At 40.6% G+C, this 72,089-nt stretch overlaps 1 protein-coding gene across 2 annotated transcripts; it reads left to right on the top strand.

The window, feature by feature from the left end:
• The first annotated feature begins 20,045 nt into the window (after positions 1-20,045).
• ABHD5 (abhydrolase domain containing 5, lysophosphatidic acid acyltransferase) lies at positions 20,046-49,663 on the top strand. Of its 2 annotated transcripts, XM_027586128.2 has the most exons (7): positions 20,046-20,181; positions 29,957-30,042; positions 33,011-33,383; positions 41,667-41,821; positions 44,067-44,178; positions 46,677-46,863; positions 47,413-49,663. In XM_027586128.2, the coding sequence occupies exons 1-7, from the start codon at positions 20,135-20,137 to the stop codon at positions 47,500-47,502; spliced, it is 1,050 nt and encodes a 349-aa protein (XP_027441929.1). In that variant the 5' UTR covers positions 20,046-20,134; the 3' UTR covers positions 47,503-49,663. The 2 variants fall into 2 exon arrangements, with proteins under 2 accessions (XP_027441929.1, XP_027441930.1); XM_027586129.2 differs by lacking the exon at positions 46,677-46,863.
• Positions 49,664-72,089: the final 22,426 nt, after the last annotated feature.

The following is a 72,089-nucleotide window of genomic DNA, read 5'->3' as shown; positions in this document are numbered from 1 at the left end:
TCCAGGATCATGACCTGAGCCGAAGGCAGTCGCTTAACCAACTGAGCCACCCAGGCACCCCTAAAAGTTGGCTCTTTGAAAAGATCAACAAACTGACAAACCATTACCTAGGCTATACAAGAAAAAAGAAGACTCAAATTACTAATATCAAAAATAAAAGAGGAGTTATCACTGCTGAACTTTCAGAAATCAAAAAGAGAATATGGAATACTATAAATAATTATATGATGACAAATTAGATAACCTAGATTAAATGAACAAATCACTAGAAAGACAAAAACTAACTCAAGAAGACATTAAAGCTATTACTATACATAACAAGTAAAGAGATTGAATTAGTAATTTAAAAAACTTCCCTCAAAGAAAAGTCCATGCCCAGATAGCTTCACTAGTGAATTCTACTAAACCTTTAAAGAAGTTTTAGTACTAGTCTTTTACAAACTCCTCCAAAAAATATGAGCAAGAATAGCTCTCAAATATATGATTATCATGTCACCAGAACAAGACAAAGACAATTACAGGAAAAGTAGACCTCCATCCTTTATGAATGTAGATGTAAAATCCCCCAACAAAATAGTAGTAAGTGAAATGCAGGGACATATAAAAAGAAATATGCACCATTAGCAAGTGGGATTTATCCCAGGAATGCAAAGCTGGTTTAACAAATAAAGTCAATCAATGTAATATATAATAATATTAGTAGGTTAAAGAAAAAACTCACATAATCTCAATAGACGCAGAAAAAGCATTTGGCAAAAGCCAACACCCTTTTCAAATAAAAACACTGCACAAATTAGAAATGCAAAAGGATTTCCTTAACCTGATAAAGAACATCAAAGAAACATTCACAGCTAGTATCACACTTAATGGTGAAACCCTGAATGATTTCACCTTATCAGGAACAAGACATGGATGTTCACTCTTAAAATTTCTAGTTGATATTGTATTAGAAGTTCTAAACAAGGCAATTAGGCAAGAAAAAGAAATAAAAGATAACTATATTGAAATTGAGTAAGTAAAACTATCTCTATTCACAGATGACATGACATTGTAAATTGAAAATCTTATAGAATCCACAATAAAACTGTTAGAACTATACTAGTTAGGAGGATACAAGACTAATATACAAAAATCAATTGTATTTCTATACTCTAGCAATGAATAATTTGAAAAGGAAATTAACAAAAAAATTCATACACAACTTAATTCAAAAAATAAAATACTTAAAAATTAATTTAATAAAAGAAATTTAATACTTGGATACTACAAACTACAAAATATCATCAAAGGAAATTAAAGACCTAAATAAATGAAACATCTCATTTTTACATTTTACTCCCTAGATTGATCTCAGATTCAAATAATTCCTAATAAAATTCCAGCTGCCCTTTTAACTTGTATTTGACCTAAATATGACTTACACTTATAAGTGATCCTAAAGGTCATATAGAAATGCAATGAACCCTAATGAGTCAAAACTACCTTGAAAAAGAACAAAGTTGGACTCAAATTTCTGGATTTCCAAACTTATTACAAAGCTACAGTGATCAAATCAGTGTGGTACTGGCATAGGATAGACAGATCAATGAGATAGGATTGAGAGTCTAGATATATATATACTTATGGCTAATTGAATTTGGCAAGGGAGCTACTGGGGAAAGAGCTGTTTTTTCAATAAATGGTGCAAGGACAACTGGATATTTACCTGCAAAAGAAAGAAGGTGGATCCCTACCCCATACCATATACAAAAATTAACTAAAAATGGATCAAAGATGTAAATATAAGAGCTAGAAATACAAAGTTTTTAGAAGGAAACATAGGAGTAAAACTTCATGACTTGGATTACACAATAGTTTCTTAAATATGACATCAAAGCACAAGCACGAAGGGGTAAAAATAAATTTGTATTCATAAAAATTTAAAAACGTCTTTGCTGCAAATGATACCATCAATAAGGCTCTCACCCAGAAGGGGAGAAAGTATTGCAAGTCATTCATCTGATAAGAAACTTATATCTAGAATTTATAAAGAATTCTTGCAACCCGACATAAAAAGACCAATAACTCAATTAAAAAATACACAAAAGATTTGAACAGTTATTTCTTCACAGAAGATATACAAATAGCTAACAAGCACATGAAAAGATGTTCAACATCATTAGTACTTAGGGAAATGCTAGTCAATACCATGATGAGATACAATTTCACATGCCATAGGGTAGCTATAATAAAAAAAAAAGGACAATAACAAGCGTTTTCAAAGATGTGGAAAAATTGGAACCCTCATACATTGCTGATAGGAATGCAAAATGCTGCACCTGCTTTGGAAAGTGTTTTTTTTTTCAAGTTTTTTTTATTTATTTATTTGAGAGAGAGAGAATGAGAGATAGAGAGAACGAGAGGGAAGAGGGTCAGAGGGAGAAGCAGACTCCCTGCTGAGCAGGGAGCCCGATATGGGACTCGATCCCGGGACTCCAGGATCATGACCTGAGCCGAAGGCAGTCGCCCAACCAACTGAGCCACCCAGGTGCCCAGAAAGTGTTTTGTTATTCTTTGAAATGTTCAATGTACAGTTGCTATATGACCCCAAAATTCCACTTCTAGGTATATACCCAAGAGAACTGAAAGAGTACGTCCACACAAAAATGTGTGTGTGAATGTTAGTAGCAACATTATTCATAATACCTAGAATACCAAAAATTAGGAAAAACCCAAATGTCCATCAATTGATAAATGGAAAAATAAAATATGGTATGTCCATGCATTGGAATATTATCCAGTCATAAGAAGGAATCAAGTGTAGACACATGATATAATATGGATATGCTAAGTTAAATAAGCCAGATACACAAAACCAAACATTGTAAGATTGCATTTATATGAAGTATCCAGAAGAGGTACATCTATAGAGACAGAAAATAGATTAGTGGTTGTCTAAACCTGGTGAGGGGGAGATGTAAATGTTTTCTTTGGGGGATGATGAAAATGTTCTGAAATTAGAGAGTGATAAACTCATGACTGTGAATATACTAAACACTATTGAAGCGGACACTTTTAAAGGGTGAACTTTATGGCATGTGGATTGTACATCAATAAATCCACTTTAAAAATGCATTCTCTATGTAAGTGTCCAAAGTTGATGTCTGCCTGTGAGACTAGTCCCTCATCCACTCCACTTTCAGTTAATCATGGACCCTGTCTTGTGTTGTACACACACGTATTCTGACAAGTTCCCTCTAATCCACATAGATATACATCATTCTGTGACTTACACACACGCACTTGAGGATAGAGAATTTCACAAGACTTCTGGGGTTCAGAGGTGAGACAGAGGATGAATTTATCCAGTACAGTAGAACGTGGGTTGGAGGCAGGGAGGTATTAGGGAGGTCTTAGGTAGGTAAAAAGGCCACTTTTGGGTGCAAGATAAGAAAAATAACAGGTAGTTGAAAGGAAACTGCTTTGAAAATTGAAGAAATCCATGGAATTACTAAGCAAAATCATCAAGGATATTAAGTCTGGTGTCCTTTTTGAATGGTTAGAAAAAAAAAGCAACAGGAAATTAAGCTTAAAAAAATAAGTTGCAGTAACTCTTTTTTTTTTGTAAATCATAGAGAATAAATAACAGAAAAAAATGCAAATAGAAATTATTTTTGCAGAAGTTAAAAACTTCATTAAAAACCTGTCATCAAAGAATTTCTGGGTAGGTATTAGAGCAGGGTCCTTAGGGAAGAGTACACATGCAAGAATTAAAGTACTGGATCATTATTTTCTAGGTTTTAGACTGTTTTGAGCATTTCCCCATAGCCCTACATAATTATCTGAAGCCAGCTGCGTTCTGTTTGTGTTTATTCAGCTTCTTTTATTTCCCATCTGACAAATGCTGTGCATTAAGTTGTGTGTATTAACATTAATGTATAAATGAGCAATTTACTATGTCTGAAAGAAGTCAACAGCCTCAAATGCACTCATGGAAGTATATTTATAACAAACACCTGTGTTAATTTCCTTTCACAAGGAGTACAATAGCAACCTCCTTGAGGCAGTGCCTTTGGATAAAGTGAATAATAAAGTGCTCATCACATCATTTATTTCTTGTCCTTCTGATGTGCCAGCAAGCATGTGTTCCTTTCAATTAATATTCTGTTCCTGTACAAAAGCTGTTTGACAGTAAATGTTGTATTTTTGGAGGGCAGTAAATTAGGTGAAATAATGGATGTGAAATCTGGATGAGGTTTAGGGTAAAAACACTATTCATAACATCTTTCAAAGGATTTTCTTCCGTAAAAGGGGCAGTCTTGGCAAAGTTGGTGCAGGCAAGATGATGAATTCCTTGAGAGCTGAGCTTTTCTCTTATTCAGCTTTGTGCGAACAGGTTTATTGAAGTCTTAACCCATTGAGTTATAAATATGAAAAACATTTTTTTTTTTTTTTTTACTTTTTCCAATCATGCTTCCTCCATTCTATGTCTGATCTTCCTTGCCTGACCTTAATAACGTCAGGGGCAGATGATATCTTGTTCCAGTTCCTTTTAGTGATTCATACTTAACTCCAACACAGTTCAAAACTTAATGTCATATCTGATTCAAATCACTTCTTCCCTCTCACAGTACAGTCCAGAGCTGGTTGCTGTAAGATTGCCTCTTCTCTCTCTTCTGGTTCTACTCCTCTGAAGTTGGAAGGGGGCAGGAGTGATAAGGAAGGTGGCATTTCTTAGAAAACAAACTTTCTTTTTAAAGAAGGTCTATATTTATGAAAGACATACCATATTCATGGGTCAGAATATTTAATATTGTTAAGATGGCATTATCCCCAAATTGAGCTATAGATTCAGTGTAATCTCAGTCAGAATCCCAGCTGACGGTTTATTTTATTTTATTTTTCAGAAACTGATAAGCTGATGCTAAAATTCATATGGAAATGCAAGGGATCCATAATAGCCAACTGTCTTGAGAAAGAAGAACAAAGTTGGAAGGCTCACACTTCCTGTAAACATACAATAATCAAGAGAGTGTGGTACTGACAAATAGACATCTCAATCAACGGAACAGAATTGAGAGTCCAGAAATAAACCAGTATATTTATAGTCAATTGGTTTTCAACAAGTTGCCAAGACAGTTCAATAGGGAAAGGATAGTCTTTTCAATAAACGGTGCTCAGGCAACTGGATAGTCACAAGCAAAAGAATGAAGTTTGACCCCTATCTAAAACCATGTGTAAAAATTAATCCAAAATTAATCATATATTTAAATGTAATCATTTTGGGGTGATGGAAATCTTCTATAAGTAGGTAATGGTGATGGGTGTACTACTCCATGAATATACTAAAAACCAATGAATACTACACTTTAAATGGGTGAATTTTATGGTTTGTGAATTATATCTCAATAAAACTACTTAAGAAGCATTAAATAATTGAAAAACATAGTTGGATATTTATGTAATCTAGAGTCAAAGAAGGTCTTTCTAAGCATGTTACCAAAGTAAAAAATATAACAAAAATGATTTATACACTTGATTGTAAATAATTTTTATAATTTCTCTATCAAAAATACTATTAATAAACTTTATTACACCAGACACAGTGTTAATAATATCCTTAATACATAAAGAGTAGTTAAAATCAGTAAGAAAATTATCAATACTTTAACAGAAATGTAGATAAAGAATATGAGCAACTCACAAGGTAAGAAATAGAACTGGCCAACAAACACATATAAAAATATTAATATTTATTGGTAGTTAAAGAAATGCTAATTAAAACACAATGAAATGTCTCCCTCACCCAGTGGATTGGTGAAGAGTTTTAAAAAGTATAATACCCATGGGTGGTGAATATGTGGGAAAATAGGATCTTCATACATTTCTGGTGGGAGTGTAACTTGGAATAATGAGGCTGAAAGCAATTTGGCAATAAAAAACAAATGCTTAGAAATATGTTACTACTTTGAGCAATCCCCTTTCTGGAATTACATTCCAAGAAATAATGCAAGAGGTATTCAAAAGAATATGTACAGGGTTCTATATCCTTGTGAACTTTTGTGAAAAATTAGAAACAACCTAAGTGCCTAACAGTAAGAGATTAGATCTAGTCATTACAATTTTTGGGGGGGATATTAAAGGGGACATTGCTACCTAGCATCTGTTCTCTCTTCATTCCTAAAATCCCATGAAGCCCCAGGACTCAGGAAAAGCTGATGCCCCAACCCCTCAGACAGAACTTGGCTCAACGTGTGATTCATAGATAATCATGACAACACAGGTCAATGAGATGCAAAGAACGGTTTGCTAGGGGCTTGGGTGCAGCTTCTAGAAGTATCTAGTCTTTCCCTGGCCTTTAGCACACCTGGATAGGAGCCCAGACCTTTGCAACCATCTCCAACGTCTCTAAAGATGCAGCTGACACCAGGGAAGGGCAGAGAAGAGAAGCTTACAGGAAAATGGAGCCAGAGCCACCAAATTTAGTCAGCCGTGAAGCCCCTCTTCTTCTGGACTTCAATCTATGACTATAAATTTCATTATCATTTGAGCTGGATTGAGAGGGTTTTTTGGAACTTGCCATCATAGGTCACATGTAGGTTTACTCTACCTCTTCCCCACCCCCCAAAAAGGGAGAGTACAAATAGAAAAGGGCTTTCACTTTATTCCCTTTATTCCTCTGTCTTTAAAATACTCGGTTTGGGTCTCCTTTCCCCTCCGGACAACATCTCAGGCAGACACTGTAGATTTTTGGATGGGCATAGAATTCACAGGGTGTGTGGGCTTAATGGAATGAATCACATTTTTATTTTTATTGACCTCCAACTGCAATTTACCATTACTTACACCAGGAGATGTTGGAATGGTGTTTCCCCTGGGTTGAGGTCTCCAACAAACAACAAATCTTCTCATCAAAGATCTAGCAGGGGATGCTCACTGTCGTGGAAGGTGTAATAGCCAGCCAATGTCAGTTGAGTGAGAACTAGTAACACAAATGATACCAGCCAGGTGAGACCTCTTTACCCTCTTCCTTATATTCTTCTCTTCCCCAATTCTGAGTATGGAAGAGCCAGAAGATGGACAGGGGAAGACAGATGATCATGCTCATGGAATTCCCACTGCTGGAACAGGCAGTGACTTCTCGGGGTGGATTCCTGCCATAAACAACACGTGTATTGCACTGATGGAAAAAAACTGGCCTGACCTCTGACCTCACTCCATGGGCATAGCCCTTGGGTTTTTCTTCCTTAGGTCACAAATGCTAACAAATACCAGTTTGCTCTAAGCAAAAGAATTAAGTGAATTACAGCCTGAGGCATCAGGGATGATGGATGTTACTTTGGTCACTGACTTTTATATATTTTTTTCAGATTAATTCCATGAGGCATAGTGATCACAGATTCTGTAATGCTCTATTTAAATTAGAAATTCTAACAATCATTTTCCTTTTACCAGTATTCAGTGATCAGAGAGACATTTTTGTAAATGTCACACAACGATTCCAATAAAAGGAAAAGGCTTTCACTTTTCACAGGTAACAGTTAAAGCTGAAAGGGCAAGGCCTTTCTTTCCATTTTTTTTTTATCGATATTTTTGTAAATAAAACCTTAGAAGGGAATATACTCCTCTCCAAAAATAAATGAATCTTTCCATTCTGAGAATGATTTGATGCAACTCACAGAAGTGTGACAATCTGGGTTCCTTCTCTAGTCCTGCTCTTTTCCAAGGAGCTCCACTGACTTTTTGCAACCTCTAGTTTTTATTTTATTTTAATTTTTCAAAATCAGGCCAGAGATGCCCAGAAATAAAGTCTAGGAATAGCAATAATCTCAGCAATCCACCAGCCTGAAGAAGGTGGGGACAATAATGACATAAATTGTCCATTTGCCAAACTGTGTCCATAATGCAGGGACTTCAATCTCCATTGGCCCATTTTGGATCCAAAATGGAAGTTGTGTTGTAGGAGAATACAGTAGATATTATTGGTCTGGGGCTTCTCTGCATCCATTTCTCTTTCTTATCTGCCCCTTAGTTTCCTTCATTCTGATTACCCTTCAATCACTGCATAAGGTCTTGGGGGACTATCACTGAAGTTCTCCTCCTTCCACAACTCCTCTGGCCAGCTAAAGGGAAAGTAGTTGACCCACGTCAAAGCAATTCTTTGCTCCCTCCTTGGAATACGAATCTTGAGCTGAAGAATAAAGAGACTGAAAACTAGTTTAATTCCATCTGACTGGTAGTGCTTGCCCAGATTCTTCTTGCTATGAGGTGAGGATCTGTCTTTTCAGGCTCCAGGACAGCCTCTATGCTGATCTCATTATCCAGCCTCCCAGGTACCATATTGCCCTTGGGTTCCTTCAGGTTCATTTCTTCCTGCCTGAAATGGCTCAAGGGAGTTACTGTGATTGAAGCCAAAGAACCGAACTGATACGGAGAGCATCAGTCCTCACAAATCCCATTTTCAAAAGCAGTTATATTTTTATTTATTGTGTTGGAACATTTAAAGATTTCAACAAATTACACAGCCCTTAGTTCTTTCCTGTAAGACATGTATCCAGTCTGGGCAGTCTGATGTTTCTTTCTAGGGTTATAAATAAGTATTTTGTATTTGTACTTTGAGTTTTCTTCTTTCTCTTTTGCCTACTACTCCCCTCTCCTTCCAGGTAAAAGCACACAACTGTTATTTAAATAGTCCTTGGAGGGGTGCCTGGGTGGCTCAGTCGTTAAGCATCTGTCTTCAGCTCGTGATCACAGGGTCCTGGGATCAGGCCCCACATCGGGCTCCCTGCTCAGCGGGGAGTCTGCTTCTCCCTCTCCCACTCCCTCTGCTTGTGTTCCCTCTCTCGCTGTGTCTCTCTGTCAAATGAATGGGTAAAATCCTAAAAATAAATAAATAAATAGTCCTTGGAAATAATATGAAATAATTACAATAGTACAAGTCATTTTTGGAAATATTAGCTTTAAAAATTCCCATTTGAGAATTTGAACAATCAAGACTAATATATCTTAAATAAAGGTGTATTTTTAAAGCCCATGGGAATGGATCGGTCATCAAGGCACACAAAGGGTTGTAAGCTAATAAACTATTCAAACAGCTCTAAGGTTACAAAGCAAGTCATGGAAGGAAGAGCAGTAGCATAGATCAATACACTGTGAGGTCTTTTGGCAATGGATATGAACATCTACAGGGAATTGCAATCAAATGGATGAATGTTCTATGAAAGAAGCCAGACACCAAAGCTCACATTCTTTATGAATCTGTTTACATAAAGTTAAGATCAGGCAAAACTAAACTATGGTATTAATACTTAAGGGAGGAGTTAACTTTAGAGAACTGGAGTAATGAATGAGTGGCATACGAGTGAGGTTTTGGGGATGTTGAAATGTTCCATTTCTTGACCTGGGTGATAAACACATTAGTGTTCACTTTAAAATAAAGCATTGGGATAGATGTTTGTTTTGTGCACCTTTCTGTATATGTATTTTACTGGAAAAAAGTTTTAAAATGAAAAGTCAGTATCTTTTTTTTTTTCGGTTTTAAAGAAAAATCCTGGCCTTTCAGAATGGTGATTTTTAAGGCAGTTTATTACAGAGAAGTCAGTAAGTTTCTCTTTATTTACTGCTCTACTGCCTCACTTTTCATTTACCTTCCCCTCCATCAACACCTCTCTAAAAACATACTACTTCTGCTTGGGAACAGAGTATGAGTCACTAGGAAAATCTTTAGGATTTACTATTTGGCCATAGCTCCAATTCTGAGAATTCAATCAACTAGTTTAAAGTTTATTATTTTGTTCAAATCATTATGAGTAGTTGGGTAATGATCTCTTTGTGAGCAACAGAGGGAACTGATTGCTATATGAAATTTTTACTTTTATATTTCCGAACTTGGGGATGTTTAATTATACAACTATAAAGAGGTTCTAGCATGTGCTTTTAATTTTTTTTTAAGATTTATTTATTTTGGGGAGAGAGAGAGAAAGAGAGAGACATGGAGAAAACAAGTAAGGGGAGGGGCAGAGGGAGAAGCAGACTCCCTGAGGAGCAGGGAGTCCAGCGTGGGCAGGCTCCATCCTAGGACCCTGGGATTATGACCTGAGCCTAAGGCAGATGCTTAACCCACTGAGCCAACTAGGCACCCTAGCATGTGCTTTTACTGTTACATATTTAACTGGTTTTTTTTGTTTTGTTTTCAATACATTTAAAAAATTATATTCATGTAATTTTAAGTCATTTGTATTTTAAAGAAACTAATTTAAAACAACACTATATTTCTTTCATAGATTCAGTGTTTTTTGATTCAAATCCTGATTTGTATGCTATTCAAAGCGCAAACACTGGTTTTGAATTAAACCTGTATTTTGAACGGAAGAATAATTCAAAAGGAAATATTTAATGTCTCTTTGTTTTCTTTCTTTCAAGAGAAAAAAAAGTCTTCCACTTGAGTAAAGGCTAAACTGCCGTGATAATTCAAACAATTAGAAAGGAAAAGATTAAGATTTGCAGTTATATGGAGATGGAAACATCTCATTCTGGATTTGGAAGATCCAATTGTTAACTAAACTCGGCAATCATTATTCTCTAAGTTGTTAAAATGGTTAAACATTTATATAAGGTACCTAAATTCTTTCTTGCTTTGGATTTCAACTGAGATTCTATATATTTTATCTAGAGTGATAATTGCTTTCTTTTCATTTGTTTTCAACCAAATAAAGATAATCACAGTTATGCTGATAAGATATTCAGGAAGAAAAAAAAAAGAGGCTATAACTATATCTCTTTTAGGATTTGCTATTTGACTATAACTCTAATTCTGAGAATTCAATCAACTAGTTTAAAGTTTATTATTTTTTTCAAATCATTATGGCTTAAAATTACATTAATTTTATATATATATCTTTACATCTATGACAGATGGATATCTGTCATAGGTATTAATCTATTATCTTTCTATCATAATCAAAGCATATTCTTAGTTTATTTTTAAATGAAATTCTGGGGCCTAAATCTGGAGATCATTCCTAGTTTCCTAAAAGTTTGGGAGATTTGTGGTTAAGAGCCTAAACTTTTTAGCAGACTTTGGTGGTATTTTTACATAATGTTTCTATGACTGGACCAACTGGATTTCCAAGTTTTCAGTTAGGGTGAAAAATAATCCCTCTGATCCAATCCTCAGAAGTGGAGCTCGGCAAAAAGAGTGGATTCAGCATTCTTATAATTAAATGGCCCATGTAAATGACTGATTTACAAATTTAGTTAATAACTGAGGTCTCAGCTATTCTTGGCAATGGGAACACAGCCTCTCGCTGGTGACAGTTGCCTTATGTCTTTAAATTACACCTTTGGCTGGTAGCTCAGTGATTACTGCTCCACACTAAGAAGGCCATCAAAACCAGTCTTGTCTAGTTCATAGACAGCTACATTACTCTTTTCAATTACCCTGCAATAGATGCAAATCTATCACCATTGCTAGAAACACAACTCCAGGAGAGGGCCTTAGCAATGGGGGTATGTGGTAGGATAGCTTTTTAACAACCCACTACCACCTCATGGGACAGCCAGCACCACCACACTGGGGCTATGATACAAAGAGACAGAGAAAATTACTCTTGGTTCTTGCTACCATTTCTCTGTATAGTTGTTGGTAAGTAATAGAACCTCTCTATTCCCTGATTTCCCATTTGTTTCATTAAAATAATATTAACTGTTAAGAATGATGGAAAGATCAATTGGCTTAATCAGGTTGCATTTTTAATTCCTTGCAGGTGTTACTTACACCTGAGCTGTAACTCAGCCAACAAACAGGGTTTATTTGGTCCTCACAGTATACAGATTCCAAGATAGCTCTAAGAACTTTTGAGAATTATAAAGGAAGTAGAGAACACATCTCTATTCTCAAGGAATTATTATCCTTCAGGTGAGATAGGACCAACCCCAGTGAAAGTTGGCAAGCACACTAGCAAAATATAACCAACAAGAGCCACTGTCAAGTACTCTGATGTTTCTCCAGTGGTCTGTGACCAGACTCAGATGTGGAGAACTGGAAGCTTTGCTGGACCCCAAGGAAGGAAATCAAGGCTTATAGGATGGGCTCACTACTGAGGGTATAATTATTTTGGTAAATCATTTTAGTGTAATCTCATGCTACAGTGTAATTTTTGTTTGAAAGGTTTTATTGTGCAGAATAAATTTTTATGGTAACAAGGATAGATTCAATCTAGTAAAACTACATGTTGGTTATCATTAAAATGATCACTTTTGTTAATATACAACTTTCCCCCTCCAAAAAAAAGAATTGCACATATGTACATAAATGATGGTTTAAATGTCTAGCTTTGGGAGACTGATGAGCTAATGCAAAAGTAGCACAGAGCAATGTACATACTGCATATGCTACTGAACTTGAAAGATATTTAACAATAACCCACTTCCTTTACTGCAAGTAAAGATATTAGTTGACCCTTGAATAAGTGGAGGTTAGGGGTACTGACCCCCTGCACAGTGAAAATTCATGTATAACTTTGATTCCCCCCCAATATTTTTTAAAAGATTTTATTTGACACACACACACAGAGACAGAGAGAGAGAGAGCACACAAGCAGTGGGAGAGGCAGAGGGAGAAGCAGGCTCCCCGCTAAGCAGGGAGCCCAATGTGGGGATAGATCCCAGGACCCTGAGATTATGACCTGAGCCAAAGGCAGATGCTTAACCAACTGAGCCACCCAGCACCCCTACCTCTCCCCAAATTTAACTATGAATAATCTATTGTTGACCAGAAGCCTTACCTATAACAAATGGTCAATTAACATATATTTTGTATGTTATATGGATTACATACTTCATTCCTAGAACAAAGTAAGCTAGAGAAAAGAAAATGTTAAGAAAATCATAAGAGAAAATATGTTTACAGCACTGTACTGTATTTATTAAAAAAAAAAAATCCACATGTAAGTAGGCCCACCCAGTTCAAGCCCGTGTTGCTTAAGGGTCAAGGGTCCATTAAATCAGAGACTACGCTAAGAAGGGAGGATAGCTAAGCAATATCATCAAATCTCAAAGGAGAAATTACCCAGACAAAAGCCCTAAACTTAGCTATTAACTGTATATTCATCAGCACAGCTAAAAAAGTTCTCATAAATTGATTTGCAGCATCTTAATATTAAAACAAAATAAAAATCCAGAGCAGGTTATGTTGTCCAACTGATATTCTTCAAGCTCAAATATCTGTTATGGAGCTGCAAGTAATTTCTTCTGTTGCGTGTCTACCTACGTTGCCTGCTCCATTACTTTCTTCTATAGAGTGTCCCTTCTTCTGTAAAATTTGCTTAATCATCTGGATTGTGCTTCTGTGGGGGTTCACTTTGTGGTAATTATTATGATTCATGCTGTATACCTCAATTTAAAAGAAAATAAGTCTTAGTTGAGACTCACTTTCATGAATCCTTACCACACTTGCTTGATCTTATAATCAGATCTCTAGTTTTTAAGTGCTTGAATATGCTTATGCATAGCTGTGTACCATTACAGAAAGTTCTTATACCCTTGTCATCTGTTTCTTTGTGTATTTTCAGTTAACTTGAGTTTATTCACCTTCTTGTGAAACCTTCATTTCTTTGCTTGCCATCTCCTTCTTTTAAATTTAAAGTTGATTAATTAACATAGCGTGTATTATTAGTTTAGAAGGTAGAGTTTAATGATTCATCAGTTGCATAGAACACCCAGTGCTCATTACATCAAGTGCCCTCCTTCATGCCCATCACCCAGTTACCCCTTCCCCTCACCCACCTCCCCTCCAGCAACCTTCAGCTTATTTCCTAGAGTTAAGAGTCTCTTATGGTTTGTCTCCCTCTCTGATTTTGTCTTATTTTATTTTTCCCTCCCTTCCCCTATGTTCATCTGTTTTGTTTCTTAAATTCCACATGAGTGAAATCATATTGCCATTTCCTTTGTAACTCTCCTACATTAAGGTAGAGTAGGCAATGGTGTGTTGGTTAACCAGATATTAAAAAAAAAAAAAAAGCTCAGATTTCAATTGCCAGTTTCTGTGGCATAAATAGCCCCCAATTTCAAAGTTTCAAGGTTTCATATCCAGCTCAAAAATTCCTGAATATTTAACAATTGACTCTCATGAGCTGATAAGAGCTGGCTCTGTGTAGGTAAGCAATAATATTACTGCTAGTTTTGCAGTGACTTAGAACAGCATTTCCACTAACTGTTCATTCACTCATACCACCACAAAATTTTTCCAGCTGCGGGCATAGACAATCAACATATTTCAGTGTGGAATCAATGATGGGTAAAAATTGTTCCTCTGTGCATCCCTGTAGAGCTAAAGCTAAATAAGCCAATTTGCTGAATTACTTAGAACCAAGTATTTATTGCATCACAAACAGATTATTTCCCACTTGTCAGAAAATGTAATAGAGCCAAGATACCAGTTGCTGTTTGTTTTCTGCCATAAGTGCTCACTAAATGGAATGGATATTCAATAAGCTGTATTAAACTGAAGGATGCATTTTCAAAATGGTGAGGGGGTGAATCAAGAGGCAACATTAATGTCAGAGGGAATTATGGGTATGAACACTTTCTGTTACTGTATAAACCTGCCCCTGCTACAAAATGTTCAGGGGCATAAATAATGACTACGTAGAAGGGTTTTGCTCTTGGAAGTTCAAACATAGAAAAACAACTGACATTTTCAATGTCAACATTTTGGAGGACATTTTCCTGATTTATGAGGATACCTATTATTTCAGCATGCACTGATAAGAAAAAAAAAAAACAACCAGAAGGAAAATAAAGGTTTAAAGATTTGAAATATGGTAGGAAAAATGTTTTAAGAAACATTGATTCTACTGAAAATAAAAATCCAGGGTTCTTCTATTATAATCAAATGATATGGAAGGTAGAGGAAAGGAACACTGTTAAACTTCTCTCCCCAAATCATCATGACTTCAAATTTCCTGGGGACAGGGGACATGACCGGAAATTGAATGCAAGCCCCTTTCCCCTCTCCTCCCTGCCCCCACCTTCAAATGTTGATGGGAGATTTGGCCCTGCTGTACTTCTGGATACTGACCCACACATCTAGCTTCCCAGTGTTGGCATCACTACAAGCCATGGTGACAGAGGGGACATCATATTGCAGTTCTCACTCTATTTCACTTGTGATCTTTCTCTTTCTTTTTTTATGCATGCCTGTGCTAATCTTACCACTCATATCTGTCTTCTCCCTACCTTCAGCTTCCTTTCCTCATTTGAGGGGTGCGTGTTGAGAGTAGACTTTCTGAGGAAAGTTTTCCTGTCATGACTGGCTCCTATAATCATAGCATAAAAACCACCAAGTTATAACCTTTTCACTTGTCAACACCTAAACTAAATGCCATGCTTACTAAATACAAATGAAAACAAGTTTGGCTTCTGCAGGAAGCAATCTCTGAGACAGAGCTTAATGTTCAGGGAATGCCCTTGTGATCAACACCCATGGGAAGGAGGGGTTAAGTGGGACTGGGAAGAAGCTGAGCTTCGATGCAGGCTTGACAGCCTCAGCCACGGGGAGTTCTGGAGCCAAAAAGGCTCATCTGAACTGTCCCATTTTGGGTGGAAATGGCTGATCCTTTGTATTCCTACCTTCAGCCATTATTAGATGTGAGTTTTCCTCTGAAGGGCATGACCTTGGTGAGGTGGCTCTTTGTAGGTAAGGTGTTCCCTGAAGGAACGGAAAGCTGTTCCACTGAAACTCTCAGGGCAACTATGGGAATAAGTCCTTCCTTGAAGTGGGATTTGAGCACCTCTTCATGTCCACCCCTGCAAATCTCCTTACCCTGAAAAATATCTACCATCGTTCACACATCTTACTTCCTTCATAAGAGCACAAAAGGCTACTGAGCAATATATCAAAAACTATTTGTGATTTCAACAAATGGTGCTGGAGCAATTAGATAGCCATAGGCAATAAATAAACAACACCCCTGAACCAAACCTCTTACTTTATACAAATATTAACTCAAAATGAATCATGGACTTAATGTAACATGAAAACCATAAAACTTTTAGAAAAGGACAAAGGAGAAAATCTTTGGGACCTCAGGTTAGGCAAAGAGGTCTTAGACAACATCAAAGCATAAGCCCATTAAAAAATCAATACATTGGATTTCATTAGATTAAAAACTTTGTTCTGCAAAAGCCCAAGTGATGAGGATGAGAACACAAGCTGCCTATGGGAGAAAATATTTTCAGACCATATATCTGACAAAGAACTAGTATCTAGAGAACATAAAAAGTTCTTAAAACTCAACAGTTGGAAAATGGGCAAGAGACATGAACAGACATTTCTTGAAAAGGATATAAGCATGTGAAAAGATGCTCAACATCACTAGTCGTCAGGGAAATGCAAATTTCAAAATATAGTGGCTTAAAACCACCACCATTTTGTTTTTGTTTTCACCATCATTTGGGTCAGGAATTTAAGCTCATCTGGACACATACTTTAATCCACCTGGTGTCGGTTGATGTCATTCACTCAGCTGCATTCGGTGGAGAGTGGGCTGAAAATCTTAGAAGTCTGGTGCTGCAGTGCTCTCCATGTGGCCAGCAGAGCTTCCTCACAGCATGGTAGTCTCGGGGTAGTCAGACTTTCAAAAGGAATTATAAGAATTGGTAAATATTGAAGCTATCGATCCCTTAAATTCCAGCCTTGGAAACTGCAGCATCACTTCTGCCACATTTTAATGGTCAAAACAAATCACAGCTCAGACTAAAGGGGAGAGAAAATAGACTCCAACTTTCAATGTGAGAAGCAGTAAAGAATTTACGACCATCTTACTCTACCATGGGGGCGATTATTTAATTATTTGAAAAAATACTTCTCTTTGTAGGAAGTTTTTAAAAATTAGGTTTTTAAAAAATTCAAACTTTAAAAAATAAATATTGAGTTGTTCAAGTTTCTTATTTTTATCTTGTCAGTTTTTGGCAAATTATGTTTTCTAAATATCTTGTCTATTTTATCTAAGTTGTCAAATTCATTTGCATAAAGCTATTTGTAATATTGCCTCCTTATCATCCTAATGTTGGTAAGATCTGAGGTCACATCCTTTTTTCCAAACCTGATAGTCTTCATTCATGCTTTTTTTTTGTTGATTAGTTAGCTAGGAGTTTATCAATTTTATTAATCTCAAAGAACCAACTTTTGGCTCACATTCCATGGATTTTGCTTTGTCTACATATCAGTATGCTCTGGAGAGCTTTCCAAATTAGTGCATATAGATTTACCTCATTTTTTAAAAAAATTTTTTATTGTTATGTTAATCACCATACATTACATCATTAGTTCTTGATATAGTGTTCCATGATTCATTGTTTGTGCATAACACCCAGTGCTCCATGCAGAACGTGCCCTCCTTAATACCCATCACCAGGCTAACCCATCCCCCCACCCCCTCCCCTCTAGAACCCTCAGTTTGTTTTTCAGAGTCCATCGTCTCTCATGGTTCCTCTCCCCCTCTGACTTACTCCCCTTTATTCTTCCCCTCCAGCTATCTTCTTCTTTTTCTTTTTTCTTAACATATCTTGCATTATTTGTTTCAGAAGTACAGATCTGTGATTCAACAGTCTTGCACAATTCACAGCGCTCACCATAGCACATACCCTCCCCAATGTCTATCATCCAGCCACCCCATCCCTCCCACCCCCCACCACTCAGCAACACTCAGTTTGTTTCCTGAGATTAAGAATTCCTCATATCAGTGAGGTCATATGATACATGTCTTTCTCTGATCGACTTATTTCACTCAGCATAACACTCTCCAGTTCCAACCACGTCATTGCAAATGGCAAGATCTCATTCCTTTTGATGGCTGCATAATATTCCATCGTGTATATATACCACATCTTCTTTATCCATTCATCTGTCGATGGACATCTTGGCTCTTTTCACAGTTTGGCTATTGTGGACATTGCTGCTATAAACATTGGGGTGCACATACCCCTTCAGATCCCTACATTTGTATCTTTGTTGGATTTACCTCATTTTTATTAATTGCTGTCATGGTATTTCATATTATGGGAGTATTTAATCATGGGCATTCTTATGAGAGAAAGAGAGTGCCAGCACACAGGAATGGGAAGGCGGGGTAGGGAGAAGGGCAGAGGGAAAGGAAGAGAGAGAATCTCAGGCAGACTCCATGCTGAGAACAGAGCCCAACATGGGGCTTGGTCTCATGACCTTGAGATCATGACCTGAGCCAATACCAAGAGTTGGACGCTTAAGCAACTGAGCCACCCAAGTGCCCCTATCCCATGTTCTTATTATCTCCCTACTGTACTTACTTTCTCACTTTGTTTAATTACAGCACTTTATAAGAATTTATAGGTCAGTCAGGCCATTGAAGCCCTAGAAAACCCTCCATGTCTCAGCCTCATTCTGGTTTACAAGTGCTTGCTTGGCAGACATCTGATAAAGGCCCAGATCCCTATGTTGGCATTTTCCCTAAAAAAAATCCCCGTTGGGATTAAAGCCAACCTTGGAACCAGTGGGGCACCACGCATCAATCTGTATGGTACACTTAGTTTTGGTGATATAATGGCTGCATTTAGTTTTTTGGACTCCACAGTTCGGGAATAACATGCAGAGCAGGCCATGTACTTGCCTTAAAAGTGTCACAACCTGACTATCTGATTGGAGAGTCAAAGTAAGTGCTGGTGATCTTCCAACATAAGCACTCTCACTCAAGGTAACTGGATAGTAGGTCACCAAAAGGAAGTGGATTTGGAAACAGCACCAGGTTGTCCTAGAACTTTGGGAGATCTGGTCTCAGACCTTTTTAATACATTGTTTTTCTGCTACTAAAACAGAGTGGACTCATAGTAGGCACACAGTACACAAGAATGGATGAATGATAGTGAAGGGAAGGAAAAATTCTTCTCTACCTTCAAGATCTTCCAACTGGACTTAAATTTATGAGACAGATTAACAGGAGAAAAAAATCCAACAGTTTATTACATGTACACAGAGGCCCAATAATGAAATTGAGACCTAAAGAAATGACCAAGGCAAGAACTTTTTATACTTTTCAGACAAAGAGACAATATATCTGTGAAAAATTGACAGGATATAGAAAAGTTAACTTTGAAAGCTTCAATTAGTAAGGAATTCTAAACAGAATTTGGGCTGGGGTAGTAAATTAGTAAAAAGTAGCTAGGGTTGTTTATAAAGCCTTCTTGGCTCTAAATTTCCCATCTCTGGTGATAAGCCTATCTCTTTACCTCCTGGCACAGAGAGGGTACCTATCACATGGAGATTTATTTCCTGTTTTCAGGGGACAGAGGAGGGTCTGAGTGTCCCTCCTACATAGATTCTCTTAAATAACTTTTATTTAAAATAATCATTATGCCAAAATGGCACATTTCGGGGCAGCCTGCCTTTGGCCTCTACCGTAGGGAGAGGTATAATTACAAAACCAGGCAGTATCTGATGGCTAAAAGACTTGAAAGCAGGTCAAGAATGTTGACATTTAGATTAGTGAATCCCCCTTAAGAACTCTAAGTACCTCAACACTGACTTTACATCCCTCCAATATATATATAGCGAGCGGGGCACACGGGAGTTGCTGGTTCTGCCACTACTGTAACCCCAGCACGTCACTGAATATTGATTGAAGAGTCCTGAGTCACCCTTTCCCCTTGGCTACCCACCTGGAGGGACGGGCTGGCAGAAGGCCAGAGTCCCCTCCATTGCTGCAGTTCCATTCACCAATGCAGCGTGTATCGGATACTATCTTAGAGCTCTTCCAGCGAAGGTCCCAGGGTACTTCCAGAATGACTGCCTCGTGCCCAGCACTGACAGTTAATATTAGCGTTTGGTGCATTAACACGGTCATTACCGAAACCAGTTACTACCTAACACTCGGTTGACAGCCCCGCCCAGCGCCCTTACACGATCGCGCCAGGCATTAGGGCGCACGCGCAGCTGGTAAACGCGGGTGGAGATAGCCGGGCACGCGCTCGCGCGCGGTCGCACCGCCCCGTGGTGCGGGGGGGGGGGGCGACGCATGCGCGGGCAGCGGTGGCCTTAAGGGCGGCGGCTGCTCCCGGTGTCCCAGTCGGCCTGTCAGCCGGCTTGGAGGCGCGGCCCGTGGCTCGCGCAGTGACGGCGGTCATGGCGGCGGAGGAGGAGGAGGTGGGCTCGGCGGACACCTGCGAGAGGTGAGTGCGGCCGGGATTTCGTGAGGTTCGGGATCGCGTCTTCCACGGGTTCAGGTCGGGCCGGGCAGCCTTGCCGAGGATTCGTACCCCCCCGGCCTCTATCGTCCCGCCCGGCGTGAGACCGCGCTGCGCCCCGAGAGACACCCCGGCCTGGCTCTGTCCCTGCCGGGCGCCCTTTGGCGTCGAGGGGCTGCAAGTGTGTGAATCCTACCCGGCCGCGCCAAGGGGCCGCCGCGATGTTGTGTAAGCGTCTCCTCCGGGCCGGCGGCGAGGGTGGCCCGGCGGCGAGGGTGGCCCGGCGGCGAGGTTGGCCCGGCACCCACCCCCTGCTCGTCATCCGGGGACTCCTCGGACCCCGCCTGCCCGGGAGCGGCCGGCGGGCGGTGGCTGGCGGTCCCCAAACCTGCCTCGAACCAGGGGAAACGGCTCAGTCACTCGTGCACTTCCGAGCGCGGCTTCTGTCTGCAGGTGCGCGCTGTTCTCTCTCGAGGGGACAGGAACGAATGCGCCGCCTGGGCAGAGCCTCCGGAGCCTGGAGGAAGGGGAGGCGCTTCCCTGGGGCCGTAGGAGATGGAGAGCCCAAAATCGCCCTGGAAAGTGCAGGAGATTGGGGGGTGTCGGGGGAAGGACCCCGACAGCGTGAGGGAAAGGGGTTTGAGGGCGTGGGTATATGACTTTGGGTTTCAGAAAGCGTTTAATGTGTAGATACTTAGTGGAAAGAATATTAACACGATATGGATATCAAGTTCAGAATTAATAATCTTTCAGAGATCTTCCTTTGCTTCTAAGTGTTCCGGTGTTACCAGAGAAGTGTGTGTGTGCGCCTCAGAGCACATGTATATGTAGGAAACTTTATGGAATTTGGAGGACAGAGGTCCAACGTGAGAAACTTTTTGATATACTAAGTTTAAATTATTCTCTTCCACCTGTAACTAACTTCATGCCCTTGTCAGTAGACAAATAGCAATTAATTAGTGGAAAAATTAAATTACGAATATTATTGCCATATTTCTCAAGGCTGGTCATTTCTTTTAGAAAGTAAATAAATTTTTGTGTTTCTCTATATATGTTTAATATTTTGACAATAATTCTACTTCAGTTGTCGGGAGAAACTTGCATATGAAGCATAACCTAAAGGATAGAAAGTAATATGGAGTACCATGAAGACAGTTGTATTTGGAAAGATATGGGATGGAGGAGGTGACAGTTTTGAAATATTAGAAACTAGGTTCTTCCCTTGAAGTTTGTTTACATTATGAATGGGTTCATTGTTTTGGTTTGTTGATGAATTTCCTTGTTGAGGTAAGATGCTGAATGTCCTCATATGGACATAAATAGGAATCTAACTGGTAGCTTGTTCCCACCCACCTAGTTTGTCATAACATTTTTTGCTCTTTCTGAAAGTGCTTTTAGGTGGACTTTTTGGTCTCCATATCGTTGTGGGACCTGGGAGTCCAGGGCATGACTGTGAAAAGAATTTGTGGATTGGGTGATGTCCACAGGTCATTGGGGACAGACTATAAAAAATCTTTAGCAGCTGAGCAGCCATAGTCCCATGACAGAGATGGGCCTCCTTGGTACTCTTGGCAGTATACTTGAGCAATGTCCAGTGTCCATACCAGTGTAGTCGTCTGAACTGTACCAAGCAGACAACCAAGTACCTGCTCCTGCTAGGTGCTGCCTAATGTGTTTATATTAAACCTAAGATCAACCCTGTGTGCATGGTGTTACTGTCCATTTTTCATTTGCAGCTGCAACTGAAAGGGCTACCAGTGCCCGATTAGCAAGTGGCAGCGCTGGATTGGAGCTCCCCAGGTGTCTAGATTTAGTTTAATGTCCTCTCCCATATTTCTGGTGCTTCTCAGTAGGACTGGGATTCATGTGGGATGTTTGGTTCTTGCCTCTTTTGCTTACTCTATTGACACTTTGTTATTTAATCCTTGCATTGATACAGAGCTTATTTGTTTAAAAAAAATTTGGTTAATCAACAATGGAACTGTCCCAGGAGCCAATGTAAGTTGTGGGAATACAGGTCTTGAATCAAGTTCCCTATCTTTAAGACATTTCAGGTTTAGTTGGGGAATTGACATTAACAAAGGAAACAATTATGAAATGGTCATAGGAAGGCTTTTTGGCACCTATGATTCTTGTTTTCTTGTGACTTTCTTAGTGAAGACAGGCATGCCTGGAAGCCATTTGGCTTTCAACATCTAATCCTTTTTCATTGCAATACAGTTGAGAAAGCTAAATGTAACAAGAATAGGGAAGACTTCTGTGCATTGCTGAAAGGTTGTCCCAGAGAATGATAGAGTTGAATGATCTGTTGAGTTTAGAGGAAAGCTGTGACAAAATTGCTCAGTTGCAGAGCAGATAGTAAAATAGGTGGTTTGCAGTGGTGTGTTGGAGTTGGCTTGTAGTGTCAACGATTGCTAAGTTTTGAAGAATTTTGCCAACTTTTGGGAGCTTGAAATCAGCCATGGTGGTAGTATTTACATCATGGAAATCATAAAATGCTACAGGTAAAGGATTTTTTTCTCCCCTTCGCCTCCAGTGGGTTTATCAGCCATCTACTGGATTTATATTAGAATTTGACTGTAGTCCTTTGCCTTGGAGATAGGATAGTGGATTTTGCTATTTTTTAAAAGACTACTAAGATCGATGATTCCTCTCTTTCGCCATCTCTCCTTCCCAAATCCTTGCTATCTGACTTCTTAAAAATCACAGCATTTCTCAATGATACATTTCAATGGGCTTTATTTTTCTGGGTCCTTATCTTTCTTGGGTCTTTCTCAGTGTTTGACACTGTAAAGATAGCTTCTCCTTATTAAAATTCTTAACAGACATTGTAGCTCTTAAGACATTTTGCTTCATGCCCTACTTTAGGCCAGTAGTCACTTTTATTAGGTTCTATTCTTTTTCTCATTCTTTAAATGTCATAATTCTCCAAGATTCTATCTTCATCTTTCATCTGTGTTTTAATATTTTGTCTTGTTTACTTATACTCCTTGAAGCATCTTTTCTGTGGAGAGAACTGAAATCTCATCCTCATGATGGAGTCCTCTTTAGTACTCTGATGGTGTTTCTAATTGTGTGCCAGATGTTTGTACCTTATTCCTCAAATGTAACATGTCCAGACTTGGATGTCATTTTCACCTTTCTTCCCCTGAACTAAACAATACAAAAAGTCCAGTTCTTCCCCTTGACTTACCTGTTTTCATTAGGCACTTATGTTCTTCTGGTCATCCATGTTCAGAACTGTGGCCTGATCTTTTGACTGCCCCCTTCGGTCTTCATTGCCCTGAATACCAAATCTACCAAGTCCAGTAGATTCTAAGTACATTATCTTTCCATTTCCAGTGTTTCCTGGGAATCACCTGGTTCTGACCCTTCATATTCCCTTTTTTGGTTTATAGCAGGCTTTATTTATTTTTTTAAATATTTAATTTATTTATTTGACAGAGAGTGAGAGCACGCACCAGAGCACAAGCAGGGGGAGCAGGAGCTGGAGAAGCAGGCTCCCCGCTGAGCAGGGAGCCCAATGTGGGACTAGATGTGGGGCTCGATCCCAGGATCCCAGGATCATGACCTGAGCTGAAGGCAGATGCTTAACTGACTGAACCACCCACGCGCCCCTATATAGCAGGCTTTAGTAACCCATTTTGTTCCCATGCTTTCAACATAGCTTATTTCATCAGTTACTTTTCTGTCCCCAAGAAGCACAGTCTTGTTTGTAGCAGCCACACACAGTGGCTTTATTATAGGTGCTCAGCCTGACTTAAAGCCCTTTGTAGGCGGCTTGGCTCTTCTCTATCTTTGGAGTCTTATTTCCTCCCTGTGCACTGGGCTCTAGCCAAGCTTTCGTTGTTTCCTAAACATGTTCCTTGCTCATCCTGTTTCCCCTCATGTCTTCGTTCACATGGTTTTCTCTGAACCAACACAGATTGTTATCTCTCTTCTCCAAAGGCCTATGGTATTTTCCTAAGCTTTCGTTATGGCACTTACACCATGTTTTGTAATGTAGTTATTTGTTTTGTCAGCTCATTGAGGTCAAAGCTTTTGTCTTACTCAAATGTCTGGTAAAGCCTGAAGGGGATTCATAAATAGTAAACTTCAATAAATGTTTATTGAATTAAACACTTAAATATTGTAAATTTATGCTGACACATTAAGATAAAAAACCTAGTTATTGATAATATATTTTGCAGCTTAGTAGCGATATTTTTTCATTCTAAGATATTCAAAGAACATCAAAAGATATATTCATAAGAAATCAAAGTTTGAATTTGACTAGGACAACAACCAAGATCATAAACTTAAGTTATATTGGGAGATTGGGAATATGATTCTATTTCTTAATCTTGGGTGAACCAACTCATACTTCATTGTTTTGCCTGTTCTTCAAAATGCCAGTCACAGACCAGCAAATGGAGATTTCAGTCCTGTGACAAAGAACCTAACAAACGATTGTAAAGTCCCAGGATGGTCCACTTAATAAAAACAACACTGGATAATACATTTGAGAATTACAGATGACTCTGAATGGAATCTTTAAGGATTTGACTTATATTCTTTATAATAGCCATTCAGAAATATTATATTGTTAGGTTTTTAGTCTAACCTCATTGTTCTATAATTCTTCATTCCTGATTGTGAATCATAAAGAATTGTGTGGAAAGATGATTTTATTATTATATTATTATTATTTTTAAAAGATTTTATTTATTTATTTGACAGAGAGAGAGACACGCGAGAGAGGGAACACAAGTAGGGGGAGTGGGAGAAGGGAGAAGCAGGCTTCCCGCTGAGCAGGGAGCCCGATGCAGGGCTCAGTCCCAGGACTCTGGGATTATGACTTGAACCAAAGGCAGATGCTTAACAACTGAGCCACCCAGGTGCCCAAGATGATTTTATTATTAAAAATTATTATTCAGTTTGAGACTTGGGATTTTTAGTTTTTATCTAGTAGATAAACTTATTTTAGAAGTTACATGAAATGCCACTTGGATTTGTTAAGCAGTATAAATCTAAAAGTACACCTGTAGTTTTCTTTAAGTATGTTTGATGCTGTATCCGACTCCAGGATGGTTTGTTTACTGTTTGAGAGAAGGTAGGAAACAATTGGGGAAAAAATATCACCAGGACATGACTATGTGTAAAAAATACTGATTCTCCAACTCTGGGTCTTTAAGAGTTACAGGTTAGAAATTTAAGGGGTAAAAAGTTAAAGAATGTGAATTAATGTGTTAAAATATATTAGAGGGCTTGAGTTATCATTGATCTAATGGTTAGTGATAATTTGAATCATGTGAGTTGTTTACTTAAAATGAAAGGGCATGATAGGATTTTCCATTAGCCAGGAAAGAAGGCCTTTATTTGCAAAAGTGTTGTCCAGTTTGGAAGTTTTTAATCATTCATTGGTTGAAGTATTATTTCAGAAGAATATGTATATTCACACCTCTAATCAATTTGGGTATTTACAAAAGAAGCAAAACCTCATAGTTTCTCTAAAGAGAGAGAATACTGTACTTTTCTCTTTTGACAGTACCAGTATAGAGATTGAGGCCATTTTAAACAAAATTCTAAATGTAATGAAATCCTCTTTACTTATAACCTAATTAGAAATGTTATTTAAGTGGCCAGCAGTGTGTGGAAATTGGCCAGACTTGTATATTTTCTTCAGAAAACTTTGAAAACTGTTTCACAATATTTATAGATTGTGCAATTCAGGTTTGGTAATAATATAGATAGTCAAATGTCTAAGAGAGCAAACAGGGATTACCAGGAAACTTAAATGTTAACGGCAATAGGGTATAAGTACAATGTTATTTTTAAAAAAAGATTAGTTAGGGATGCCTGGGTGGCTCAGGTCATGATCTTGGGGTCCTGGGATCAAGTCCTGTACTGGGCTCCTTGCTCAGTGGGGAGCCTGCTTCTCCCTCTGCCTGCTGCTCCCCCAGCTTGTGCTCTCTCTCTCTCTCTGATAAATAAATAAAATCTAAAAAAACCCCAAAAAGATTAGATAGAAATTTAAGGGAAAAAAAATCAGTGTTTTGTTTCTCAAACTCAGGATGCTTAAAATCAGATTCTTAAGTTAATAAACTCTATTAATATGTTAAGCACATCTTTTTTGTCTTTCCTTAGAATGCCACCTCGTGTGTAACCTTTCAAAGTTTTGTGTTTTTTTTTTTTTTTTAACTTGGGAAGTCTGCTCACTAAAAAGATTCTTTCTCTATATTTATTACAGAGTTATAAAGCAAGATTCCTTTTATTGGGTTTTTTGATTGGATGCTTTAGGGCTTATTAGCTCCTCAGCCTTGCTGAGAGGTCAGTGCTCAGCTGATGTGGCTGTGTAGAAAACCCTTTGGTGCACTTTTTGATAAGTCTTCCTGTTGTCTTAAATAGGTGTAGTCCCTATGGCCAATGGCTTTTTCTTAATATTGCGACTGACCTTTGGGTAGCTTTCCAAGTTAGGGCCGCAGCAGTGGATGATGGTGTTTATTGATTATCTGCTTAAATAAAACAGGGAAGTTGAGTTTTGCTTTTCTGTTTATGTTCCAAAGCTATGAGGAGGAAGTCCTGTATCTTGTTTACTGTTTTGTTTTGTTTTATATACTGTTTTATAGCTGGGCCACATGAATTTAATTTTTACTTTGGATTTTGTGACCTTAGAACAATGGCTGGATATCTGACAAGCTTCGGTCTTAGGTCCTTAGTTTCAGTCTTCCACACACTAAGACTAGAATGTAGAACACTGGAGGACATAGGAGATTTTGTGGAAGGGGCAGAGGGTCTCTTTGAAGATGAGTTTAATTTACCCCGAAGACAGGTGAGGCTGAATGGATGTTTTGGAGGGTTGAAACAATAGATGTTGCAAGCTCAACTGTGGGAACTCGAGAACAAAGTGTGATTAAGTAAAGGACAGAAAAGATAGACCCCAGCTTTCCTTCCACTCTTTAGAAATGTTCCTTTGAGCCAATTATGTGTGTGGAACTCAATTGTGTAGAATATTTCTAAGAAAGAAGTAGAAGACGGTTTCTCTAAAACATTTTATCATCTGGTTTAGGCAAAGCTGATTGGACAGAAATATTATCAAGGCTTAGGAGAAGAGCGGTATCTTTACAATTCCATTGAGTGAAAATAAAATATTGTACTATGTTAAATATAGATTTTTCAGTTTAAATATACTTCAGAAAAACTCCACTTAAAAACAATTATCTGCTTTGATGAAAAGGTTGCTGTGAAAACCTGAAGAGGGTTAATGGCCCTTGTGGGTGAAGAGCCCTGATTTTTAGTGTAATGCACTAGACTTGCAAACATAAAAACATTGTTTTGCCTTTTCTCTTTGAGCTAAGCCCATCACTAGGAGGCAAAATGAGTGGACAAGACATGCTATCCTTTGAAAATTGGTTTTGTGGTGAGAGGTAGGCATAATTCCTATTGCAGGCTGTTATATAACATTTTAAACTTGAGGACCTGTACTTAGTAGGTATTCAGAGAATGTAAATTTTTTTAAATTTACATTTAAAAATGTAGAAACGAAGATTGCATTTGTGTTTTCTTTGCCCCAACATGATGTCAGTTGGAGCAATAGTAGACTATAGTTCATTTCACTTTAATTTTTTTTTTTTTTTGTACTGACCTCTGATTCTCTCTGGCAAAGAATTGTGCTATGATTTGAAGGCTATTTAAGAAAACTGATGAGATTGAGTTGTAAGTAACTTCCGCTTGGTACTAATTCATATTTTTGTGGCCTAACATAGACTTTGATGACCATTCCTGGTCAAGAACAAAAGAGCTTCAGCTTAATAATGGCTTACTTTTTAAATTTTAAGCTCCAGAGATCATGAGATTCTTTTAACTGCTTGTTAACTGTTTTTTTTTTAACAATTGATAAATTGTTGAATGATTGAAAAACTCATTGCTAAAACCTTGAATTGTTTTTCCTTGATAATTTATAAATAGCTTTATTTACAAATAGACTAATAATAATGTTTTCTGTTACGTTTTTACCTTGATAGTAAGTTATATGAAACATTTATGGGGGATGCTTAGGGGTCCTGTTAATGTAGAAGGTTTGAAACTAGCACAGAGAACATCTGGAGTGGAGCCTGGTTATAATGCAGGCTATCCTGTATCTTCTTTTCCATGCAGGCCAAAGGAATGTGACTTTGTCCTGTGACTTTATCCTGTAGGTCATGACTACTCCTCACACATTTTAAGGAAGGTAGTCACCGAAAAAAAAGGCCTTTGAAGTCACTCGGAATTGAATTTAAATCTCTACTTGTATCATTTCCTTACTACCTTAATACTCTTGGACCTGGTGCTTAACATTTCTGAACCTTACTTTTCACATCTACAAAATGGGAATAACTTGGATTGAGAATACCCTCTATTGTGAGTGACTTAATCATTCTGCAAAACATATTGAGCAGCTGTTCTGCATAATGCCCAGAGAAATTCTATAGGGCAGGCAAATGTAGAATGAACCTACAAAGCTTAGAATGGATGTTAGAGCTACCCATCCAAACTTAGCACATTTCTCACACCTATTCTTATTCATATGTTCTCTGTGGTTATTAGTGGTACCTGACTCAGAAACCTAGGAATCCTCTATTACACCTTCTTTCTATCCAACCAGTTATCAAATCCAGCCTGTTTTACTTTTTTCTTTTTAGCATAAAATTGCATTATGATGAAATGCTTAAATTTTAAGTGTTCATTTGCTGAATTTTGACATATGCATACATCTGTGTAATCCAATCAATCACCTATTAAGATGGAGAATGTCACTATCATCCCAGAAAATTCTCTTATCACTCAGGTGATCCACTTGTAATTCATTGTAGCCAGTATATTTCAGATGAAGCAAAAACTTCAATTATAACATCAGTGTATAATAATATGCATTGGTGAACACAGAGTCCTTACCTTTAAGGATCATACAGTTGGGTGAGGATATTGGTGAGTAAATAAGAATGTTGTAACACAACTTGAGAAGGAAAAGAATAGAGCTTTAGAATTGGATGCTATCCTGCTACCCTGATTAATCTGGTTTGGGTATGTGGGTGAAGGGGGAATGAAATCTAATCTGAGGTTGGTGAGAGGTATAATGGATCATGAAAAGAAGGGGAGATGCATATTCCAAGGATATTCAGGGTCAGGAAGCAAAAGAATAGGGAATATTGTATGGCTAGAAAACAGAGAATAAGAAATGACAAAAATGATAGTAGAGTGTCAAGTAAATGTTGGAACAGGGCTGAGTTTCCTATTGAAGGTCAGCTAGAAGTAGCCTTACCTTTGAGGTAAGGAGTGATGAAAAAATGACAATTCTTTGTCTAATTTCTATTTAACCTTAGTTAAAGCTCTCATTTTAGGAATTACTTATTAATGTCACATAATTTTAGTGAATTGTTTTGTTGTCATCAGTATAATGTCAACTACCATTTATAGAATGTTTAAATATTTTATCTTGGAACATGCTCCATGCTTCATATTTCTTGTTCTGCCTATTTTTAATTTCTGCTTGGTTACTTGGAGTCTATCCATAAATATGGATTTTGATATCTACTTGTAGGTTCACAGGCTGAAGTTGAATGTCTGTTCCCCAGTACTTTACCACAATGCTTTGTATGTATTAGGTGGATTCTGCCAGATGTAGATAGCTTCACCATCATATAGACAGTAAATTTCCTATTCTGCTTTTCTTCTAATGTAATAGTTGGGAGTTGAGAAGAGCATTAACTTATGTCTTTATATTTTCTTTTTGATGCTCTAGGTCGGGATGGCTAACTGGTTGGCTTCCCACTTGGTGCCCTACATCTACATCACACCTTAAAGAAGCCGAAGAGAAAATTTTAAAATGTAAGGTTTTCTTTTTGTAAGTTGCCTGAGCTGTTTACTAAAATCACATTGCCCAGAAACTGGAGATAAGATTCTGTGGTCTGTTAGTTTGTTGGCAAAAGTGCTTTTTCCCTTTTCCATGTCATCAACAAGTACAGAAATGTTGGGAGGCAGGGGTTCTCAAACTTTTGGTCTTGGGTCCCTTTTATACTTTTAAATTAGTAAGGACCTTAAGGAGCTTTGTTTATTAGTTATAGCCATCAGTATTTACCAATTAGAAATTAAAACTGAATTGTTTAAAGGATGTTAATTTATTCATTTAAAAATAATAGGAACCCACTATAGGTTAAAATAAATAACATGTTTTCTAAAAATAATAACTACTTCCCAAACAGAAATGTAGTGAGAAAAGTAGCATTGTTTGCAAATCTCTGTAATGTCTGGCTTAATATAAGACAGCTGGATTCTCATATCTGCTTCTACATTCAGGCTGTTGGTAAACACATCTAGTGATCTCCGGAAAACTCTGCTGCATACCAATAAAAAAATGAGAGTGAAAAGGTGTCTTAGTTTTGTTATGAAAATAGCTTTGACCTCATAGATCTCCTGAAAGGGTCTCAGGGACTCCCCAAAGGCCCCTGACTACAATCTGGTAATAGGCTCTAGGTGTTCCAGAATAGGTAGCCTTGTGGAGTGGAACACATACTGAACTAGAACAAGGTGACCTGGTCCAGGCCCAGATCTGCAATCAGGTGATATCAGGATCTTGTGTAAGTCACTTTCTCAGTTTTGCATTTGTTATCTGTAAAATGAAGGGATAGGATGATCCTTAGAGTTCCCTCTGGTTCTAGTTTCTTAGGATTCTTTAATTCTGCGTTTTAGTGGTGTGGAAACCTTTTTGAAAAATTTCTTATGAGCACTGAAATTTACCCAAACTTGCACTGTCAGGGCAGTCCTGGTATCTTTGGGTATACTTTTAAGCAGTGGTGCTTATTGTATAATTTTGTTCTGCTGATATAATTTAGGGATGGATTCAGAGGAGCAGTTCACATACATGATTATAATGGATGTATGTGCAGATGTTTGCCCATGCCTGCTTTTCTCTACTGCAGATGAATTTTCTTGTTTGTGCATTTGAATGTTTCAGGAGTAAGTGACTGTAACTGAATATATCCATAGGAAGGGACAGTTAGCCATCTTACATGCATTTTTGGCATGAAAATAAATTTCTACTTAGTCTGTATACTTGGGTAATCTTATTCTCTACAAAGCGGAAAAGTTGACATTGTGGTTTATTAAAATAAAAAAAAAATCTTGTCAGGAGATACAAAAGGGTGCTCAATTTATGCATTTACCAAACATACTGATTCCCTACTACTAGATTCTAGGGATGCAAATAGGAATGAGAATTGGCCCTTGGTTCAGTGTCAGGTGTGAAAGCAAGTGACTTGTAATACAGTGGGGTAAGCTATCTAATAGAGGTTACAGATGGTTTCTATGGAAATATGCAGACATCTATGCTCAAAATGTTTATGTGGTTTGGTTTGGTTCTAATGCTGGATCATCTTTTCTAAACTGGTATAGCATTTCCCCCCATTTGGAGGCTTGGACTCTGTTAATATTCTGAATGAATGCTGGGTTTCCTCTTTGCTGCTCCTATGTGGTACAAAACCTGAGATTATTTCTTTGGTTAAAGGGCGGAAACTCCCAGTTCTCAAGTATTTGTCTTCTGCAGATGAATATGTACAAATAATCAAGTGGTACATATAAAGTGTCTATGTTCAGTTGATAATTTAATGTAAAGGAATTTCAAATTGGTTTCATCTTAGTCAACTTGGGGGAGATTTAAAGTATTGAGTCCCACAGCACTGAAGGCAAGTAAAAGGTTTTATCTACAAAATTGTGATTATTTGTATTTTCCAGGGAGATTGTTGGACTTGAACCCACACTACCTGGCACCTCATGCCAGGACTTCCTGCCATACCCTGTCACCTCTTTTCTACTAAACTTTGAAATGACTCAAGATTTCAGTTATGTGTTTAGTGCAGAAACTGCTAGTCCTTCCCTAAACTCATGGTTACTTTTTAGGGAAAAATATTTCTTTTGAGTTTGACTTCAATCTTCAATGATTAATCTTCAACTGTTAGACAAATTCAAGGTATTCTTTTGTTATTGTCTGCAAAGTTAGAGACCTTCAAATAATGGGTCCAGTGAGCACTAAGTTCCTCTCCAGGTCTAAGAGTATAAGACCCTCATTTGATAGATATGAAAAGAAGTCCAAAGAGCTAACATGACTTGCTGGAAGACCTTGGCCACAGATACTTGAGACTTATCTGAGATAGAACTTCTCACTTAGGAAAGAAACTGAGGGTTGCTGGAGTGGTGGGGGGTGGAAGGGATGGGGTGACTGGGTGATAGACATTGAGGAGGGTATGTGCTATGATGAGCGCTGTGAATTGTGTAAGACTGTTGAATCACAGACCTGTACCTCTGAAACAAATAATGCATTATATGTTAAAAAAAAAAAAGAAGATAGTAAGAAGGGAAAAATAAAGGGGGGGATCGGAGGGGGAGGCGAACCATGAGAGACTGTGGACTCTGAGAAACAAACAGGGTTCTAGAGGGGAGGGGGATGGGTTAGCCTGGTGATGGGTGTTAAAGAGGGCATGTACTGAATGGAGCCCTGGGTGTTAAACGCAAACAATGAATCATGGAACACTACATCAAAAACTAATGATGTAATGTATGGTGATTAACATAACATAATAAAATTTAAAAAAACTTCCCACTTAGATGTAATATATGGTAATTGAGAATTACTTGCTTCAATAAGATGTATGCTTTTTTTAGGAATGACCTAATAAAGGCTAAAATCATATGAATGGATACCAGATTGTTTCTAGATTATTAATTTCTGATTGCTCTGAGAATACTCCCCTTCTCAGGAGTAGTGAAGCTAAGCAGAATTTCTTTTTTATGTTTTCATTAGGTGTCCCCTGCACATACAAAAAAGAACCTGTTTGTATATCTAATGGAAATAAAATATGGACACTGAAGTTCTCTCATAATATTTCAAATAAGACTCCACTTGTCCTCCTCCATGGTTTTGGAGGCGGTCTTGGACTCTGGGCACTGAATTTTGGAGATCTTTGCACCGATAGACCCGTCTATGCTTTTGACCTGCTGGGCTTTGGACGAAGTAGTAGGCCCAGGTTTGACAGTGATGCGGAAGAAGTGGAGAATCAGTTTGTAGAATCCATTGAAGAGTGGAGATGTGCCCTAGGATTGGACAAAGTGATCTTGCTTGGACACAACTTGGGTGGGTTCTTGGCTGCTGCTTACTCACTGAAGTACCCATCAAGGTAAGTGATACTGACAGGAGAGGCACCCAAGTGCTAGTCTCTAGTTCCTGTCCTTGGTGGTTGTTGATGTCTGAGCCTTAAAGACAGATTCTCTGAAAGGAGACCAAACAGCCACAACCAATGGCCGATTTAGTAGCTGAAATAATGATGTCAGGGTTTTCCTGTTACACATGCTACACATTGGTAGAAGGCTTGAGAAAGGACTTTCTATTTGCCAAACTTAGAATGTCTACAATTTAAACCACAAGTAAAAACTGTTTTGGTGGTATTGTTTATCATTATTGTTATCATTAGACCTGTGGATGGAGCAGTCTTTTCCTTACTTTTCCAGGTTATAATAAGCCGTAAGACGAACCCAAAAGGTTAGAAATTAGAAGCCCTGGTGCCAGCACTATCTTTCGGCTTAGAGCAAATCCTTCAACCTCGAAGCTTTAGTTTTCTCACTTGTAAAGTACAGAAAATATATCTGCAAAGTATATCTGACAGGGTTTTTACTATATTGTGCCCTGCCTTTATGGTTACAAAATTATTTTTCAGAGTAATTGAATTAATGACTTTAGAATTTTGCTTCAGAATCTTGTACCGTCTCCTCCTCTCTTTACCTTATTTTCTCATACTATATCCTATTATTTGTTTCAGCTCTGAGCAGAGGTTACATTTGAGTGCTAATAAAATAGAAGAAAGGCTCTCTCTCTCTTTTTTTTTTTTTGCTTAGCATTTGGAAAGAAATAAAAAAATCAACATTTTATGTTGCCAATGTGTTTTTCCATTGGACTAATTTTTAAATCCACAATTGCAACCAACTTTGACATTGAGGTCTGTGAATGAGACCTGGGATGATGGTTATTTTCAGTCTGCATGCATGTACCTGTGAAGCTGCCCCATGGCATAACTCCAGGTGTGCTGTTAACACAGAATTTGAAGTGTAGGGCAGCAGCCCCGTGTACCTGAAGTTTTCTTGCCCTTGAACAGCCGACCTTTTCTGTATAGATTCTTTATCTCAACTTCAGCATTAACACTTGGTTTCTCTGGAGAGTTTGTAGTCCTGTGTATGGTAGATGGTATAGTCTTGTCAATTGGCCGACCCCTTCTTTCAAAAGAAATCCAGATTTTCTTTTTCTAGTTGGCTTTTAAGGTTTACTGTCTTTTATTGTTCTACTCTCAATGGAAAGTAAGAGAAGGAAATGGATACTTTTCTGGCATAAGACAACAGGGCTATTGGAGGGGGGGTTGGGCTTCCTTTGTTTCTTATCAGGAGTTTATTATGTCTATCTTGTGGTATTTATTCCTTGGCAATATGATACGGGACTATGTGGGGTAGACTCTGGCCATGAAATCCCTAAGTCTTAGAATCCTGACCCTTCGTGGCTATCTGTTATTTAAGTCAGTTGGTGAGGTTTTCATTTGCAGTTATGAAGTGCTCTGAAGAAATCAGTGATTCAGAAGAGAATGAACACTTTAAAACCATCTATGAAAGAGAATAGCAACATAGTTTAAATGACATGGTGGGCAGAACAAGTATCTAAAACAAAACCAGTGATCCCTGCATTGTACTGACTACATTTTAGAAAATGGTTTTTGAATGCTTGTGCTAGAAATAAAACTAAAGTCGTATGTCAGGACGAAGAATCACTAAGTATTAGTAAATAGATGAATTTGAGAATGCTTGAAATAATTAGCATGTTTAAATTGGCTGATTTTTTAGTAGAACTCTATAGACCATGTTGGATATTGAAGCCTGTATTCTTCACTGCATAACTTACATTATTAAACACAAGTTCATTTCAAAATAGTGAGGTTCTCTGGATTTTCAGATATCCCAAATCCTGAATGAAATTCAGTCAGACCACTGTGGTTGGCAGATAGTGGGTGCCCTGTGTTAAATGAATGAAACAAGGAAGCCCATCAGACTGAGGTGGCTCTAATGCTCTGGTGGCCTACATAAGCAAACCAAAATATAAGCCTATAAGTATCTCAAGGTTATGAAATTAAAACCTAAGAACAACCAATCAGAAATAGCTTACTGGGCTTTAAGCCAATCAGATAATTGCTTCCACACCTTTTCTATATAAGCCTTTACTCACCTCCTCTCGGTGGAGCACACCTAACCACTCAGGTTTGACACTGATATATTCAAATTGATTTTTGCTCAAATAAACTTAAAATTTTCAGTATGCCTAGTTTATCTTTAACAGTATTAACTGAGAATGGAGCTACGTACTCTAAATGTCTCTTACCTAGCTCACTTGATCCAGCTTTTTAAAAAAGATTTTTATTTTTATTTTCTTTAAGAGCAGTTTTAGGTTTACAACAAAATTGAGAGGGAGGTACAGACATTTCCCATATAATTCCTGCCTCTACCTGTGCATAGCCTTCCCCACTGGGACCATTTTTATTGTGCTGTCATGAGATTAAAATAAATCTTTGCTTCTCCGAAAGATTTTTCAGGGAGAGGGATAAGAAGAGGGAAGAAATGGTCTAATAGAACTCAAATGAGATTCATTTAATTTCCTTCACTCATTGTGCCTTTTTCCTTGTATCTCTTTTTTTCTCCTAATGGACTTTGAGACAGTTATTTTTTTCTTTGCCTCCTCAGGTATAACAAATATAATCTTTCCTTTTTTTTCTTTCTGAAGTAAACAAATTTATTCTTAATTCTTTAATTCTCCGTAATTTCTGTGTCTATGCATGCAGGAAAGAAACACAAAGATAACATTTTGCTTGTCTTAGTCCAAAGCTATTTCCACCCCCATCTTTTATGAGCAGTCCCATTCTTTTATTCCTTGTTTATTTTTTTTAAGATTTGTTTTTATTTTTTTAAGATTTATTTATTTGAGAGAGAGAGAGAAAGAGAAAGTATGAGAGTGCATGGGAATGAGGGGAGGGGCAAAGGGAGAGGGAGAGAGAATCTCAGGTACACTCCCTACTGAGTGCGGAGCCTGATACCAGGGTTGATCTCACAACGCTGAGATCATGACCTGAGCCAAAGTCAAGAGTCAGAGGCTTAATCGACTACGCCACCCAGGCGCCCCTTCTCCGTGTTTATTTTTATAGGACAGTTTGAGGAGAAGAATGAAAGTGCCTAGTTTACTAGTTTAATGTACTTGTTTAGGAAGCATTCTTTGCTAGAGAACAGATAAAACCCAATACATTTTTTTTCTAATTTTTGGTACATTAGGGGAGCCTGGGTGCTTCATCTCTATGAGCAGCAGAGTGCCTCTGTCCATAGAAGGTGTTTTATGGCCTAACTTGTGGCAGTGGTCACATCTTTTCCCGATTCTTGATACTGATTGGAAACTGAGCATTCAGCAATTGTGATGCTTTATGTAAAAGCACCTGGATGATTCCTCCATTGAAATATTCGTGATGACTGAAACACTCGAACTTTATATTCCAGCAGGTTGGTTCTGTTTAAAGAATGTCGAGTGACTGTATGTGTTCAGAAGGCTTAAGATGTGCTGGGGAAGAGATACAACTTAACCACTCGAGAAGCAGGAAGCTGCTGAGGGTTGTGAAAGGGTAGTGGACAGGTCTGTGAGAACTCTTGATGAGAACTTGGCCCAGTGTGGTGCCCTAAAGAAGTGCAATGTAAGCTGAGGTTGAGCCTCAAAGAGGAGTAGCAGGAGAGCATTCTATGCAGTGGGGACAGAAATTGCTAGGTGGACACCTGGGCCATTCAGGAAAGGCCATGTGGCTGGTGAGCAGAGAAGTTAGGAACTGGTTTGTAGTTGGGTCCCAGCCCAATTCCCATGTTCCATCCCCCAAAATGACCTTCGTTCATCTCAGTTCTCTTACCATGATGTGTAATAATTAGAGATGGCCATCATAGTTTCACTTGTAAATTAATGTGCTGTGTCACAAGCAGTAGGGCCACTCATGGTGTGAGGTGTCGTGGGCTGCCATTCTGCTAAGCCTTCTTCTTTAGGCCGTGTCTGATCCCCTAAAGGTGGGCATGGGGAGACAGTAGAGTAAGCCAGCAGTAATAGCCAAACATGCCATCTCCTTTCTTTCGTCTGTGCACTCACTTTTTGCTGTTAATTTTCCTTTCCTTCTGGCCCCTGCTGTCCAGGACACCATAAACACTGTGTTAAAAACTAAGGAAAAGGAGAAAAGGAGACTATAGAAACTTTTATTAACTTAGAAAGTGTTTAGCAAAGAGAATAGATACACTAGAAGAGGTTACAAACTGGCCTTTACTTCTGCACTAAATGGCTTTCAGATCATCCGACCTTGCAGCCTTGCCTGGCTCTGGCTCCTGACTGTACAGAGCTGGGCTGAGCATTTCCTGTCCTCCTCTCTTGAGAAGAAAGGCTGCTCTACTTGACCTCAAGCTGGAGATCTTCAGTTTCTTGTTCTCTGGGCCTGCTGCATTCTCCCCTCAGAGGCTTGGAACCAATGGGAAATACCTGGGGCTAACTTCATTTTGAGAATGCCTTGCTTATACACTGACTAGAGCTCTTCCTGTTCCTTTTCCTTGTTCCTTTCCTTGTTCTGTAAGTGTGTCCTGTCGATTCCCTTGTGCGTTTTGGATCTGGGTCTGAGTGTTCTTGTTGTATTATTTCTGCCTGGTGGCTGACTTTAAAGCTCATGAAAGTCAGGTTTATATAATATACCCTTGTTAGCATTCAGACTCAGCTGTCCCAGCCTGTTGGAGCAGATGTTAGCCACTGCTTTGCCCTTTAGGCTGTAATCTGCTCACCATGTTCAAATTCCAGGCCTACTCTGATGACTAACCTGAAGAAGTATGCCTCTTTAAATGTTTTAAAACTGACGGGCTGTTCTCTTGTTCCTGCTCTGCCAGTTCTTTGTTTTTCCTGTAGTTTGAATCAGTCTCTTGATTGTTGACAAAGATGTCTGATAGGATGATTCAAGTGTGCCGTGTGACTAGACCCCTTCCTTACTCCTGGATATGAACTAACAATCCCATCAGGCTATCCTCTGTGGAATATTAGAGGGTTGAGTCCAGATTACTATAATAGTCTAGATATACATTAAAACCAAGTATCAGATAAGGAGATAATCTTTTCACTAGAAGAGTTGGTGAGAAGATAGCCTGGGAACTTGGTCTGGTGCAACATTATAATAACCTGTGAGCCAAAACCTGTGCTCAGGCTTTCCTGAAGAATAAAAGTGAGATTACTTACTGCCCACATGGTTTCAGCTCCATGAGAGTCTTCCCATGCTCCCTGAAAAAAGTCTTCTCTAGTTGTCTTCCTAGTTTTGCTACTATAACTAGCTAACATTTACTAGATATTTATTATTCAATAGCCACACCCTAAGTGCTCCACATGGTCTATCTTTTAAATGAGTCTTACAACCAAAAATAAGCAACAGTTATTTTCTGAGGCCTTTTACATGTAGTGATGCAGATGATATATAACTCTAGTTTAGACAATTTTGCAGAGCTTTTAAAAAATTGTTTTCAGGAATGCCTGGGTGGCTCAGTCATTAAGCGTCTGCCTTCAGCTCGGGTCATGATCTCAGGGTGTTGGGATCGAGTTGCACATCAGGCTCCTTGCTCAGCAGGGAGCCTGCTTCTTCCTCTATCCTCCCCCTGCTTGTGCATGCTCTCTCTCTCTCTGACAAATAAATAAATAAAATTTAAAAAAAATTGTTTTCTAACTTTTTTGACTATAACCCCAGAATAAGAATTACATATGTTTGTGTCTGAAATAAAAGTTCCATGGAATGATACTCAGGCTTGTTACATATTTTTCTATTCCAAATTATACAATTAAAAAGACCACAGACTGACTCTGACTCTCTAAGTAGATTCTACTACCCACTAATGGGTAGTGACCTGCAAGATTCCTATAAGAAATAACAGTGTTCATCTGGGGGACCAGAAAAATCCAGATTGGACTAACTCCTAGCTTATTCTACGAGTATAGTTTATTTATTTATTTATTTTAATTTGAGAGAGAGAGAGAGCATGAGTGAGCAGGTGGAGGGGCAGAGGGACAAGCAGACTCTCCACTGAGTGAGGAGCCTGACATGGGGCTGGATCCCAGGACCCTGAGATCATGACCTGAGCTGAAGTCAGATGCTTAACCGACTGAGCCACTTAGGTGACCCTATGGATATCATTTATAAAATTTGTATATTCTTATAGATAAGGACCAAAAGGAAACATGGAAAAACATAATACTCCAAGTGTTTACTGAACATCTACTATGTGCTAAGCACCATGCTAAGCTGAAGACACAAGATCAAACAGTTGTTGGGTCAGTTCACTCCCTTAAAAAAAAAAAAAAGGTCATCTTCTCTAGTATATATACTTAGCATAATTTGTTAAACTGGCATTTTTATCTGGGGACACTATTTCGAAGATCCATATTAAACAAGGCAAGCCAAAACTAAGGTGGAAACAAAGCAATCACTTAGCTAGAGATAGATGAGACTTGACCTCCCTCACATTTTCTTTTGTCCTCCCCCTTCTTGGGTTAGCAGATAAGAGCCGAGAGCAGACTGGTCAGGATACCAAAATAAAATCATAACAAAATTTAATCATCTTTTAGGGTAAAGTATGTTTTGATAAAGAGTTCATTTTTCTCTTTAGGAGCTAAGTGAATAGTGAATAATTCTAGCTGTTTCCTAAGGGGAATCTCTGCTGCTTTCAACTAGGTGACTGTTTCATTAATTCCACCCATACCTCTGGCATGCCCTCCTTTCCCCCTCCTTCAGATCTCACTGTGGACTGTAATGAGAGGAATTTGGGGGGAAGTCAATATCAGTATCTGCCATTAAAAAATAAAACAAACTCCTTTCCATCCCTCTTCCCATACACTATTAGAAAATAGTCTCCTAAAACTTTTAAGAGTGAAGGCACTCTTAAGTATATGAAAATCTCACATATGTGTATCTCCACACAGATTGGTAGTTACATTCTATAAATGCTCTGAAATCTAGAGTATGGGGTTAGGATTGTCCTAGAGTTGATAAAAGTTAAGTTTTACTTTTACTGATATGTTATCTTGTGTTGCTTAGTGTGTTCTTAGGAGAGAGCCATCTACCCAGTGACTTGTTGGCATCGGTTGGTATACTGGAGTCAGGAAACGGGTTTTAACCCTACTTCTACATGTCTTGGAGCAGGTCACATAGTGCATCTCAGCTTCCTTCTCATCTATGAGATGAAAAATTGGGCTGAGTATTCTCCAAGGGCCCTTGGAGCACTATGCACTGGGTCTGTGCTCTAGAGCTTTCTGTTTGAGAAAATGCAGTCAAAGCAAAGGACTTATTACTAACTCATCCTTATCTGTGGTGGCAAAAATAATAAAATATTTTATATTGAGAATAATAGCCATCTGTGCCCATGTTCTGGTTTCAGTTATGATTTAGGAAAGGGATGTTAGAATCATTGTCCGTTCATCCTTGGGAAGTTTGTCCTGGCATGTATTGGCTGTTTTGGTTATACCTGAATATCATTTGTGTCATGAGGACCTTTATGCTTTATTTAGGATCTTTATGACATATAATACCATGATGCAGGCACATGGAAGTTTTGGTTTTCCTTCAGCAGGAAGACGTTTTCATAAGATGGAAAAATTAAAACTATTAGTGATACAAAACAATTTTATATATTTCGCTGAAAATTTTCTATCTCTTTGGTCAGTAAAGAAAAAAATTAGGAAAGGGTTAGGAACAGAATCTGAGGTCAGTATATCATGATATCATGGGTAGCCCTACCTATGTGCTCATGTTCACTAAACTAGGGGAAATTTCCGCCCACATTATTACATCTCTGTGTTTGTGGAAAGTTCATTTAAAAGTCCTTTTGAACCCACCTAAGTGCTAATGCCTTTTACATTTTTAGAATGATTGGTTCATAGGAGATAACTGTTGTTGGTGTCTGAAGCTATTTTATAAGTGTAATATTAATCTTCAGTCATTTCTGCAGTGTCAGCCTTGTGCTGCATGGAACCATTGGGCTTTTTTGAGTGGTCATTGATCTGTATCATCCGCAAGAGGGTAGCCTCAACAACGAATACCATTCCTCAAGAGTAGCTACACAGTTATGTGCCCTTCCACATGCCCTTTATTATCCACATTTACATATATGAAAAAGGAAACTCTAATCCTACCATATACCTCTCAAGTCCTACCAAATCTGATAGTTTACATGTCATGAGAACATGATGTAACTAGTCAGCCATTAGTCTTCTCTTTAATGTGAAGGTTTTGGAAGGTGGTTTTTTTCTACCTTTGCTTTATAAATCATGTTAATTCTTTAGAGTCCTAGGGTGAGTTTGCCAAATGAAATTATATCTGTTCTTCCTCCAACAGGGTTAATCATCTTATTTTAGTGGAGCCTTGGGGTTTTCCTGAGCGACCGGACCTTGCTGATCAAGACAGACCAATCCCAGTGTGGATCAGAGCCTTGGGAGCAGCATTGACTCCCTTTAATCCTTTAGCTGGCCTCAGGATTGCAGGACCCTTTGGTGAGTGCTTATATCTGTGTCCTAGGAAAGCAAAATGTTTATAGATTGGCAGTAGAGAAGTATTTACTGTTGTTAGTCAGAATCTTAAACAAACTGAATCTTTTTCTCCTCCTCTGAATTACTAAATTACTTTTTTTCCTCCTCTAAAAAGTACCAGTCCATGCGTAAAAATAATGAAACCAGGATTATCTCAAAGAGGAGTCTTTATATTGTAAATATTACAGGTAATTGGCAAAACTGAGAAGGTGGGAAATGCTGCCCATGGGGTTAGTCAGCCCGGGGCATGGGGAGAAGTGCAGCATGTTGACCTGTTGGTCACATTAGAGAGCCTTTGGCTAGTTGACAGTACCCAGCTGGCAGATCACAGAGCCTGACTTGATTGCCCTTCTTGCCCCATAATGTCAGAGTGTTAAGAAGATAAAATTATCCTTTTCCGCAGAGATTTGTGTTTCTGGTAATATTTTGAAATACCAGTGTTTAGTCTCTGATTTAATTTCATTTGACTCTCAGCTCCTCTTTCTTCACCCCAAAGCCAAGGGAGTCTCGAGACCTTCCCTCATTGTCACCAGTGATGGTGGTCTGGACCTCTGCTTTCCTTATAACTTGTATCAGTGAGGAGTGCTTTTAGCTGCAAGTAGCTGAACCACCTAAGTGGTTTAAACCATAGGGCCTTTCATTATTTCCTTAGCAAGCAGGCTTGTGGTTTTAGCATTTGTTCTAGTAGCTGGCTCATTGACGTTGGGGTTTGGGCCTGCAACTGTGATCTCTTGACTTTTTTCCTCATGGTGTTTGATGGCTGCAATGGCAGGAAGCCCCATCCCACAAAGCAGCACCCTGAGCAAGAAGAGAGGAAAAAATGGAAAATGGTCTTCTCTCCATAATGCTGTGTCAGGGAAGAAAGTCTTCCTTGGAAGGCCCCAGCAGGTCTCCCCTTATGTCTCTGCCCACCCGTAGTTCTTCTACTAGCAAAGAAGAATACTTTTGTGTTGCTGATAAATCATGATTTGTTGCCAGGGGCTGGAGTGAGGGCCCACTTTCCTGAGCATGTTGCTGCCTAACTGATAGACAAGAGTCAGGTTCTGTTAGTGAGATGAGAAGAGAGGCCTGGGGGTGTGGAGGGTGTGGAATTCTGCTCCCCTCTGCCCAGGCCCCTCTTTGACCTACTGCCTTCATTTGGGATAGGGAGGGCTATGGGACTGCACAGGGATTGGGTTGGCAACCACACCACACTCCCTGGTGCTCTGACAGATAGCCTTTCTTTCCCACCCCCAACCCCTCCCCATTCCCGAGTAGAGCCACTCCTCTTAGGTGTCTGGTCCTCCTTTGATGGACTATTTAAGGACTTCATTTAGTCTGTACAGTCCTGAAATATAAATGGATTGTGCTTGATTACAGTTACAAAGGGAGTAATTATGGGAAGAGTAAAGTATGAAAAGAAACTAGGAGACAATGGTTGGGGAGGGAGGATGCCTAGGAGTGGCCCTCTCACGCCATGCCCTTTGTCTCCTACTATTGCTTATGTGTGGTCAGGGTGGGACATGATTTAGAATATCAACCACATCATAAGAATTCTCCATGGAGCTGTACAGTTCCTTCAGAGGCAGGAAGGAGGGCCAGGAAAGAAGTAAGACCTTGCTAGAATAATGGGCAGTGATAGCAGAAAGGGAAACTGGCTAGCCGCTGGGGCCCCAGAAGGGAAAACAGTGACCAGATGGAGGCTTCTGTTCTTCATCCCTTTTCCTCTAGGGAAAGGATGCCCCTACCTCTCACCTCAGGAGTGGATGGCCTTAGCCGGGAGGATTGGCAATGTCCCAAGCAGAAACCCTGGATTTATTTTTCCACAGAAAGACTTGTATATTCCAGTTTACTTTATTTAGATACTAATATGTTATAATTATGGGAGAAATACAAATTAATACGTTACCTTGAGCTGCTCTACTCACCTGCCATGTCTAATAGAATTTATTTTCCTACAAAAACAAGTCTTAGAAAATTAACTTCTATGTCTTGGGCTCCTGAAGCTTTTCTGTAAGGCAATATGGAATACTCCTTACCTCTTTTTTAATTCTTAGGGAACTTGAGGAGAGCAGCTTCTAGGATCTGTGCTCTTTTCCACCTAAAATATACACTTGAATACATGTAGATTTGTATGCATATAACACATACTCTATAAGCAGACACAAAACCTTTCTCTGTTAGTCTGTCAGTTAACTATAATTTAAAACATTGGTTTCCTGTTACGTAGGCTTAAGTCTAGTGCAGCGTTTAAGGCCTGATTTCAAACGAAAGTATTCGTCAATGTTTGAAGATGACACCGTGACAGAGTACATCTACCACTGTAATGTGCAGACTCCAAGGTAAGGGTTAGGATTCTAAATTTACTGTGTTGGTGTTTTACACTTTTCTTCTTTGAAAACATGTGAATAGTCTAGATTTTTATCAGTAGTTAACTGACTAATACTTCTTAATTTACTCATGTATTAATGGAGTGCCTAGTCTGTAAAACATTGTACTGGATGCCGATGAGAGACTAATAATAAGCAGGATGTACTGTCTTCCCCAAAAGTGCTTATGGATAAGTTGAGGAAGTTTCAGTCCTGGGTACCTCTAGAAGGTAGCTGGAGTTGAGAGAGAAAGAAGAATTTCAAATAAAACAGCATTTCCAGACTGAGTATGCATGCTCTACAAAAAAAGGGCAACTGGATTAAACAAAAGTAAATGGTTTCCTGTACCGTGTATCTTCTTAGAAACTTTTGCTATGCCAAAGGGTATTAAGTCTTCCAAGTGCATGGGAGATGCCAGTCAGCATGGTTCCACTTCACATGGTGACTGTATCCCTTTTTTGCTGAGCACTTTTTAATGACCCTGGATCAGCATGACAAACACTGGTGCAGTGGGTGAAGAGTAAAGTGAGGGCTGGAAGATGGGGAGGGGGGTTTTGTAGGTATTTTGACAGTGATTAGAAGAGGGGAGAAAGAGGGAGGGAGGAAGAGCCTGTGACCATGGTAGCCACAGGGAGCAAGAGGGCCAAAGAAAGATGTTTCCTATTTTTTAAAATGAATGACTCATGGACATTAGGTACAAGGCACCAGTGGAGAAAACAGCCTGAAGATAGTGGGGAGCTAGAAGGAACCTGGAAGACAAGACCCTGGAGTTCCTAGGGAGAGGGTCAGGCACAGAGTAGGCAGAGGAGAGCTCCAGTTCTCATGCTTCATGGTGTACCAGAATTATTGGGGGAGCTTGTCAAAGATAGGATTCCTGAGCCCTGTTTCTAAGACTGATTCAGTGATCCTGGGCTGCATGTTTAACAAGGGCTTCAGATGACTCCAGTGTAGGTGGGCCATGGGCCATACTGCAGAACCTGGAGGCGGTACCTCAGCCTTTCCAAGGTGGAGACTCAGGTGCAAGGCCGAGAGGCGAGGTACAGAGCCAGCCTCCCTCACTTTTGGCAGAGAACACGCACACCTGCTTTATTAAAGCGCCAAGGCTGTGGCAGCTATTGGGGTGGATGGATAGCCTTAGTCTTTTTAATAAAGTAGGTTAGAGGTTCTCTGCCAAGAGTGAAGGAGGCTGGAGAGGTTTGGAGTCCTGAAGAGATTGATGTTTTGTCACTCACTAGGCCATTGGGTCTGGTGGATTAGGGACTTCACACTCCACTGACTTGTTCCCACAGTTTTTAGTGGTCCCTTCCAGGTACATCATCTGTTTTTCTGCTTGGTCTCCATGCTTTGTTCTTCACTTACATTTCAGGATTACGTGTGCCTGTGTAGTGCTAATTTGTTGTCTTTCTTGTGGTAGAATTTGAATTCTTCATAGCAGGCAATTCAGAGTTGTGCCGAGTACTGCAAGGAAACAGAAGTGACAGCACAGTGGATCTATCCTGGGAGTTTGCAAAGTGTTCTGTGTTCTTTTGTGTGATGATCCATCAGGTGTGGGCACAGGAGAAGACAGGCTCAAGAAAGCAAAGTTTATTATACTCACAGGTCCTAGAGAGAGGGAGGGGTGTCACTGAGTGCCATGAACGATTGCAGGGAAGCACCAGATTGTGGTCAGGTGACAGAAAATACAGTGAAGGGAAAGTTGAGGCCAGAACTTTTATTGGGTTCTTCAGGAAAGGCAAGGCAGGGGCACGGCAGACAGTTCAGGATTGGGTAGTTGAATAATTTCTGTGGGCTCTAAGATATAGGGGTGGTCTCTCATTGCCTGGCACCTGGCCCTAGGATGATTAAGGCAGAGGAATATTGCCTCCTGGATGTGTGGGCAGTGTGGGCAGTACAGAAGAGGCATGGCTCTGGATTGGTTAGGTGGCATATGACAGGCATGTTCCCAGTTGAATCCTTTGCTGTCTCTAAGAATGGGTTAACTCTAGGAGGCACAGTGTCTCCCTAGCCAGAAAGGTTTTTTTAAACATTAAATGTCTTTATATGCAGAAAATAAAAAATGTAAATATACAATCTGCTTTTCTTCTTATCTTGGTATTGGTTTTTTACTATTCCAGGTAAAAAGCTGGTGCCATGCACATGTTGAAAAGCTACCTTCTACATTTGAAACAAGTTACAGTGAAAAAAACATTTTAACTCTCCCCACAGGGAATTTAATAATGATAGGGTTGCATGTTTGATTTAGAAGAGGGTGACTTTTAATCCACTAGAGTTTAGAGCATCCTTGTTTATCTAACAAAAGTATGTATCTTCTGTGGGGGTTGTTTCTTAAACTTTCTAGTATATTTTCTGTTTAAATTGAGAATTTTCTTAAGTGGGGGAGAAGCTAAATATGAGTATTTTTCATGAAGGTGGGGGTGCAGTACATACTCATCCCCAGAAGTCATATGTGTGTTGTTTTCCTCTTCCTTAAGTGGCGAGACAGCATTCAAAAATATGACTATTCCTTATGGATGGGCAAAAAGGCCAATGCTCCAGCGAATTGGTAAAATGCACCCTGACATTCCAGTTTCGGTGATCTATGGCGCCCGATCCTGCATAGATGGCAATTCTGGCAACAGCATCCAGTCTTTACGACCACATTCATATGTGAAAACAATAGTAAGTGTGTGGCTTAGTTTGGGTTTTCAGTTGTAGGTGAAACCTGCTGTATTATGTTTGCCTTCAGTGAGGTTTCACTGTGCTTTCAGATCTGAGCTAGACCTCCAGCCTCCATCAGGACCTGATGTCACTTGTGATAAGGGACAGGGTTTGACCCACACACATTTTCATTTCCAGACTGGTCGTGCCTGTCCCTAGAGCCGTGGCATCTCCAAGGTGGGAGAGGGATATTCCAGTGGCACCTGACCAACTCCCACCTCACAAGGCAACATGTTCTTACTTGGTTCATTTGATCTGCTGGTCCTGACATTATTGGTCAGTTTAGAATGTTTTTCTGCATATAAAATTTTAGTGAGGTCCAATAGATTTTTCTCTTTATTCTCAGATTATTTGATGGAAATACATAAAAGTTACTACAGATCAGTGTTGCTCGTTCTTTTATATTTTATTTCTGTATAGCTGTTCTCACTTTCACTGCTAAATGTCTTTGCCATGTGTTTTATTAAATGCTTTTGTTCACTGACCTTCCGACTTCTTTTCCTTTCCCAGGCCATTCTTGGGGCAGGGCATTATGTGTATGCAGATCAACCAGAAGACTTCAACCAGAAAGTGAAGGAGATCTGTGACACTGTGGACTGAACACGCTGAAGAGGATATGGGAGAGCCTGTTGACTGATAGAGTTCCTCAGCAATACTGCGCAGTCTCCCGTGCAGAGTAAGGAATACAACAAAAGAACCAGCAGTCTTCCTGACTGTACTTCGCACATATTTTCTTTATGAAGTTGCTTGCACATTTAAACCAGCTAGTGCCTTCTAGAAGAATGGCTTTCCTTTCTCCTACACAAAATCGAAATATTCAAGAGTCTCCAAATCTAATAGCTTTAATAAAAGGTTATTTGCCCCTCTGCTGTACTGAAAAATTGTAATTTTTCAACTGAAATTTTTTTCATTTCTATCTAACTTTGCTATGTCAGGTACTTTTTATATTTCAGTCTATATTGCCAATTTTAAAAGATTACTGGGTCTATAATTTTATATACTGTAATGGTGCACTTTATTTTCTTTGCCTGTATTTACCATGTCTAATAACTGATATAGTTAATCACAGTTTTGTGTGTTTTTATGTAAAAAGTTATCACTTGTTTAGAATCTTTCACTTCATTTTTGAAATGGAGTGATGAGATAGCATTTTGGCTAAAAAGATGGGAGTTGATCACTAGCATTAATTTTTCTGATTTTCCTCTGTTCTCTAAGCCATGTTCAACATTTTAAATGTGGTCTATCCTGATGTATCTGCAACCACATAATTCCTTGAGATCTTTTGTATGTGATATAATTCTGTACTTCCAGGGAAACATGACATTAGTATTGAAGTGATTTAAGTACTGAAAAGCCTTAACTAAAAAGTCTGTCCTTTCTCTGCCCCTCCCCCCAATTAATACTATTCTTTTCCATGAGCCAGGTTGCAGCATAAGGAACAGATGTCCTTCTGAGGGGATATTAAGACTGCTACCTTCCAGTAAGCCGATCATATATTGTCATTAACCTCTAACTCCTGTAGATGGGTGCTAAAACTGGATTCCTTTTTTAACCACTAAAACAGAAAAATAGGTGGTACTGTTGCATCTCATGGCACCAGAAATGGGATAGCACTTGATTGCTGGGTTTTTGTTTTCAAGGTTTGTGTTGATTAAATAATACACATACTTGAAGTTATATTATAAAAGCTATATAAGGTTGATTAAACTATTTGACAGTAACTACCATCAAGTGTAACACTTTCTTGGTGTTTTAAAATGAAGAAAACTTCTTTGAAACTGTGAAAATTGCCATGTGATAACTGGCTGCTGAGAAGACCCTCCAAAAAAGAAAATTGAATAAGATAGTCATCAACAAGGCATCTTTGCCTTGTTTTGTTAACATTGCTTGTCTAGGAAAAAGGTGGTTGTGTAAATAAAAACAGAACTGTTTGTATGCAAATAAAGGTTTAATGGTTTTGACTGTTGCGTTTTTAAAATGGTTAATTAGGAAATCTGTAGTTAGGAAATGTAAGGTTGTATCACTGTGGATTAACGGCCAGAAACATCGAACATTCTATTTTCAACATTGTCTTCCCTACAAAGGAATAGGCAAATTATACTGAAGCACAACAGATAGTTTCCCAGCAGTTTGTCTCACTTGGCACCTTAACTATGTTACTGCAAAAGGTAACATGAGAGCCAAGACAGTTCAGATCTTTCTACCTAACAAACAAAAGTAGCCTGTACTTTTTATTTAGTATCTTAGAGGGCTAGCTCCAAACCTTTAAGTGGTACAAATAATTTGGGTAATATTTTTGTATTTTTGACACACTCCCAGTCTCTCTTAATTGGGTAAATGACAGTTTTCATTTGTACAGGAAGGTTTCCGCGAAGGAAATTTGGTCTCAGCCCTTGGAGGGAAGTTACTAGTTCACTTAGTAAATGGAGTTTCTGACCACAGATGTGCCAAGTGATTCAGGAGAAAGTTGTACCCAAATGTCAAGTGGAACTTACTTTCCTACCAACTGATTTTGCTTTATTTGAAAAATATTGTCGTAATTCATTTTAAAAGTTAAATTTTCCCTTGGGTTATAGAATATGTAATTTTGTGAATATTGAGCTAGCAGAGAAGGTCACAATCCGCAAATTCCTAAAAATACAGTGGGTGCTAAATGTTTTCTTAAAAAAATTCTATTACAGTATTTGATCTTTGCTAAATTATACACATGTACTTCAACTTTATTTTACAGAATAAATTTTACTGTGATAGTTGCAACAAATCAGCTGCTGTATATTTTCTTGAGTTTTTGGTATGGCCCAGTCTGTACGAGTTACTGTAGGACCGTGGATCCAGTGGGCACAGCAACACTTGCTAGCATTGGGAGGGAAGGCTGCTCTGCGCTGTGCTGCGCTGACCTCCACACACTGGCTGTTTTGTGTTCACGCAGCCTTTACTGTGATGTCCGTGTCCTTCTAAAACTTATTTTCAAAGAAAGTTTGCCTAGAGTTGGTTTCAGAGTATTATTTAGAAAACACTTTTGATGTGTCTCTGTTTATATAGATGTATATTACATATGTACATAGTTATATACATTACATTTATATATATTTTACATGTACATATATGTGTGTGTGTATGTATAAAGGGTGTACTAGATCCCAATAAAACAAGTTTTTTCCTATATAAAGGTATTGGAAAAAATAATACTAGCCAGAAGAGCCCTAGAAAAGAACCGTGGGGAAGAAGGGATAACCCTACTGGATATTATAACATTACTAAGAACAATATGAAATCCAGGAATTTAGTATATGATAATGGAAGCATCTTATTGATGGAGGAGAAGACTTAATGGTGTTGAGACAAATGTGGTTAACTATATGGAAGAAAACAAAGTTGAATCCATTTCTCACGCAGCACAAGGATAAAAACTGAATGGATTAGACACCCAGCTGTGAAAATGAAGCCTAAATAATTACAAGAAGATATGTATGAACTTCTTTATAATCTGAGAGGAAGGAAAACTTTCCTACCTCTCAGTTTGCATCTTTGACTGAAAGAGTTTTGGATAGCCAAAAAAAGCAAAGTTAAAAAGTAAATAAACGAGCAAAAATATTTGCACTATTTGTTACAGAAGGCACACATAGCTCTAATATGTGAGAATTTTTAAACTTTGAGAAGAAACTGCAAGAACACTAGGCAGAAAGATATGAACAGATAGTTCACAGAAAATAGAAATGCAAATGGCCCTTAAACATAGGAGGGTATGCCTACTAAGGGAAGGGCAAATTTAAACTACCGAGACACCATTTCTTACCTTGTCAGGTGGGGGAAAATCCAAGTTACACAATACACTGTTGTTGCTGACATAGCGGGGAACAGGCACTCTGAAAAGTATAAATTCCTGTGGATGGAATTTGTTAATAACTAGCAAATTAAATATGAGTCTGTTCCTTATCTGGGCAGTCTCACTTCTAAGAATCTATCTGAGACACACTGGCAAAAATCTGAAATGGGATATGCACAAAGATCTTTATTACAAGATTGGAGGCCACCTAAATCTCCATTGAGGGATTGATGGAAAAACCTGTGGTACATCCCTACAATGGAATACTACACAGCTGTGAAAGGAAATGACTATTTCTGTAGACTATTCTGGAGTTCTCTCTAGAGTGGAGGAAGTGAAGAGTGGAATCTGTGGTATGCTACCTATTGTATAGGAATGGAGGGGACAAATGAAAAATACGCATCTGCTTTTGTTTTTAGTGCAATGGAAAGTGTGTGATACCAATAACTTAATCAGTTCCCTTTGTAGTGGTGGTAGGGAGCTGGACACGGGTAGCACCTGGATCTGTATCTTGTTTTATACTTTTTACTTTGGGATCTTTTCAGTGTTTTCTATAACTAAAAAGACAATAACAAAAAAACAAAAAACACCTCTTACAATTAAGACAAAGTTAAGTGTATCAAGGTGGAGGTAAAACCACATACAGAATTTCAAGTGACTTTAAAACCCAGCATTTTGTCAGCAGTTTCCTAATGAAATACATCCTACAGACCAAAAAATCACAAAGAAATCTTAAACTGCATTCAGCATTTTTATTTTTAGCAATGAGATTTGTGTTATCATTTTGAAACTGTGTATATTTATATAGATGATAGAGCACATATTTATTATGTCATTGGAATTACAAATCAAGATTTTCAGCACAAAAGAGACACAAGACTCAAGTAAAAACCCTGAGATTGTATATTTCAATTGGAAATACCAGTAAAATACTGTGATTTATTTTTCTTTTTCTGAAAAACACATATCACATAGTTTTGTCCACTGAAAGGTCTTGAAGCAATTGGAACCCAGGGGTGAGACCCAGCCTAGCACCAAGACTGTCCCACTAAAGGGGCAGGGGAAGGATGAGATGAGGCTGGACCGTCTTGTGTCTGAAAGCAAGGAAGCAATCAGAGTAAGGTCATGTCACAAGGACTCAGGAGCCAACTTAAAGCCTCCTATTGGCCAAAGATGGTGTACTTTGAGCATCAGAAAGGATATTACATTGAAATACAAAATATATAAAAATCCACAAAGTCATAATAATAGTTGAAAACTATGGGTCACCTTTGGAGGTTACTAGAGCACCAACCCATTATTTTGGGAAAATGGCTAACGGGAAAAACGAAACAATTATCCTGACCTCTTTGTGTTATCAGGTTAACTTGATAAGGGAAAGTTCTTCACTTGATAATCACAGCTAAATGCCAGAGAAATGGTAGGATTAAGAAATTGACTTCTAGTGAAATAAGGGATCTAGGCTGCTAAAAGTGTTAGGTGAAAAGTTGATGGAAAACATTTTGTTGAATGGCTCAGGTTGGTAACCTGCAAACCTAGTGATCAATCTTAGTGTTACTAAAAAAAGGAACAGCCAGAGGTTAATATCTCCATTGTGTTGCAATAGCAAGGACCCAACACCAGCTGTGATTAATTATTGGCCAAAACAAACAAAACAACCTGAATGGAAATCAAGCCTCCACAGCGATGATCAGTTTGTAAACACATGGGATATTGAACATGTTAAATAGCACACCAAATCCAGAATGTGGGACATTCCATAGGACAAATAACCCAGTTTCTTCAACAAATTGAAGGTGTAAAATAAAGACAAGGGATGATGAGACTTAAAGACTGGGGGAGCTTAAAGAACTTGTTTGGATCCTGATTTGAACAAATCCATTTTAGACTTTTTTTGAGACAGAAAAATTTAAGATGGATTGGATATCAGATGATATTAAAGAATTACTAATTTTGTTGGGTGAAATAATGGTATACTGACTACTTTGTTGTTTTTTAAAAGCCCTATCAGAGATACACACTAAAGTATTTGTGGTTGAAATTATGACTGGTATTTACCTGAAAATATTCTAGGAAAAAGAGGGACAGGAAATAAATAAAATGAGCAAAATGTTATGTTGAAGCTGAGGGACAGATACATGGAGGCTTAGGTAAGGGTTTATTATTCTATTTTTATGCACGCTTAAGAATTTACATAATAGGAATTTAAGGATGGAAGAGAATGGAGAGAAATTGGAGACTGCCAGTATAGACAACATTTTTTTTAGGAGACAAGAAAGAGCAGACAAGTGGCTAATAGCTGGAGGGGGAACCTGATGAATAACCTAGCAGAGATGGGGGGAAGATGGTGCCTTAGGAGACAATGGTTGGGGTGATGTATTAGCAAAGCTAAGGGCAAATAGGAACTCTCATATACTACTGGTAGCACTGTAAATAGCTATTACCTTTGACCAGTAATTTATATGGTAAAATTATAAATGTCACCTGACAACAATTTTGCTTCCAGTTTTCAATCTCACAAATACACCACCAATGTGCAAAAACATCTACAAGATTTTCACTGCAACATTGTAATATTAAAAGTCTGGAGCCCAATCAATATATGATTAAATTCCAGGACATCCATACACTGGAATATTATGCAGCCTTAAAAATGAGGTGGACCTCAATATATAGGTGTATCAAATCATCACATTGTATACCTTAAACTTATTTAAATGCCAATACTAATGAAGCTGAAAAAACATGAGGTAGACCTGTAAGTAGAGCTATAAATGACTATGGAAAATTTTCAAAATAACTAATAAAAAAATGAAAAAATTCAGAATAATGTGTGTATATACTCTACATATATATTACATAAATATATTTGCACACATAGATATACACATACATACAGAACAGTGTGTGTCTCTGAAGTCACATAAAGATATACTTTCTCCTATAAATGGACATTTTGGAGAGGATAAATATGTACATGAGTTTGTTAGCAGTGGTTAGCTTTGAAGAAGAACAAGTCTGTTTTATATGTTCTTGTAAATTTTGGATCCCTGTGCATTCATTACGTTTTGGTAAAAATATATAAATAGAAGAAAAAGAAACCTTAGTTAATACCAAATAGGTAAGAAAATAACTAAAGGGGCTTACCAGTTGTGGTGTTATCTGTGAGGATGTGCAGACCCAGACTGAGGGGAAGAGGGACAGGTGTTAGAGTTTAGAAGGCTGTAAGCCTCAGTAATTTAATTATCAAAAATTGAGCTATAAAGTCATAATTGGTATGTCTCTGTTCTAAAATAGAAACACAGTCCCAACATGAAAATGTTCTCTTCATTTAATTTTTGCTTAAACTTGTTACAAGGGGCATCTGAATTAGAGTATCTCTTCATCTCTATATCCGTATGTTAAGCTCCACCTTTCTCTCTCTCTCCCCACCTCATATGCACCACCATATCTCTCCTGCTATTTTCATGTTAAATTAGAAGTGATTAAAATGTATTTGTCTGTTTTCTGGCTATTGCCTGGCTTTAGGATCACTTAATTAGATCAGCTCCCAGATTGAAAATTGAAAAACGTTCTTAGCAAGTAGTTTTCTAAATGAATGGGTAAGGAATTTTATTCCACTATATATTTTAATCCTTAAAAACAATTCTGGGGGCGCCTGGGTGGCTTAGTCGATTAAGCATCTGCCTTTGGCTCAGGTCATGATTGTGGGGTCCTGGGATCTATTGAGCCCCCCGGAATGGGGCTCCCTGCTCAGTGGGGAGCTTGCTTCTCCCTCTGCCTCTGCCCCTCCTCCCCTCCCATGCTCTTTCTCTCACTCACTCTCTCAAATTAATGAGTAAAATCTTTAAAAAAATTCTGTATGCTCACTTAAGGCTTAAAAGGTCTCCATGAAGTGCTTGTTAATTGAAAATTTAGAATAACCCACGCCTACTTTTTCTTTATTAAGGAGAAAGCATCCATCTTGACAGAGGGGTCGAGGCTGACAGATGTGAAGGTTGAGAGTTCCAAGTCAGGTTTACCACATCATATGACACTGGACACTTGTGGAGACAGGTATGGAGAGCTAAATGACCGGGCCCATTTTCTCCTTGGTAAGATCACACTTTAGTCATAATGACCACGTGGGGGGATAAGTGCCTTGTAAACATTACTGCTGTGTTTGTCATGTTGCTTATGAGGTGCTTCTTAGTTTTTATCTGTGAATGGTTTAAACTGGAATGTACGGCAATGGAAACGATGAAATGTGGAGACCAGGATGCCAGACACGAATGACTGGTATTTCACCTTCCCGTGCCAAGCAACTTGCTATCTGTCTGCTGATTTGTGAAAACCCCAGCAGATCTTTAACATGTATCTCTTCAAGACTTGAAAAAGCTTCTTTCTGTGAAGTGGGCAGGGCGGGGGGGCACCAGAGTTAGGGGATCTAGAGAGTCAAAGATGGCAGAGGTAGGAGGCCTCGTGCTGACCTGCAGGAGACGGCTAATGGAATCTATGTGGCCCTCTTCAACAGCAAAAAGTTTTCAGTGATGATCTTAAGGGTGAAGCATCTCCTCTATGCTTCCAAATGACCTCTCAGCTTCATGTGGCCAGCACCAAAGATGTAGACAGCTGACACATCTTCCTTGGCAGCCAAAGAGACACTGCACCCTCTGCGCAGCCTGTTTTGGCAGAACCTGAGCATGAGATGTGGACTACGCCAGCTCTCAGAGCAGCGAGGCTCAAACTCCTGTGTCTGAGTCCTCAAGACTCCTTGTTACAAATGCAGAGTTGAGGCACTACAGCCGAGAGATCCTGATTCTGCAGATCTGTGGGTAGGGCCTGGGAATCTACATTTTCAACAGCCCCCTCCTCCCTTCCCCCCTCAACCCTTCTCTTCAATGCATCTGACAGAGAAATGTCAATTTTTTATTTGGTTCATCAGGCAGTTAATTTGGTTGGACTCAAACTGCAAATGCTAGGTCTTGGTGGCAGCTGAGGTCTCAGTTCAATTATTTTCTCCTTAGCTGCAGTCTGCCAGAAATTGGGGCAGAGATTATATTCAGACTTTGAGGCACCCCTGTCTGGCTCTCTCCTTTCCAGGACTCTCCCCTCATTTTGCCGTGGCTGTGCTTGCCCTGAACTCTGTCCTCCGGTTCTTGTAGCCAGAAGGACTCCTGGTTTTCTACCAGAGTGCTGGGCCCCTCCTACCTCGTGGCCCTGAGTTACGGCCTTCTCGAAGGCTAAGAACTGTGAAAAAGCTGTTCTCCACTCCTAGTATCAAGTCCCTTCCTGAATCTGCTTGCTTTTGTTCATTCTCCAGGGCTTTCATGTGGAATTTGCTTTATACTATCCCATGGATAGTTGCTGTCAGCAGGTGGGCTGGGCCCTGGTAGGATCTTCCCCAGCTGTCCCGGAAGCGGGACTCCTGTTTTCCAGTGTTCTTTTTGTACAAGGTTGAGACTTGGCAAGGTGGAGGCTTGTTTTGCTCTAAGACACACTCACATGTTATTTCTGTACTTCCTTTACTTACCATCAGCCTCTTGTGGCCACATCTAGCAATCTGTGGATATTTCACTTTACTGGAAAAATGTAAATAAGAATTAGCCAAGGCAGGAAAAGTGGTGTGGTATTTGCACTGCTTTTAGAGAATGAGGTCCCACACTTAGCTGAGATGAAAACCAAATATAGTTTGCAGTCAATATCCCGTCTGGAAACCACCATTTCTGTCTCATCTCTCTAAAGCTCTCTCTCTCTTTTTTTTTTTCCTGGCCCATCTATCTTTAGCTTTGACTGGCCTCACAGGCCTTGCTTAGCCTGCCCACCAGTGGCTCCAGAAACTTGCAACACTTCCCTGGTGCACTGTTCCTGAGGCCTCTGCCCTCTCTGGAATTTATTTCTCGTATTTATGGTTGGAGCCATGCTGGTTCATTGTAATCTAATAGCCCTAGTGCTGTAAATTTTTACTAAGCCAACAAAAGCAAAATGGTTAAATGCTTGAGAAATGCCAAATCCTCATAAATCAGGAAGGTTCCAACAACTTCAGTTGGTAAAGCACTGCAATATTCTGCATTACTCGGAATCCCTATCTAACTCTAGGATAAGATTAGTGAAGTCTTATTATTCTGGAAATCAGCAAAAATCTTGAGGGATGAATGCTTTTCAACTTCTGCATTGCTGATGGAAACTTCATGATTCCCTAAAACTAACCCATAAAAACCCTAAAAGTTGATGCTCCTGACACATTCCCTCCATATGTCCACTGTCCAGTGCTGATAACAAAGGAATTTGAAAATAACGATCGGAACTAATAAGGTGTTTATTTACTACGCTGACTCTGAGGAAGCGGGGTCTGGAATCCTGACAATCACAGTCCTGTGATCTATGAACTGGTGCTCTGACAGCTACCTCATCATTCATTAATCTTTGGCCTGTGGGAACAGGAGCCAGCGATGAAGTCAGGCATCACACACATACCTCTCTTCCACTATTGGAGACACTGCTGAGAACCCAAGAAGAGCAATAAGGCCTGAGCACTCAAAACAGCCACCACTGAGCCTTGCACATAAAGACCTTTTCTCAACACGCAAGCCACTGGCGTTCTCACCACAGTTCAAAATTGCTCTTTTTAATCTGCTGGGTGGCCACATTTCATGTAAAGGCAAGGGTTTCCTGGTTCCTGGGAGTGAGCCTGAGCAGTAGGGAGCAGGAAGGAAGAAGCTGGTACCTATTTCATCATTACCACCTGTTCTGTGTCTCTCATGAGCGCTTAGGTTTCATCCTAAGGACAATATGCAGATGTGGAAGCGTATATAAAGAGGGTGAGGAATGGGGCAAGGTACACGTAGAAGGTATCTCCAAAAACCATTCCCACTTTACAAAGGGGGAAAATGAAGCTCAGAGAGGTTAAGTGACTTGCCCAAGATCACATAGTGAGTGGTCAGCTGGGACACTGGAATCCCTTTAGAGTTCTTTTCATTCAAAGTCTTCCTTCTACAAAGTTAGCCAAATATTATAAATGATAGTGTAGGGTTGGTCTGCCATGCTGTAGAGTGGGCAGGATCTTTCTAGAAAATTACGGGCATGACAAAGTAGTACCTTGGTTGTCTAGCTAAGTTTTGATCCAGATCTCACAAAGCTGCCAGCGCCTTAGCAAGGCAGAAATAGACTTTTTCAGAATGATTACAAGCTGCTCTATGATAGAAAGTGCTCAAATAAATGTCATAACAGTACAGGCCGACTCTGTATTCAACGCCTCAAGAGACGTCAATCAAGAAAATGAATGAGGGGTGGGCTCTTCCCCACGGGGTCATAGCGGTTGGGGAGCCTGTTTCTTTGTGTACTTCTGTCAATTATACTGTAAGGTAAATGCATTGTTGCAAAGAGAGGAGCTGCAGCTGGGCTGGGGGTTGGATCAGGAAAGTTGAAGCAGGCAAGGCATTTGAACCGAAATGTTAAGAAGCTGGTGTTTAAATACTATTCATCTTTCGTAAGAACAAACATTTATGGAACACTAATTGTGTGCTATGACCTTTGCAACATTATTCAACTCTTGTAACAGTTCTGTGGGAAGGTATACTTATTTTATGGAGAGTTTACTTGTTGGAGCAGATGTTGTTGGTGACGTGCCCCTGGGGCCTTTGCTGGACTAGCTGCTGATGGTGTTCATGCCAGTGGTTCACACTGACCTTTCTCTGGGGACTGCTCTTGGCTGGCGGAAGAAGCCTTACCTGGAGATGTAACCTGGAAGGCACAGTCAAGGAAACTTCCTGACAAAGAGACAAAATAGGAGAAACAACTGATGAGAGACATGAATGTTGGGTTTTCCAGATCTATCTTCCATCTAATTGACATTCCAGAAACAGACTTTTTAAAATTTTTATTTTAACAGGGAATAGAAAATAGTCCATTTTTGATGTGAATTTCCTTGAGGTGTCCTCAGGTGGCAAGAAGCAATAGTGGGGGAAAAAATCACATGTAGACATCACCTAGTGAAATTTCAAACTCTTAAAGATGCCAAGGATTCTTGGCTAAGGATAAGGAGAGAATTCTTCAAGTTTCCAGAGGGAGATAATACACAAACAGTTTCAACAGTCAGACTGGCACCCAATTGTTCATCTTCAAAGTGTGAGCTATCTACAAAGTTCTCAAGGAAAATGACTTTGAACCTAGAATTCTACACCCAGTTTACTATCATTTGGAGTTCAAGCAAAAGGGGCACCAGGGTGGCTTAGTCGGTTAAGCGTCTGCCTTCAGCTCAGGCCGGGATCCCAGGGTCCTGGGATCGAGCTCTGCATCAGGCTCCCTGCAGAGAGCCTACATCTCCTTCTCCTGCTTCCCCTGCCTGTGCTCTCTCTCTCTCTCTCTGTCAAATAAAATCTTTTTTTTTAAGTGAAAGCAAAATAACAGTGCTCTTGAACATGCAAAAACCCAGATAAGACTGGATGTATAATTTGTGGGGCTCAGTGCAAAATAAAAATGTGGAGTCTGTGGATAAAAAATATGTTAAGAATTTCAGGATGGCAACAATGGCAGAAGAGTCAGAGTCATCATGATGCAATGAGAGCAAGACTTGACCAGCCATTGATGGCTTGGCTTTGAGATGAAAGGGAACCCAAGTCATGGAAGGTTCTAGAAGCTGGGAATGGCAAAGAAATGGATTCTCATTAGAGCAGCTGAAAGGAAAACACTTTGATTTTTGCCCAGTGAGACCCATTTTGGACTTTGGACTTCCAGAACTGTAAGATAATAAACCTGTGCTATTTTAAACCACTGACTTTGTGGTAATTTTTTATAGTAGCAATCGGAAATTATTTTAGTTAAAAAGACAGACTCTCAAATAATATAAAATCAAAAATAAGATTAAACAAATACTCTAAACAATGGGGTTTAAATTCAGTTATCTGCAATTTACAAGAGAAAAAACTGAACAAATTGTGAATCTTCATTCATTCAAAAGTAAGTGCTGTGCGTTTATGTGTGCCAGGCCGTGAGCTAAATAAAAGTGAACAGAATGGATGAAATCCTTGCCCTCATGGCACTTAAAGTTGGGGAGGGGAGCAGCTTAAAAGGCATTGATTTGGATATATGTAAATAATTACAATTTGTAGGAGCACTGTGATGGTGTACACAGGGTGCTGAGATTGAGGCTCCACAGCTCGTGTCTGGGCACATGTTGAAGAGTGCGGTTTAAGTTGCGAGGAGTGGCTGGGGGAAGTGGCCTCACTTCTCAGAAAAGGGTGAGGTGATCATGGAAAGTGCTGCTGGGAGCTTCTGCTTTGGGTAAAGATGGACTGATAGCCCCAGAGGCTGCCCCTCCAGACCCACCTCTGCATTCCCCTCAAGGCCACACCTATCCCAGGCAGCCCCAGCCGATGACTGAGCGTGTGGCGCTCAGGAGCCAGGTGTCCTTGCCTGATGCAGGGCTCCCTCAGTGGTCACTCCCTGGCCATTGCCAGCAACTTTCCTGGAGCTGCACTGCTGTCTGTGACCTTCTTGCCCAACATCTTTCTTCTTCCTCTCCTTTCACACGAGTCAGCCCCATCCTGCCTCCTCCAGCTCTCTCCCTTTTGTAGGTATTTACCTCAGCAAATGCCTTGCACACCTACTGCTATGTGACAAATTACCACAAAATTAGTGGCTTAAAGCAACACGCATTTATTATCTCACAGCTTGTGGATCAGGAATCCAGGCGTGGTGTCATTGGTCCTCTGTCTCAGGATCTTTCCCAAGGCTGCCATCATGGCAGGGGTTCTCATCTGAAGGCTTGAGTGGGGAAGGACAGCTTTCCAAGCTCACATGATTACTGGGGGAGGATTCAGTTCCACAGAGCCTAATGGATGGGGGGGCCTCCATTCCTAAGTGATTGGCAGCTAAGGCCACCCTCGGTTCTTTGCCTTGCGTACCTCCCCAGTGTGGTCACTCCCTTCATCAAAGCTTATAAGCTAAGAAGGCAATCAAATCTGCTAGCAAGACAGAAGTTACACTCATGTACTATAAGCACAGAAGTAATATCTCATCAGCTTTGCCAGGTTCTATTGGTTAGAAGAAGTCACATGTCTCATCCACACTCTGGGGAGGAGATCACACAAAGTTGGCAGAGGTCAGTCACCAGGACAACTTTGAGCTTGCTTGTCAGTGCATGCATTCACAATAGGGTCTGTCAGATACCGGAGACTTGGTGATACACTTGGTTTACAAAAAGCCTTGCCTATTCTCCCTGAAGTTGACAGAGTAAATGTCTTGCCCCAAAATATCAGCACATGGTTTCAAATGCAATCATACAGTCACTATTTGTTGAATGAACATATCAATTTGCTGCAAATGAAAGCAGTTTTGTGAAAACAGAGTCTGGCACCACTAATAGGCTGTTTTAAATTTACATTATAAAACTGATTTGGCAGTTTTGTGTATTAAAAGGTCAAAATTTCAAGCCATGCTATATAAAAAAGGAGCTTAAACATTCAAGAACAAAATTTTCCACAGCATACCCTTGTGTTTGCCTTTCACATCTGGACCATTGTCATAGTCCTGCCCTTCACAGCCATTTACATTTGAATCACGTTTCTCTCCAAGAAACTCGAACAAATATAGCACTTCCTTTTAAACGTCCTTTACTCAGGGAGAAAAACATATTTTTGGATATGTACATACTTTTCCACAACAATACTGCCATAAATTTTAAAATACTGTGTGCAAAGGGTGGTGACTGCATTATGTTAACCCCCTCAGTTGATGCCTTTTAGATGACATTATTGAGAATTGATTCATTAACACCATTACCGTTTTGTTCTTGGCACAAGAACCAGGCTAGTGCTTGTCCTGCAAAGCCATGTCAGAGAGTCAGGAAGTCTGGTTTCTTGTCTCAGCTCTACCACAGATGAGCTGAGTGGCCCTGGCCAGTCACCCTCCTCGTCTGTACCACAATTTTTTTGTTTGTGGAATGAGAGGTTCAGATGAAAAAATCTCTCTTACCCATTCAGGGATCTGTCACTCCACAGTGAGCTCTCAGGGGTTACCATGATTAGGTGCTGTGGTACTCCACCCAGATCCTCTTTACTGGGTTGGTGCAACCACTTCCAGTCATCGGGTGGGTGGCCCATAGTAGCTCGTAGCTATCTCCTACTCTGGAAAATTGCCCTGGGCCAAACAGGACTGTCCTTGCTTAAGAGGCTACACCCCTGCACCCAGTGACTGACTGACACAGGGGTGCAAAAAGCCTGCCCCCACCCCGCCTCCATGTGGGACTGAGTCTGTGGCGCAATTCATGGTTCTGAGTTCCCCGTGGGAACCACATCCATACTCACCTCCTTCCCCCATTCCATCTGCTTTCCTTTCTCCTGAGCACCTCCCTAAGCCCAAAACACAGAATTCTTTTCTCAGGCTCTGTTACGAGAGATCTACGTCTGCTCCAAGAAAGTTACCCTAGAGGGGAGCACTCAGGGTTGTGGGATTTCCTGAATCTGCCTGAGGGTGTATGTCATCAGGAAAATGGGGAATGGTGAGATATAAAAATGGACAGGAAGCTTTTAACTAAAGCACTAGGTATATTTAAATAAATAAGTAGTCTTTAGTTTATAGACAATTTACATTTGTGTTGATGATGGGACCACTAAGTAGATCTGCTCATTCCTTGCTCAGGGTGGGTACTCAATAATTATTGAACTAAATTGAATTTCTAAAAGGGGGCCTAGAATGCTTATAAGAGGCTTGATTATAGGAGAGAAGAATTGGGGGCATAAAGGAGAGAGGGGAGAGAGAGTACAAGGAAAAGTCTGGTGGTCCTGGGCTCCAGACTGCCCCAGCTCCTGTGTCAGCATGATGGAGATCAGGGCCAGGGGAAAGCAATCATCTAAGAGTTCATCTTGGCATATCCATCAACAGATGAATGGATAAGGAAGATGTGGTATGTATATATATATATATGATAGAATATTATGCAGCCATCAAAAGGAATGAAATCTTGCCATTTGCAATGACGTGGATGGAACTGGAGGGTGTTATGCTGAGCGAAATAAGTCAATCAGAGAAAGACATGTATCATATGACCTCACTGATATGAGGAATTCTTTATCTCAGGAAACAAACTGAGGGTTGCTGGAGTGGTGGGGTGTGGGAGGGATGGGGTGGCAGTGTGATAGACATTGGAGAGGCTATGTGCTATGGTGAGTGCTGTGAATTGTGCAAGACTGTTGAATCACAGATCTGTTCCTCTGAAACAAATAATACATCATATGTTAAAAAAAAAAAAAAAGAAGAAGGTAGCAGGAGGGGAAAAATGAAGGGGGGGAAATCGGAGGGGGAGATGAACCATGAGAGACGATGGACTCTGAAAAACAAACTGAGGGTTCTGGAGGGGAGGGGGGTGGGGGGATGGGTTAGCCTGGTGATGGGTATTAAAGAGGGCACGTTCTGCATGGAGCACTGGGTTTATATGCAAACAATGAATCATGGAACACTACATCAAAAACTAATGATGTAAAGTATGATGATTAACATAACATAATAAAAAAAATAATGATTATATTTACTGAAGATGTACTATGTGCCAGGTACTATTCTAAGTGCTTTATATGCATTAATAAATTTAGTCTTGAATAGAAAAAAAAAAGAGTTCATCTTGGCAGGTACATCTAGATTGCAGGTGCCAGCCCTTGGGGGCATCCTCAGTGGGCTCTGACCTTCCTCTTTGTCACCACCAGTCACTGCCCGCCATGTTGGCAAACTCGATGGAGGAGGCAACTCCCTTTCGGAAGCTTTCCTGGGTTCAGCTACCCTGTCTTTCTTGGTGTCTGGGGGGACAAGAGCTGGTGACAGTCCTCTTGGGCCCATAGGAACAGAGCAGAGGTTCACTTACTTGGGACCCTGAGTGCTGGGATTCATGGCTCAATAATAAAACACTGGCCCTCTCCCTGATGCTTTGCCCACACCCAACCTTTTCTGTGGTTCTCAGCCTACCTGACTTATTTTGCGTCTCTCTATCCCCCCACCACTGAGTGGTCAGGGAAAGCTTGGAGGGACTCCTTCTAGATTTTTCAGAATAAGCGATGGGAATCATACAGGGAATAAAGATGTCGAGCCAGAGAACAAAAGTCCTCTCTCTTCACCCAGGCCTAAACCATCTCTGGATTGGAGTTGCACTATAGGCCCTCAGCTATGGCCAGCACAGACAGCAGGGCCACCCTGAGCTGGGGGCCTCTCCTGGCTAATGTTCCCTGAAGGCCCCCATTGATGGGACATCCTCTAAACAGTGACATGGGGGAAGGAGGCAGGACCTGGAGTTGGGGAACAGGGCCATCCTGGGTGTGGTCACTCCCTCAGAGGTGTAAAGGTATCCAGAATGAGATTTGGTGTTCCTAACTACGGTCTCCAGACCCTAACCCAGGACACCAAGCCATCTGTTAGAAATGCCCCGCCCACCTCCCAAGCCCCTCAGGGCTCCCTGGCTGCATCCTCATATGGGGTGTGAAGGTTTTTTCGGGGGGGGCGGTTTGGGGTGGGAGAAGAGAAGAAGAGAAAGAAAGGAAACTAAGAAAACTGGCATTTTCATGACTCGTCTCATCTGACCCTCTCAACCTTGGTGAGAAATCACCTCTCAGACTCCTGTTCTTCACCTGTAAAATGTGCTTAGGAACTGGCTGAAGGTCTCATAGGACCCACCCACACCACACCCATGGACCAGACAGAGCCCCGAGAGGCTAAGTGATTTGCAAAATGAGAGATCAGAGCCTATGGACAAGTCTAGGTGTGTCTGAACTTTCTGGTGACTTTAGAGCACTGGGGAGGCCCTCCACTGGGTGCTACAGCTGGAAGCTTAGGACAACGGGGTGAAAGAATAAAGATCGTGAGCACCTTCCATGTGGAGCGGGGATTGGCACACATGTTCTGTAAAGGGCCAGATAGTACTTTTTTTTCTTTATTTGTGGGCCATACGGTCTCTGCCAGAACTATTCAACTCTGCCCTTTCAGTGCAAAAGTAGTCAGAGACAATATATAAATGAATGGGTGTGGTTGCGTGCCAATACAATATTACAAAACCAGGCAGCCAGTCTGTGGGCCAAAGTTTGCCAACCCCTGACTCAGAGGCACATGACATAGATGGATCAGGATGTGTCTGGGTGAGACAAGAAGTGTGAACAATTAGGGTTAGCAGGGCATTGCCTCATTCACCTTAGTCTGTGTAAATGGCATCCTGTGGAGTTGTGCAGTGCACAAACTACACAATCGTACATGATAGTCCTGAGGGTAAGATAAAAAGAAAACAAACCTTACAATCTAGACTGTCCTACCCTGGGAATGGCTAAGTGCTAGGCCCTGGACCGCATCACCCTGCTCCTTGGGGTGGGAGGGACGGAACGTGGAAGGACCTTGGAGAAGAAAGAGGGAGGGCCCTTAACCTGCCCAAAGGTAATGCCCTCCATGAAAATCAGTTCTCAGCAGTTGTCCAGAGAATGCAGGATCATGTGCAGTCCTGTTTCCCAGAGTGCCAGGAAAGCAGACACACCTGGTGACCTGATTTCATGGAATTTGACCATCCTGCTTCTCAGCGCTCGTGCAACTCTGCCCACCAGGGAAGCAGGGAGCGGCCAGGTCAACATTATGCAGGGAAAACCCATATGAGGCACAGCCACACACCTGAGGATGGACTAGCAAGGTCCTTGTCCTCACTTCCTCAGAAGTCCACTCCTGAGCCCCCAGGGCAGTCGGGCACACAGTGACGCAGTGGCAAGCTAACTTAACCTTTGGCCTTTCTCAGCAGTAGGTACTCCAGCAGATCAAGAAGTAAGACAAAGTGCGAGAAAGGGATTGAAGCAGGTGCTGCTTTGAGCGAATCTGGCCAGGACTGGATAAGCAAGATGGGAAACACGTTTGTCTTTGCTGGCAAAGCCATCACAGGGAGCTCTGCTCTGGATGGGGGCATTTGCCCAGCAGATGCTGGGACATGGGTGCTGTGCTGAGGACTCGGGGGTGAGTGAGACAAGGCTGGAGAAATGGACTTGGAGCCAGACAGAGGTCAGTAGAGCAAGGAAGTCCTCGTGGGAGATGTATAAGGCCACTGGTTTGTGAGGGCCCAGCCTGCTCAGCAGGACTATGAGCATTACCTACCAAAGGAGACTCACAGGCCTGGTTCTGGGGAGAACAGCAGCTTCTCCACCTGCTGCTTTTAAAATCCTGATCTTGGCTGTGGAGCTGGGGACCCATTATGTGGCAATAGCATTCAGACTGCTTGCCCAGAAATTAAACTCAAGCAGACTTCTCATCTCTTGCTTTGACTTAAGGTCCTGTGGGTGTCCCTCTCAGGGGCCAGCAGTGTACTCAGGAGCTAAAGGGGAATTAGTCAGGAAAGTTTATGAATCGATCACCACCAGGAAGGGAAAACCAATACTAGTTTTCTAAAAATGATCTCCAAAGAAAGAACCCCTCTCACAGGTTCTGAGACCTCTATATGTGGACAAGCTTTCCAAAACTGGTCACCTAGCAGAGTAACCTTGGGGTTCTTGTTAAAACTTCTGAGGCCCAGCCTACGGAATCAGACTCCCTTGGCATAGAGGCCCGGAGCCTGTATTTGACAAGCTTCCTGGGTGCGTTGGATGTACAGCCTGGTTTTTTGAATTCTGGCCAAGGGGACCTCTGGAGATTTCTGCTGGCCCTAGGACAGAGCTGAAGTCATTGCCCCAAACTGTACCCTTGTTGCCCTGCTGCTCCTGGTCTTTCTGTCTGACTGTGCTGCAGTCTGGAAGAGGGAGACAAGAAACTCAGGGTTAGGACCTGGTTCCTGCCTCCAAGGGCCCCCAGTGCCATGTTTAATCATGGCACCAACTGCATGGCCCTCCATGGCCACAGAGAGCAAGGAAGGGAAAGCAAGCTTTGAATGGAGTGAAGATGACAAAGCAGGAAAGTGATTGAGCTTTTCCACTGTGCTTTTTTGTTGTTTTTGTTTTTATGCCAATGAAAATCCAAAGGGGCCATGTCACACCACTCTCAGAGGCAGTTGGTACAATGGATCCTTCGTTTCTCTCAGCTCATGTTTAAAATTCTATCAGCAAAGTCAGAAAGTACATAAAGAGAAAGGAAAGGGAATTGAAGCTTCCATTGGAAGAATAGAAAATATGCTGAAATACAAAGTGAACATGGTGATTAAGGAGCATGCGACCGATATTCTCTAGTGGTCAATACTGAAGACAAATACATAACTAGACATACAAACTAGAAATACATTTTAGGTAAAAATGAAAATTTGTAGTAATAGAAAAAGGATTAGATCTAGAAAATCACTCAGGCAGAGCATTTAAAAAAAGGTCTAGAACTATTCAGTGTTTGGTAGACTTCTCCAGTGTAACCATCTGGGCCTAGAGATGTCTTTTTGGGAGCTTTTTAATTACAAATCCAACTTCTTTAATGGTTGAATAGTCCTATAACCATTAAAGAAATTGAATTCAGAAGTTAACAGCTCCCGAAGAAATAAGTCTCTTCTGGTTTCAGCCCTAACATGTAAAGCACAGAGCAGTCATTACTCCCTTCCTCGAGAGAAAGCTGGGAAAACTGGAAGGTCCAGGACCCATCACAGAACCAAGGTCACAGGGCGAGTGGCCGCTCTAGAATCAAATACTCACCGCGGAGGAGGGCTTACCTGGAGCAGAAGCTAATGTAAACTGGGGCAAAATGGTTTTCAAAGACAAAGTAGACAAAAGGACGCTGTCCTTCGTAGATAAAGGGCTTGCACCTGCAGGGAGGGGCGGGGCACAGATTCCAGAGACAGCGTGAGTCAAGAGAGAGGAGAAAACGCTCCAGACAATTAAGCAAAAAAAATGTTCAAGTTAACTCATGATGAAAGAGAAGCAAATGACACCCGCGAGATAGGTTTCCGAAATTCTTGCTAAGCTGCCTGGCACACAGATTTCCCTGATGGCCACATTGCAGGGTTACATCCTTTCCAGCGGTGATTTGGCAGCTGGGCTCAAGAACTTGACCCATGCACTGTGTGCCACACTTTCTTTCACCTGGTAACTCCCAATTCTAGAAAATGCCCCTAGGAAACAAACTGCGGGTCAAAGATTCACACACACAGATGTTCGCCTCAGCACTGCAGGGAAACACCAGGATATTCTAAATGCTGGCGAGGAGGGAGAGCTGCATAGACCATTTATGGTATATGTACTATAATGAATGTTGGGGACTCATTACAATTATGCTGAGAAAAAGTTCTTGGTAATATGATAAAATGCTTATGGTGCAACGCTGAGGGGAAAAAAGGATACAAATCTGTGTCAATCACATATTTTCACCTATACTTAAATGCAATCAAAAGGAAATTGGGATAGGGCACCTGGGTGGCTCAGTCAGTTGTGTCTGCTTTTGGCTCAGGTCATGATCCCAGGGTCCTTGGATCAAGTCCCGCATCGGGCTCCCTGCTCGACGGGAAGACTGCTTCTCCCTCTCCCCTTCCCCCCTGCTTGTTCTCTCTCTCTTTCTCAAATAAATAAATAAATAAAATCTTAAAAAAAAAAGGAAATAGATAAAATCTGAAAAGAGTTTATGTCTGGGTAGTGGCTGGTCGGGTGATTGGAAAAGGCAGATAAATGTTTTTCAAACTACAATTTCAATAATAAACATGCATTTTTACGTTGACTTCTAAAAATCTTTTGTTGAGCTTAAAAACCTTTTTTGACTGTAAAAGTAAATCAACTCAGTGAAAGTTAATTAACTCGAACAATGTGTTGAAATAATTAAATTGATAAGAAAACTCATTGAATTTTTTAAAAGCACTAAGACTACTTACTGTAATTATATAAATTCTACATACACAGAAAATGATTTAATGATGGGAAGAAAAGGAGAAAGGGTGGGCAGTTAGCCTATGTAAAAACCAGTGTGTGTGTGTGTGTGTGTGTGTGTGTGTGTGATAGAGAATTTGTGGGACGCCTTTATGATACATATCAGAGGGCAGTACTTTGTCCATTTTTCTATTCTTCTTAAAATATTTTAAATGCAGAAAAAGTGACAGAATATAACCCACCCTTAGATTCAATGAACATTAGCATTTTGCCATATTCGGATTCTTTTATTTTTAAGGACATAAACATCCTGGACACGTTTGAATTCCCTCCTTAGCGCCACCCCCCTCCCCCCGGGTTCATTCTCTCCACCCACGGCCTCCTGCTACACTCGCACCTCCTTTGTTGGTTCTCTGCTTTCCTAACATGAGAAACTGTCCAAGTGCTGGCTGTGAGCTCCATTCATTTGGGCACCCAGCACAGAGGTGGTGCGGGATGGGGTGTGAGGACGCAGGGGAGCAGGGTGTGTGGGGTGCCCAGTCTCTGCAGCCTGTCCTGGAGCCTCCTTGGGACCATGTACATCAAAGAGCACCCCCCACCCAGTCAGAGGCCCTGGAAGCTCTCCCCGCTCCTATGACGGAGTGACATGGAAAAGTCTTCTCCTGCAGGACAGCCTCTTCCTTGGTACCAGGGGCACCTGGGCTGCAGGCTGTGGCCCTGGTAGGCTGGATGGCAGTAGGAGAGGTAGCCCGTCCCAATCTTTCCCAAAGCTGCAGCACGTCCTCCTAGCCTTCCTTTTGTTGTTGTTCACATGTGAAGTCTGAGGAATGGTTTTCCACATTGTTTCCTTTGGGCACCGCCGGGTAAGGAAGCATACACATGAAGGGCCGTGAGGAGCTGGGGGCTCTGAATGCTGGGCATTCTGACCTGGGCCTGTGCAATGGACAGAACAATGGCGCCCCCAGTGACGTCAGTGCCTTAATTCCTGAAACCTGTGAATACATTGTGTCCATGATGAGGGGGGATTTCGGTTGCCAGTCAGCTGACCTTAAAGTAGGGAGAGTATCCTGGAGAATCTAGGTGGGACCAACGTAATCACAAGGGTCTTTAAATGTGGAGGAGGGAGGCCGGAGAGTCAAAGTCATAGGCACGTGAAGGCACAAAGCACTCGACCGGACATTGCTGGCTTTGAAGATGGGAGGAGGCCGTGGGCCTGGGGAGGTTGGAAAATGGCAGGAGAGAGACTCTCCACTTGAGCCTCGGGAAAAGAGCATAGCCTTGTGGGCACCTTGATCTTAGTTCAGAGAGGCCCATTTTGGACTTCTGAACTCCAGAACTAGAAGACGGTGGATTTCTGTTGGTTTAAGCTATTATTAACCTTGGGGTCATTTGTACAGCAGCAGAGAGCAGCTAGGGCAGCCTGGGAGCTCCAGGACGCCACTGAGACTTTCAGTGGGGACCGCAGGGAGTGCAGAGGTGGGCGGGTGGCCATTGTTCTTTTAGAGACCTTGATCCTGGAATTTTGGACGCTGGACAGATGCTTTGAAAAGAGTCCCCTCAGCCAACAGCGCTGACAGGAACCTAGCCCCTGAGGAAGTGAGAGAAATGAGGGTGAACAATGTGTGATGTAGAGAATGAAGGAGAGGAGGGTCTTGCCACCTCATGGAAGGTGGGGACAGGGGGCAGGAAGAGAGGTGACAAAGATACACACATCTGCCCAGGGTTCCCATGCTCTGAGCTCGTGGAGCCTTCACACCCCATTTTATAAAAAAGGAATCGGAGGCTTAGAGTCAGAAATAAGGGAGCGAGCGTGCTCAGGCCACACAGCTGGAAACAGTGAAGTGAGTGTTTCAACCCTTCTTGGTTTAGAGAAGCAAATAAAGCCCTGCTGAGAACTTCAGCCCCTCACATGGCATCAGAGTGTTCCTGTGTGTGGCAGACACGAAGAAGGGCTGCATGGCCAGCTGCCTCTAGCATGAGCGCCTTGCATCTGCCTGGCCCAGGGTCACAGCCTGCACTTGGCACCTGAGCCAGCCAGGGGCATAAAGGCGTAGCTGTTGGAGCCAAATGTGGACACTGCCAGCCCATCCTTGCCCTTTGCAGAACCAGAACATGTCCCTGGACAGTGAAGACCGTCCTTGCAGAGAAGGAGGCTGTGGCTGGGGCTGAGGGAATTCAGCTTTGCATTCTAGGTAACGTTTTCTCCCTGCTGCTTCTGTTTTTAGCACAGAAAAACGGGGCAGGAGCCTCCCTGTCTTTTATTGTTGGTTCTGGTTTTGGTTTTCTCTCTTCTGAAGGTGAGGTGTGGGTGCTTGTGTGTGTGTCTTTTTTTTTTTTTAAGATTTTATTTTTTTATTTGACAGAGAGAGAGCACAAGTAAGCAGAGAGGCAGGCAGAGGGGGAGGGGGAAGCAGGCTCTCTGCTGAGCAGGGAGCCCGAGGCGGGGCTCGATCCCAGGACCCCAGGATCATGACCTGAGCCGAAGGCAGCCGTGTAACCGACTGAGCCACCCAGGTGCCCCTGTGTGTGTGTCTTGATAAGAGAGAAGCTGAGGTCTTGGGCGGTGACCATGGACTCCTGGGGAAGCACCCTCCTCCTGCCCCAGCTGAATCATGCTCAGGCTCACCTCCAGCCTCTGCCTGGCTGTCCATCTTCTCTTCCTGACCCTCCAGCCCCCATCTGCCTGCAGATCACATAATGAATCCAGCGCTGGGCAGGGGGTACCACATTATCACCTGACTCACCGCCCAAGAGGGAAACAGGCATTATCCACTTGAAGGGCAGAGAGACATTTGTCCCAACCCATCCCTCCTCCCTCCTGGCTCCAGCCTCCAGCCTCTGGGGAGGCAGAAGGCCCTGGACTCACACAGCGATTTGTGAGAATGGAAGGGGGCAAGGGGCTCAGGCAGCCATGAGTGGAGGCTCAGAGAGCTACAATAAGCATGTGAACACCAGCCCAGATCATTTTTCTCCACTGATCCCTGAACACTTTACCAGAAATGCCACCCCTAAACATGCAGGGATTTAGGGTTTTGGCTCCACATGTAAGGAGCTTGGAAGTCGCCATTTCATCCAGACAAGTGAAGAGCTGTAGGCACGGAGATCCACAGCTCTTCTTGGACCCATAAAAGGGAGGAGGACACAGGCCAACCACTGCCCCCGGGACTGGGGAGACGGGTGAATACAGGGAGTCCCAGCTTCCCTGAGCAGAGACTTGAGAGTAGAGGCTGTGCTGGGAGCAAGCGCGTGGGGGGTGGGGGGAGGAAGCTCCACAGCAACCAGCCCATTGCTGGAGCGCAGGGTGCACAGCCCAGAGTTCGCTCCAAGGGCCCCAGTGGAAGGGAGGCCCCTATAGTCTTGTAAGACTTACCTCCAGAGGCTCCCCTGGATTGCTACCTTAAATATCTGAAAAAAAATCTCAGGCTTCTGGCAGGGGGAGGGAAAAAGAACCATTTTGCAATGCACCGAGCACTGTTTTCCCAAAGGCCTGCTCTCAGGGGAAACCAGTTAACCAGAGCCTAACTGATCTGGGGGAAGGTAAATTCCCAATGCCAGCCCACTCTGGTCATCCGTTCCACCTAAGTGGGGCGTGTGCAAAAACTGAGAAA

Source organism: Zalophus californianus, chromosome 1 (genome assembly GCF_009762305.2).
Source record: "Zalophus californianus isolate mZalCal1 chromosome 1, mZalCal1.pri.v2, whole genome shotgun sequence".
NCBI lineage: Eukaryota > Metazoa > Chordata > Mammalia > Carnivora > Otariidae > Zalophus > Zalophus californianus.
The sequence above is the reverse complement of the archived record's forward strand: the minus strand, read 5'-3'. Positions and strand labels throughout refer to the sequence as shown.

What these genes read in the sequence shown, in the direction of transcription:
- ABHD5 (XM_027586128.2), top strand. Translation starts at nt 20,135, where the DNA reads ATGGCGGCGGAGGAGGAGGAGGTGGGCTCGGCGGACACCTGCGAGAG. An exon ending in TCACTGAAGTACCCATCAAG is followed by an intron (nt 33,384 to 41,666) that starts GTAAGTGATACT and finishes TTCCTCCAACAG; the next exon opens with GGTTAATCATCTTATTTTAG. An exon ending in CAGGATTGCAGGACCCTTTG is followed by an intron (nt 41,822 to 44,066) that starts GTGAGTGCTTAT and finishes CCTGTTACGTAG; the next exon opens with GCTTAAGTCTAGTGCAGCGT.